The sequence below is a fragment of the Pelophylax lessonae genome (assembly GCF_965119305.1).
Source record: "Pelophylax lessonae genome assembly, chromosome: 7".
Taxonomy (NCBI): Eukaryota; Metazoa; Chordata; class Amphibia; order Anura; family Ranidae; genus Pelophylax; species Pelophylax lessonae.
In genome coordinates, this window is record NC_138774.1 from 38838164 (window position 1) to 38910252 (window position 72089).

Below are 72089 nucleotides of genomic sequence, written 5' to 3' on the forward strand. Positions count from 1 at the left end.
GCCTCCCGCCCCGCCCCCTGTAAGAACTCTTCCGCCCCCTGTAAGAACTCTTCTCAGCGGACCTCCAGAATGCCTTGTGCGCATGCGCACCGGGGCGGAAGTGACGAGGGTATAGCAATCTGAGGGGGTATAGCATTCTGTCACGACATCGGCATCAGGCTTCGGTGGCTCAGGTGTGCAAGGCTGCGACTTGGTCGTCGGTGCACACCTTTTCCAAATTCTATAAGATTGATGTTTTGGCATCAGCTGATGCCTCCTTTGGCCACAAAGTTCTATGTGCGGCAGTGCCATAGGGGACCCTTGTTTTTTGTGGGTCCTTGGTTGCTGGGGTTATTTATTCCCTGGGTTATTTGCTTTCCTGGGCTGTTGCTCCTGTTGAGCCTTTTTCTGTTGCCCAGAGGGTTCTCTTACTGTGCGTGTAAGGTTCCTTTCTCTGATGTGGGTACTGCGTTGCCTTTTCTACGGTTGCGTCTCCCACCCCTCATGTCTACACTGCTTTGGGACATCCCATTGGTGAAGACTATATGAGGGGCGGCGACTGTCGGAGGACGTAAGAAAAAACTGAATTTTTGTAAAATCTTACCGTAAAATTCCTTTCTCTGAGTCCTCCGACAGTCGCCGCCCCGCCCGTCTTTTTGGGTTTTCTTGTACACTTACTGCTATGCTACCAAACTGAGGTGGGATGGCTTACTGCAGGGGGGTATTGACCAGTGGGACAGCCCCCATGGCTGTGTCTATGTTAAATGCTTTTGTTTTTTAACAAGTCTTATGCCTAGCTACTCCTGTGGAGAGGAAGTCAATACCCATTGGTGAAGACTATATGAGGGGCGGCGACTGTCGGAGGACTCAGAGAAAGGAATTTTACGGTAAGATTTTACAAAAATTCTGTTTTTTTCCAAAAAAATTGTGTTTGGAAGACCGCTGCGCAAATACGGTGTGATAAAAAATATTGCAATAATCTCCATTTTATTCTCTAGGGTCTCTGCTAAAAATATATATATATATATTGTTTGGGGGTTCTAAGTAGTTTTCTAGCAAAAACAACTGATTTTAGCTTGTAAACACTAAATGTCAAAAATAGGCCTAGGCAAGTGGCTAGGATGCATGATGGTGCTCCTTGGATGTTGGGCCCCTCTATATGGCTAGGCTGTGAAAAAGTCTCACACATGTGGTAGGTAGTCCGAAAATGATGTGTGTAATTTATGCTCCTAGAACGCCTGAAGGTGCTACTTGGATGTGGAGTCTCTTTATGTGGCCAGGCTGTGTAAAAGTCTCACACATGTGGTATTGCCATACTCAGGAGGAGTAGCAGAATGTATTTTGGGGTGTCATTTTTGCTATTTACATGCTATGTGTTATAAATATCCTATAAATTTACAACTTTGTGTAAAAAAAAAAAGGTTTTCATTTTTTCCCACATTTTCCAAAAACTTGTGGAAAAAAATGACATGTTCAAACAACCCATAATGCCTCATAGAATATACGTTGGAGTGTTTGCTTTCCAAAATGGGGTCATTTTGTGGACTTTTCCATTGTATTGATGCTCTAGGGCCTTCAAAAGTGTGATAGGTAGTAAGAAAGTTTTATGTGTATTTATGCTCCTAGAACGCCTGAAGGTGCTACTTGGATGTGGAGTCTCTTTTTGTGGCCAGGCTCACACATGTGGTATCACCATACTCAGAAAGAGTAGCAGAATGTATTTTAGGGTGTCATTTTTGCTGTGTACATGCGATGTGTTAGAAATAGCTTATAAATTGACAACTTTGTGGGGAAAAAAAAGAAAAAAAAACATTTTTTTTCTGAATTTCCCCAAGAATTGTGGGAAAAATTTTTAACTTAAAAAAAACTCACCATGCCTCTTACTAAATCCTTGGTATATATATAGTAGAAGGGGCCTCAACATGACCCTTATGATATGGGCAGGAGACAACTCCCTTGTGGGCGTGGCCACACAATTGGCTTTAACCAAAGCTTGATAAATACAAATGCTAGTATAATACAATACAATGAATCTCTAAATATACATAAATATATCTGTGTACTGCACTCCCACCTCTGTAGCTGCTTACCATCATCATACATGAATTTGAATATTTTGACAATGGCATATCCATGCCAAACCATGCAATCATCCACAAACATGAACTCCAAAAAACCGAGGGAAAGAGATTGGTTTCTGACCGATACCAATGGATCCACAACCCACCACAGGGAATCCAGATGGCCAATACTATACTGTATGATGGCCGTCACTAAATGGCGGCCTGCGGTCCATTGGCGGCCCGCACGATGCTTTCACCCGGACCACGAGGCCGCCTCCTGTATTCATTCAATGGTTTGCTGGGACCGCGGGTGTCCCAGCAACCAGTGACTTACTGTGTGTGCGCTGCGGCTCCCGGCCCGTGTCCTGTCGGGCCGCGAGTAGGGGCGTGACGTCACGCGCGCACCCCGCCCCCCCGCTTCTGACTGCGGCTCCCATTCAGCCAGGCAGCGATTTGGGGCGTGACATTATGTGCGTGCCCCGCCCCCCTGCTCATGGCTTCTGGCTCGGCTCGGCTCCTGGCTCCAGGTATGTGGAGCACAAGGGGAGAAAGCAATGTGGTCATAGCTGCACTTAAAGCTGATGGGAGGTTTTTAAAGTGTGCAGATTGATGGGCATATTTTGTAGTGCTCATTAGAGTGCCCCATAAAAAAAATGTGCCCATCAGAGTGCCCCCTAACATAAAATGTGCCCATCAGCATGCTCCTTATTTTATGTTAAGGGGCACTCTAATGGGCATATTTTATGTTAAGGGCCACTCTAATGGGCAGATTTAATGTTAAGGGGCACTCTAATGGGCAGATTTTATGTTAAGGGGCACTCTAATGGGCAGATTTTATGTTAAGGGGCACTCTAATGGGCAGATTTAATGTTAAGGGGCACTCTAATGGGCAGATTTAATGTTAAGCGCAACGCTGATTTACACGTTTTGTTTTGCCCATCAGAGTGCCCCCTAACATAAAATGTGCCCTTCAGAGTGCCCCCTAACATAAAATGTGCCCTTCAGAGTGCCCCCTAACATAAAATGTGCCCATCAGAGTGCCCCCTAACATAAAATATGCCCAACAGCGTGCCCCTTATTTTATGTTAAGGGTCACGCTGATGGGCCTATTTTATGCTAAGGGGCACTCGGATGGGCATATTTTATGTTAGGGGGCACTCTGATGGGCACATTTTATGTTAGGGGGCACTCTGATGGGCATATTTTATGCTAAGGGGCACTCTTATTTTATGCTAAGGGGCACGCTGAGGGGCATATTTTATGCTAAGGGGCACGCTGAGGGGCATATTTTATGTTAAGGGGCACTCTAATGGCCATATTTTATGTTAAGAGCAACGCTGATTTACACGTTTTGTTTTGCCCATCAGAGTGCAACCCAACATAAAATGTGCCCATCAGAGTGCCCCCTAACATAAAATGTGCCCATCAGAGTGCCCCCTAACATAAAATGTGTCCATATGAGTGCCCTCTAACATAAAATGTGTCCATCTGAGTGCCCCCTAACATAAAATATGCCCATCAGAGTGCCCCCTAACATAAAACGTGTCCATCTGAGTGCCCCCTAACATAAAACGTGTCCATCTGAGTGCCCCCTAACATAAAATGTGTCCATCTGAGTGCCCCCTAACATAAAATATGCCCATCAGAGTGCCCCCTAACATAAAATGTGCCCATCAGCGTGTCCCTTATTTTATGTTAAGGGTCACGCTGATGAGCAAATTTTATGCTAAGTGCATTATTTATGTTAAGGGGTACTCTGATGGGCACATTTTATGTTAGGGGGCACTCTGATGGGCATATTTTATGTTAGGGGGCACTCGGATGGGCATATTTTATGTTAAGAGCAACGCTGATGGACACGTTTTGTTTTGCCCATCTTTCTGAGTCATAGCAAAGACTTCAGATTCGGACCTCGGCCCAAAGAAAATTTTAGCAACCGGACCTCCTTGAATTTTAATTCATTACCCCTGCTGTATGACATCCATGCAGAGGTACAATGGCGTTCTATGGTGCATAGAAAGTTAGAGCAACGGTGATTATGATTCATGATGTAAGAGGCTATTACCTTTCCTGGTCTCTCAGGTGCATATGGGCTTCGCTCAATCTGTTGTTTCCTATTGTTATGCTGTTGTATAGAAGCGAGCGAGGTGGAACGCACGCTGTCCGGACCCGGAACAGCTTTGCGTTCCACTCAAATGACGTCACTTCCACCCGTGTTGTCATGTCGGGCGGTGGAACGCACGCCGCCGCACCCAGAAGGGCCGTGCATTCCAAAGTGACGTAGGTGGAAGGAGCACCACCTCTGACCCACCCCTCATGCTCCAACAGAACTGTATGTCGGTCCCATTCAACACTTAGGAAGTGTAATACATTCTGATGGGAGGACCTAAATATACCTTCACAATAAAAATTCATTAAACAAATATTCAATGAAAAACGAAACGCATTGGCCTTTTCACGAGATATTGGACTCTTACATCATGGACGTTGCACGATGGGTTGATATGCTGGTTTACATCGCATGTTTGTGAGTAGCCATTTTTTAACAATTTTATCAATAAATAGCTTACTGAGGATAATGCTCTAGGCTGGTGCGCCCTTCTTTTTGTTTATGTCTACAGTGTTTTGTCGACCACCCCTGTCGTAGAGGGCAGCAAGGCTTAGCCATTAATGGATGACAAGTGAGAGTCCTGAGATAGAGGCAGTCTGAGAACTTGATTCTGAGCGAAGGAGCAAGGTGCCAAGCAAAAAATTTATTTTTGGATTATACACAATTCGGGACTCCAGCAGCAGAAGAATAGGCTCTCTTGGATCCAATTCTGACCGGCTGTACATTAAGGGACATTCAATATGGTCCTATCTATAGAAGAGAGGGAACTTAGGAGACAGTCCTTGGCCAGAGGCATCAGCAGCAGTATTGGCTCTTATGAACAACGACAGGCACCAATTTTGGTGCAGAAGGAGGACACAGCTACTACCAATAGAGAAGATAGTATGGTGTCTCTCTTTTATAAACTCAAGCACACCTTGGAGAAGGAAATGACCCAGTGGTGGGACACCCTTCTATTGGAGAAATACTTAGAGGTAAATAGAATACCTAGAGGCCTTAGACTCACCAAGACTTGTTTTTGGTTAGATGAGGACTTACAAACTGATTGGCTTGCCAAATTGAGAGAATGCAATAAGGTTCTTCTTAAATCCATTGTAACCCAAAGAAAAAGGAACTTAGAGACAATCCGAGAGGATTTAAAAGATATACAAGATGAGCTGGCCTCATTTGTAGACTTGGTATCTTTTAACACTTGGCAGAGTAGGGTTAACGATCAAATAGTCAGCTTTGAGACTGAATTGATCAGTAAAAAATCAGGCAAATTCGAGAGAGACAGGTTGGATTATCAGGAAGGGAGGGAGTTGAATTGGAAAAGAGACTCACATACTTATAGAACGAATAGCAAGGAGTCTAGTGATGAAGAAGGTGCCACCTATACTAGGCTCAATAGATCCCGTAGTAAAAGGAAAAATAGACGCTATCCCCAACAACACTACAATACAAGTAATAATAGGAATAGAAGCCATAAAGATAAAAGGGATGGTGGTTGTGACAAGCCTAGTAATAAACCCCCTACAAGGAAAAACGATGAGAATGTACCAGATTCGGTCCAGGAGTTAGTGGTCCAGGATTTAGTGGATAGAGGTGCACCCACTCCTAGTGGAATAGCTAATGCCACCACGGGATCTTCCCCTATTGGAGTAGGAGATGCCAGGACTGATATTATTGATAATCCTGGTCCTACTCATCCATCTAGTAGTCAGCCAATAGGGGATATGCAGATAAACTCCTCCCTTTTTTTAGAGAAGGGGGATGTGGGGGGTTTTACACCCACAGCCACGAGACACCAGCACTCACTACTAGGGTTGAGCGAACACCTAGATGTCCGTGTTCGACGGGTTCGGCCGAACTTTAAAAAAAAGTCCGGGTCCGTGTCCCGGACTTTTACCGAACTTTTCCCGGACACCGAACCCCATTGAAGTCAATGGGGACCCGAACTTTAAGGCACTAAAATGGCTCTAAAACACCAAAGGAAAGGGCTAGAGTGCTGCAAATGGCAGCAAAACGTAATTAAGAGCATGGCAAGTGCTCTGCAAACAAATGTGGATAGGGAAATAACTTAAAACAACAAAAAAAAAACAGAAAAATAAAACAATGTTCTTCTTCATCTCTGAAGGACGAGGCCCATATGGAGTAGGAGGGAGGTTGAGGTGGTGGTGGATGTGGCGGTGACATAGGCGTGCGCACAGGGTGTGCTGGGTGTGCCTGGGCACACCCTAATCACCTAGGGCACATAGCATTGCCAGTGAGGAGATGGGAAAGATCTCCCTGGGACCTGCTCTGCTCTATTTCTCCTTGCCTACAGGTACATGGCCCCGATACATTACTCTCCCTGCTGGCAAACACATGCATGTGTATTTCAACTTTGGGGTGCACACCTTAATGCAATAGGCTGCGCACACCTATGGGCGGTGTAGGTGGAAGCGGCGGTGGAGGAGGACCAGGGCCGGATTAACAGCATCATGGGCTTGGTGCTGAGGATTTTGAAGGGCCTTAAGGGCCGTGCCTTGCCATGCACCCAGAGGAGGAAGGGTGCAGCCATGCATGCCTAATTCAACATGGGATGCTGTCTCTGAAGCCCATAAACACATCCATGCATCGCCAACTGTCCCTCCTTGTCCGGCCTTCACGCTGTGTGGGGAGGTTCTGAGGGTGCTGCCTGGGGAAGCGAGCATAGAAGCCAGACTTCTGTGTTTACAAGTGACAGAAGAGCGGTAACAGTGAATATGGCCAACCCGGGGCCTATATAAAAGGTAGGGGCCTGGAGCTGCAGCTCCAATAGCCCCTACATTAATCTGGCCCTGAGGAGGAGGACGAGGTAGCCAACACTGCTTCTTTTCAAAAATTTTAAATGAGGGTACACCCCAAAAGAGTGAGAAAGAGCAAAAATGGAACAATGGGTGGGTAAGGTCGGTATCCATTGCTATTCTGCATAAGGTACGGAAAAGTCCCGTGGGATCCATGCCTGGTTCATTTTAATGAACGTGAGCTTGTCCACATTGTCTCTGGACAGGCGGCTGCGCTTGTCTGTTATAACGCCCCCAGCCGTGCTAAATACCCGTTCAGATAATACACTGGCTGCAGGGCACGCCAGCACCTCCAAGGCGTAAAGGGCAAGCTCAAGCCATGTGCCCAATTTGGAGACCCAGAAGTTGAAGGGGGCAGACCCGTCATTCACTACATGTAGGCGTGTGCACACATACTGCTCCACCATGTTGGTAAAATGCTGCCTCCTGCTAAGACGTTCCATCTGAGCTGCTGGTGCTGCTGTTTGTTGTGGCGTGCTGACAAAGCTTTTCCACATTTCGGCCATGCTAACCCTGCCTTCTGAGGTGCTGGCGGTGCCCTGGTTGCGTTGGCGACCTCCTCCTCCTCCTCCTCTGCCTTGTGCTTCCACTGTGGCCCCGCTGTCAGATGGGAATGCCAGCAGCATGGCGTCTACCAGCGTGCGCTTGTACTCGCGCATCTTGCGATCGCGCTCCAGTGAGTGAATTAAGGACGGTACGTTGTCCTTGTAACGGGGATCCAGCAGCGTGGCCACCCAGTAATCAGCACAAGTTAGAATGTGGGCAACTCGGCGGTCGTTGTGGAGACACTGCAGCATGTAATCGCTCATGTGTGCCAGGCTGCCCAGAGGCAACGAAAGGCTGTCCTCTGTGGGAGGTGTATCGTCCGTGTCCTCTGTATCCCCCCAGCCACGCACCAGTGATGGCCATGAGCTGGCCTGGGTGCCACCCTGCTGTGAACATGGTTCCATCTCCTCCTCCAGCTCCTCCTCCTCCTCATCCTCCAGAACTGTGCCCCTGCTGGACAATTGCGTCCCTGGCGTTTGCGTGTGCAGGAACCCACCCTCGGAGCCCCTTGCGAATGACTGCCCTGAAAGCCTTGGAAATGTTACCTCTTCATCCTCCTCCTCCTCCTCATCCTGTGCCACATCCTCTTCCATCATCGCCCGAATTGTTTTTTCAAGGAGGCATAGAAGTGGGATAGTTAAGCTGAGAACGGCGTCATTGCCACTGGCCATGTTGGTGGAGTACTCAAAACAGCGCAACAAGGCACACAGGTCTCGCATGGAGGCCCAGTTAAATTAAATAGCGGAATAGAAAATATGATCCAAAAAAAGTGTATGTATATCACACGTACACAACCACACTGGGCCCCAATTACTATTGTTTGTACCCCTAAAAGGCTAGATGAGGAGTAGGGGGAGTATGGAACAGGCAGCACCCTCAAACCTTCAGAAGTATGAGATGAACCCCAACAACTTGGAAAGGTGGATCTCTCTCACACGTACCGACACAGACTATCCCGCAATTCAATTGATCCTCAAAGGTTTTTATTGAATAGCGGAATAGGAAATATGATCAAAAAAAGTGTATGTATCTCGCACGTACACAACCACACTAGGCCCCAATTACTATTGTTTGTACCCCTAAAAGGCTAGATGAGGAGTAGGGGGGGTATGGAACAGGCAGCACCCTCAAACCTTCAGAAGTATGAGATGAACCCCAACAACTTGGAAAGGTGGATCTCTCTCACACGTACCGACACAGACTATCCCCCAATTTAACTGATCCCCAAAGGTTTTTGATTAAATAGCGGAATAGAAAATATGATCCAAAAAAAGTGTATGTATATCACACGTACACAACCACACTGGGCCCCAATTACTATTGTTTGTACCCCTAAAAGGCTAGATGAGGAGTAGGGGGAGTATGGAACAGGCAGCACCCTCAAACCTTCAGAAGTATGAGATGAACCCCAACAACTTGGAAAGGTGGATCTCTCTCACACGTACCAACACAGACTATCCCCCAATTTAACTGATCCCCAAAGGTTTTTGATTAAATAGCGGAATAGAAAATATGATCCAAAAAAAGTGTATGTATATCACACGTACACAACCACACTAGGCCCCAATTACTATTGTTTGTACCCCTAAAAGGCTAGATGAGGAGTAGGGGGAGTATGGAACAGGCAGCACCCTCAAACCTTCAGAAGTATGAGATGAACCCCAACAACTTGGAAAGGTGGATCTCTCTCACACGTACCGACACAGACTATCCCGCAATTCAATTGATCCTCAAAGGTTTTTATTGAATAGCGGAATAGGAAATATGATCAAAAAAAGTGTATGTATCTCGCACGTACACAACCACACTAGGCCCCAATTACTATTGTTTGTACCCCTAAAAGGCTAGATGAGGAGTAGGGGGGGTATGGAACAGGCAGCACCCTCAAACCTTCAGAAGTATGAGATGAACCCCAACAACTTGGAAAGGTGGATCTCTCTCACACGTACCGACACAGACTATCCCCCAATTTAACTGATCCCCAAAGGTTTTTGATTAAATAGCGGAATAGAAAATATGATCCAAAAAAAGTGTATGTATATCACACGTACACAACCACACTAGGCCCCAATTACTATTGTTTGTACCCCTAAAAGGCTAGATGAGGAGTAGGGGGGGTATGGAACAGGCAGCACCCTCAAACCTTCAGAAGTATGAGATGAACCCCAACAACTTGGAAAGGTGGATCTCTCTCACACGTACCGACACAGACTATCCCCCAATTTAACTGATCCCCAAAGGTTTTTGATTAAATAGCGGAATAGAAAATATGATCCCAAAAAAGTGTATGTATATCACACGTACACAACCACACTGGGCCCCAATTACTATTGTTTGTACCCCTAAAAGGCTAGATGAGGAGTAGGGGGAGTATGGAACAGGCAGCACCCTCAAACCTTCAGAAGTATGAGATGAACCCCAACAACTTGGAAAGGTGGATCTCTCTCACACGTACCAACACAGACTATCCCCCAATTTAACTGATCCCCAAAGGTTTTTGATTAAATAGCGGAATAGAAAATATGATCCCAAAAAAGTGTATGTATATCACACGTACACAACCACACTAGGCCCCAATTACTATTGTTTGTACCCCTAAAAGGCTAGGAGTAGGGGGAGTATGGAACAGGCAGCACCCTCAAACCTTCAGAAGTATGAGATGAACCCCAACAACTTGGAAAGGTGGATCTCTCTCACACGTACCAACACAGACTATCCCCCAATTTAACTGATCCCCAAAGGTTTTTGATTAAATAGCGGAATAGAAAATATGATCCCAAAAAAGTGTATGTATATCACACGTACACAACCACACTAGGCCCCAATTACTATTGTTTGTACCCCTAAAAGGCTAGGAGTAGGGGGAGTATGGAACAGGCAGCACCCTCAAACCTTCAGAAGTATGAGATGAACCCCAACAACTTGGAAAGGTGTATCTCTCTCACACGTACCAACACAGACTATCCCCCAATTTAACTGATCCCCAAAGGTTTTTGATTAAATAGCGGAATAGAAAATATGATCCCAAAAAAGTGTATGTATATCACACGTACACAACCACACTAGGCCCCAATTACTATTGTTTGTACCCCTAAAAGGCTAGGAGTAGGGGGAGTATGGAACAGGCAGCACCCTCAAACCTTCAGAAGTATGAGATGAACCCCAACAACTTGGAAAGGTGTATCTCTCTCACACGTACCAACACAGACTATCCCCCAATTTAACTGATCCCCAAAGGTTTTTGATTAAATATCGGAATAGAAAATATGATCCCAAAAAAGTGTATGTATATCACACGTACACAACCACACTAGGCCCCAATTACTATTGTTTGTACCCCTAAAAGGCTAGGAGTAGGGGGAGTATGGAACAGGCAGCACCCTCAAACCTTCAGAAGTATGAGATGAACCCCAACAACTTGGAAAGGTGGATCTCTCTCACACGTACCAACACAGACTATCCCCCAATTTAACTGATCCCCAAAGGTTTTTGATTAAATAGCGGAATAGAAAATATGATCCCAAAAAAGTGTATGTATATCACACGTACACAACCACACTAGGCCCCAATTACTATTGTTTGTACCCCTAAAAGGCTAGGAGTAGGGGGGAGTATGGAACAGGCAGCACCCTCAAACCTTCAGAAGTATGAGATGAACCCCAACAACTTGGAAAGGTGGATCTCTCTCACACGTACCAACACAGACTATCCCCCAATTTAACTGATCCCCAAAGGTTTTTGATTAAATAGCGGAATAGAAAATATGATCCCAAAAAAGTGTATGTATATCACACGTACACAACCACACTAGGCCCCAATTACTATTGTTTGTACCCCTAAAAGGCTAGGAGTAGGGGGAGTATGGAACAGGCAGCACCCTCAAACCTTCAGAAGTATGAGATGAACCCCAACAACTTGGAAAGGTGGATCTCTCTCACACGTACCAACACAGACTATCCCCCAATTTAACTGATCCCCAAAGGTTTTTGATTAAATAGCGGAATAGAAAATATGATCCCAAAAAAGTGTATGTATATCACACGTACACAACCACACTAGGCCCCAATTACTATTGTTTGTACCCCTAAAAGGCTAGGAGTAGGGGGAGTATGGAACAGGCAGCACCCTCAAACCTTCAGAAGTATGAGATGAACCCCAACAACTTGGAAAGGTGGATCTCTCTCACACGTACCAACACAGACTATCCCCCAATTTAACTGATCCCCAAAGGTTTTTGATTAAATAGCGGAATAGAAAATATGATCCCAAAAAAGTGTATGTATATCACACGTACACAACCACACTAGGCCCCAATTACTATTGTTTGTACCCCTAAAAGGCTAGATGAGGAGTAGGGGGAGTATGGAACAGGCAGCACCCTCAAACCTTCAGAAGTATGAGATTGTGTTCACTGTACCCCACAAAGATTGAGTTCACTGCACCCCACAATGATTGTGTTCACTGCACCCCACAAAGATTGTGTTCACTGCACCTCACAAAGATTGTGTTCACTGTACCCCCCAAAGATTGTGTTCACTGCACCCCACAAAGATTCTGTTCACTGTACCCCACAAAGATTGTGTTCACTGCACCCCAAAAAGATTGTGTTCACTGCACCCCAAAAAGGATGTTGTTCACTGCACCCCAAAAAGGATGTTGTTCACTCCACCCCAAAAAGATTGTGTTCACTGCACCCCACAAAGATTGTGTTCACTGCACCCCAAAAAGATTGTGTTCACTGCACCCCAAAAATGATTTTGTTCACTGCACCCCAAAAAGGATTTTGTTCACTGCACCCCAAAAAGGATGTTGTTCACTCCACCCCAAAAAGATTGTGTTCACTGCACCCCACAAAGGATTTTGTTCACTGCACCCCAAAAAGATTGTGTTCACTGCACCCCAAAAAGGATGTTGTTCACTGCACCCCAAAAAGGATTTTGTTCACTGCACCCCAAAAAGATTGTGTTCACTGCAGCCCACAAAGGATTTTGTTCACTGCACCCCACAAAGATTGTGTTCACTGCACACCAAAAAGGATTGTGTTCACTGCACCCCAAAAAGATTTTGTTCACTGCACCCCAAAAAGATTGTGTTCACTGCAGCCCAAAAAGATTGTGTTCACTGCAGCCCAAAAAGATTGTGTTCACTGCAGCCCAAAAAGATTGTGTTCACTGCAGCCCAAAAAGATTGTGTTCACTGCAGCCCAAAAAGATTGTGTTCACTGCAGCCCAAAAAGATTGTGTTCACTGCAGCCCAAAAAGATTGTGTTCACTGCAGCTCACACACAGAAAAATGGATGTGGATCACTGACACCTGCCTATCTCCAATCCCACACCACACAGCAATATCGATTGTAGTTTGTAGAACACAGTTTCCCTAAAATTCAGCAGACTCTGTCCCTAACAGGATTGAGAAGAGATCGTAGATCAGGATTGAGTGCAGATTCACCCCACCCCCCACACAGCAATATCGATTGTAGTTTGTAGAAGACACTGACCCTATAATTCAGCAGACTCTATCCCTAAAATGCCTACAACTCGCCCTGCCTAAACACTCCGACCTGTCCCTCAATTCTATCCGGACACAAATGGTTTTTTCCTGCCTATCTTTCCCTAATCAGCAGCCAGCACGTTGATGTGTGCTCTGTCCCTGAATCTAAGCAGCATAATGACGCCGCTGCGGCTGCCTCGAACTTATAAAGACTTGGTCACATGCTTCAGACGGCCAATCACAGCTACTGAGACATTTGCAGGCATGGCTGGGATGGCTTAAGGCACACCAGTTAAACGATTGTTGATTGGCTGTTGAAAGCCCGCCATGAAAAGAGCGCCAAAGCATGCAAAACCCGGAAATAAAACGACCGAACACGGATTTTTACCCGAACATACAGTAAAGTGTCCGTGTCCGTGTTCGGGTACAAAAAATCCAATTATTCGGTACGAACACGAATAATACAGTCCGTGTTCGCTCAACACTACTCACTACCTCAGAGACAATCAACAAGAAAAAGAGAACAAAGAGGAAAAGAGGCAAGAGAGGAGGAAAGAAGGTGCAAAAGAGGAAGAAGATGATAGATAGTAATTCGACTATTAAAATATTCAACCTGTCCAGTTCTGTGTTTTCAAATACCGAACTCAATTTGTTACGGAAGGGATTAAATTTTGCCCCGGATAGTCAGCCCAATTTTTTTTACCTATTTGTAGATCTGAATAAATACATTCGAGGTCTTACGGTCAAAAGATACTATGTCCTGAAAAAAGAGACAACGGGGGAACCAGGGAAAGGAGCAATCACAGCCCCCATCAAACTTGTAATGGATTCCGAAATAGCATCAGATGATAAAGCTCTCATCGTCTTGGAGAATCTTTACCAAGAGGGGGGGTGTGAGGACCTCATAATGGATCTCCCAACATTCAGTGCTAATGGAGATATGATTCATACAAATGTTAGGCCTAAATCATCCTTCTTTCCACACTGGGCCAAGGGCAACTATATTCCTGTATTTTATGAGGTTGTCCTTGGGGAATTAAAACAACTGTGTGCTAAGAGGGATCACAAAAGGTCTAACTTTGGGCAGAAAATACAAGGCCTTGATGGCCCCTCTGTGGTGAACACTATTAAAGAGCTCAAGGATAGGGATGAGGTTATCATCAGACAGGCCAGTAAAGGGGGTGGTCTTGTCATACAAGACAGGACAGTGTATTTGGCAGAGGCCTATAGGCTATTGGGAGATGATGAGACATATGAAAAGCTTCTTAAGGATCCATTAATTGGATATAAAAGTACACTTAAGACACTCTTAGATGATGCTCTAATGAAGAATATCATTACTAAAAGTGAGTACCAATTTCTGTTTATACAGCATCTAAGCAGAGTTTCTGGTGAATTCCATTAGCTTCACGCTAAATCACAATTACTTTACCTACCTGGATGAGTATTACAGACAGACCAAAAGGTACTGCCATGGGCGCTAGGTTTGCTCCCAGTTACGCAAACCTCTTCATGGGGTACTGGGAAGATCTATATATTTGGAAGAACAACCCCTATAGAGCCCATCTGGCACTTTATTCCAGATATATAGATGATATACTCATCATTTGGGATGGAACAGTTGAGGACTTGGATGGGTTCATTCTCCATTGCAGTAACAATCCCTTTGAAATTTCCTTTACTCATGTAATAGATGACAACTGTCTAGTCTTTCTAGATCTTGAATTGAGGGCTGAACTGGATGGGAGTATCATCTCTAAGACACATTTCAAACCAAGCGGGGGTAATTCGTACCTCCACGCGAAGAGCAATCATCATCTTAGATGTATCAGAAATGTGCCCTATGGTCAATTCTGTAACTTACAGAGGACTTGCACCAGAGTCACGGACTATGAGGAACAGGGTCTGATCTTGAAGAACAGATTCCTGGAAAAGGGGTATAAAGAGAGTCTCATTGAAGAAGCCTTCACCCAAATATTGGCGGCTATACGACAGAGACACATGTCTGGATGACGGTTCCCAGGCTAAGAGTGCAGGCCATGGTGATAAGTCCAAGAAACAACATAGTAGGTCAATTGAAACAAGGACTACTAGATTCAGCACCATGTACATTAACAAGGCCTTTGATATACAGCGCACACTTAAGCGTAACTGGAACATTTTAAAACAGGATCCCATTTTGGGAAATAATCTTGCATCCAGTTCCAGAAAACGTCTTCAGGAAACCTAGGGACCTTAGGAGTCAAATTGCCCCGAGCAAAGTTCGGAAAGCTAAAGCCTCAAGCAGTGTACCAGTGAGCAATCCCTGGTTCACTATGTTTGACCAAAAAGGCAATATCAGATGTGGGGTTAAGAATAGTGTTGAGCGAACACGGACTGTATTATTCGTGTTCGTACCGAATAATTGGATTTTTGTTACCCGAACACGGACCCGAAAACTTTACTGTATGTTCGGGTTTAAAATCCGTGTTCGGTCATTTTATTTCCGGGTTTGTATGTATTGCCGCGCTTTTAATGGCGGGCTTTCAACAGCCAATCAACAAGCGTTTAACTGGTGTGCCTTAAGTCATCCCAGCCATGCCTACAAATGTATTAGTAGCTGTGATTGGCCATCTGAAGCATGTGACCAAGTCTTTATAAGTTCGAGACCGAGTGCCGCTGCGTCATTCTGCTGTAGTACAGGGACAGAGCACACATCATACGTGCTGGCTGCTGATTAGGGACAGACAGTCAAAAATTATATTGTGTCCGAAAAGAATTCAGGGACAGGTCGGAGTGCAGGCAGGGCGAGATATTAGGGCATTTTAGGGCGAGGCTGGAGATATTTAGGGTCAGTGTTCTACAATCGATTTTGCTGTGTGGGGGGGGGTTTGCAGTGCCGGCAGTGACCGATCTTATCGATCATTTTAGGGCCAGGCTGGAGATAGGCAGGGTCAGTGTTCTACAATCGATTTTGCTGTGTGGGGGGTTTGCAGTGCCGGCAGTGACCGATCTTATCGATCATTTTAGGGCGAGGCTGGAGATAGGCAGGGTCAGTGGTGTGTGGGGTGGTGTGAACACAATCTTTTTGCCCGCTGAGGAGGAGGGAGAAAAAAGTATTTTTTATCAGTCAGTTGTGTGCAGCGTTTTTCCTTCAGTGCTGCTGACTGTGATAATACACTGGTGTTCACATGTGCTATTATTGAGTGATTTCAAAAGTTATACACTTTTTTCTATTCCACTATTCAATATACACCCTTTTGAGTTAAAAAAATTAAATTGTGGCATAGCCTGTACTAATCTATTTAAAAATTACAAACTTAAAAAGGGGAATTTTCTTTTTTTTCCCCCTCCATAGCCTGCAGCAGAGCATGTTCACATGTGCTATTGAAAAATCACCAATTTTATATCATATTTTCTATTCCGCTATTCAATCTACACCCTTGGGGTAAAAACAATTAAATTGTGGGATAGTCTGTATCGGTACGTGTGAGATACACCTTTCCAATTTCTGGGGCGCATCTCATACTGCCGAGGATTGCAGGGTGCATCAGTGTGCCTCCTGCCTGTTCTGAACTCCTCCTACTCCTCATCCTGCCTTTGGGGGTACAAAAAATAGTAATTTGGGCCTAGTCTGGGTCTGTACGTGTGAGATACATACACCTTTTGATATCATATTTTCTATTCCGCTATTCAATCTACACCTATGGGGTAAAAACAATTAAATTGCGGGATAATCTGTATCGGTATGTGTGAGATACACCTTTCCAATTTTTGGGGCGCATCTCATACCGCCGAGGATTGCAGGGTGCTTCAGTCTGTCTCCTGCCTGTTCCGAACTCCTCCTACTCCTCATCTTGCCTTTGGGGGTACAAAAAATAGTAATTTGGGCCTAGTCTGGGTCTGTACGTGTGAGATAGATACACCTTTTGATATCATATTTTCTATTCCGCTATTCAATCTACACCTTTGGTGTAAAAACAATTAAATTGCGGGATAGTCTGTATCGGTACGTGTGAGATACACCTTTCCAATTTTTGGGGCGCATCTCATACCGCAGGGTGCTTCAGTCTGCCTCCTGCCTGTTCCGAACTCCTCCTACTCCTCATCCTGCCTTTGGGGGTACAAAAAAATAGTAATTTGGGCCTAGTCTGGGTCTGTACGTGTGAGATATATACACCTTTTGATATCATATTTTCTATTCCGCTATTCAATCTACACCTTTGGGGTAAAAACAATTAAATTGCGGGATAGTCTGTATCGGTACGCGTGAGATACACCTTTCCAATTTTTGGGGCGCATCTCATACCACCGAGGATTGCAGGGTGCTTCATTTTGCCTCCTGTTCGGACCTCCTCCTACTCCTCATCCTCATCCTGCCTTTAGGGTACAAAAAATTGTAATCAGGGCCTATTCTGTGTTTGTACGTGTGAGATACACCACCGTTTTGTAAAATCTTTCCTATTCCGCTATTCAATATACACCCTGTTTGAGTGTAAAAATTTAAATTACGGCATAGTCTGTATCAGTACATGTGAGATACACCTTTTTAAATTTGTTTGCCGCATCTCCTTCCACCGCCGAGGATTGCAGGGCGCTTCAGTTTGCCTCCTGTTCCGAACTCCTCCTACTCCTCTTCCTCATCCTGCCTTTAGGGTACAAAAAATTGTAATCGGAGCCTAGTCTGTGTTTGTACGTGTGAGATAAACCGTATTATAAAATTTTTCCTATTACGCTATTCAACATACACCCTTTTGGAGTGTAAAAAATTAAATTACGGCATAGTCTGTATCGGTACGTGTGAGATACACCTTTTAAATTTGTTTGGCGCATCTCCTTCCACCGCCAAGGATTGCAGGGCGCTTCAGTTTGCCTCCTGTTCCGAACTCCTCCTGCTCCTCTTCCTCATCCTCCCTTTAGGGTACAAAAAATTTTAATCGGGCCTAGTCTGTGTTTGTACGTGTGAGATACACCGGTTTTTATCCTTTTTTCTATTCTGCTATTCAATATACACCCTTTTGGGGTAAAAAAAATTAAATTGCGGCATAGTTTGCATATTTGACTGTGAGATACACCCGTGCGATACTGTTGTTGTTTTGTTCTGCTATTCAATAAACACCTCTCTAGGGCAAGATCATAAATTACAGAAATATGAGGAGACCTTCAAATAGGGGCTGTGGCCTAGGTCGTGGTGCTGCTGGTAGAGCTCCTGTTGCAAGGAGAGGACGTGGTCGATCTGCGCCAGCTACACGCACAAGTGAAACACCTTCCTCAAGTGTGAGTAGGTGACAGAACCTGCAGCAGTATTTGGTAGGGCATCATGCGCCTCTAGAAGTGATGAGGCCAGAAGAAGTACAGGCGATAGTAGATTGGGTTGCTGACAGTGCCTCCAGTTCCTTCACATTGTCTCCCACCCAGTCTACTGCAGAAAGGTCAGAGTTGGCACCTGCAGCCAATGTCCAACCGTCTTTCACCTCACCCCCTTGCAAATCAGGCAAGCAGTCTGAGCCCCAAGTCATGCAGCAGTCTCTTCTTCTTTTTGATGACTCTGTCAGCAGGGTTTCCCAGGGCCATCCACCTAGCCCTGCCCCAGAAGTGGAAGAGATTAATTGCAGCGATGCCCAACCACTTATTTCTCAAGATGAGTAAATGGAAGGACCATCGCAGCACGTCTCCGATGATGACGAAACGCAGGTGCCAACTGCTGCGGCATTCAGAATTGTTGAGACCGACAAGGAGGGCAGGGGTGAAGACTGGGTGGAAGATGATGTGGAGGACGATGAGGCCCTCGACCCCACATGGAATGAAGGTCATGCAGGTGACCTGAGTAGTTTGGAGGAAGAGGCGGTGGTCGCACAGAGCCACCAGCACAGCAGAAGAGGGAGCAGGGTGCAGAAGCGGAGCGGCCGTGCCCTAGACACTACGCCTGCTACTGCCCAACGCAGCAAGGGAACGAGCGCACCAAAGCGAGCTCAAAGGAGTTCTCTAGCGTGGAAGTTCTTCAGAAAATGTGCTGATGACAGGACACGAGTGGTTTGCACCCTGTGCAATCAGAGCCTGAATCGAGGCATAAACCTTCTCAACCTGAGCACAACCTGCATGATCAGGCATCTAAGTGCAAAGCACGAGCTGCAGTGGAGTAGACACCTTCAAAACCAATAAAGGTCTCTGGCTCCTCCTGCTTCCTCTTCTGCTGCAGTCTCGGCTTCTCCATCCACATCTGTAGTGATACCGGCACCTGCCACCCCGCAAACAGAGGATCTGTCAGCAACACCACCACCTGGGTCACCAACCATCTCCACAATGTCCCGTGGAAGCGTTCAGCTTTCCATCTCCCAAACACTTCAGAGGAAGAGGAAATACCCCCCTACCCACCCGCGATCCCTGGCCCTGAATGCCAGCATTTCAAAATTCTTGGCCTTTGAAATGATGTCATTCCATCTGGTGGAGACACACAGTTTTAAAAGCCTTATGACGGTGGCTGTCCCACAGTATGTCGTGCCCAGCCGCCACTACTTTTCCAGGCAAGCCATCCCTTCCCTGCACAACCAAGTGGGGGAAAAAATCAGGTGTGCACTGCGCAACGCCATCTGTGCCAAGGTCCACCTAACTACCGATACGTGGACCAGTAAGCATGGTCAGGGGCGTTACATCTCCCTAACGGCCCACTGGGTAAATGCAGTGGCGGATGGGCCTGAGGCGGATAGCAATTTGGCGCATGTCCTTCCACCACCAAGGATTGCAGGGCGCTTCAGTTTGCCTCCTGTTCCTAACTCCTCCTACTCCGCTTCTTCATCCTCTACCGCCTCCTCATCCGGTCAGCGTAACACCTTCACCACCAACTTCAGCACGGCCAGGGGTAAACGACAGCAGGCAGTTTTAAAACTTGCCTGTTTGGGGGAAAAAACCACACACCGCGCAGGAGTTGTGGAGGAGCATGGAACAGCAGACAAATGAGTGGTTGCTGCCAGCGAGCCTCAAGCCCGGCCTGGTGGTGTGCGATAACGGGCGAAATCTCATAGCAGCTCTGGGCCTAGCCGGTTTGACGCACATCCCTTGCCTGGCGCATGTGCTGAATTTGGTGGTGCAGAGGTTCCTTAAAAATTACCCCGATATGTCAGAGCTGCTGCAGAAAGTGCGGGCCGTCTGTGCACACTTTCGGCGTTCTCACCCTGCTGCTGCTCGCCTGTCAGCGCTGCAGCGTAACTTCGGCCTTCCCGCTCACCGCCTCATATGTGACGTGCCCACAAGGTGGAACTCCACCTTGCACATGCTGGAAAGACTGTGTGAGCAGCAGCAGGCCATAGTGGAGTTTCAGCTGCAGCACGCACACGTGAGTTGCTCTGCGGAACAGCACCACTTCACCACCAATAACTGGGCCTCCATGCGAGACCTGTGTGCCTTGTTGCGCTGTTTTGAGTACTCCACCAACATGGCCAGTGCCGATGACGCCGTTGTCAGCTTAACTATCCCACTTCTATGCCTCCTTCAAAAAACGATTCGGGCGATGATGGAAGAGGATGTGGCACAGGATGAGGAGGAGGAGGAGGATGAAGAGGTAACATTTCCAAGGCTTTCAGGGCAGTCATTCGCAAGGGGCTCCGAGGGTGGGTTCCTGCACACACAAACGCCAGGGACACAATTGTCCAGCAGGAGCACAGTTCTGGAGGAGGAGATGGAGGAGGAGATGTTCACAGCAGGGTGGAACCCAGGCCAGCTCATGGCCATCACTTATGCGTGGCTGGGGGGATACAGAGGACACAGACGATACACCTCCCATAGAGGACAGCCTTTCGTTGCCTCTGGGCAGCCTGGCACACATGAGCGATTACATGCTGCAGTGTCTCCACAACGACCGCCGAGTTGCCCACATTCTAACTTGTGCTGATTACTGGGTGGCCACGCTGCTGGATCCCCGTTACAAGGACAACGTACCGTCCTTAATTCAATCACTGGAGCGCGATCGCAAGATGCGCGAGTACAAGCGCACACTGGTAGACGCGATGCTGCTGGCATTCCCACCTGACAGCGGGGCCACAGTGGAAGCACAAGGCCAAGGCAGAGGAGGAGGAGGAGGAGGAGGAAGAGGTCGCCAACGCAACCAGGGCACCACCAGCACCTCAGAAGGCAGGGTTAGCATGGCCGAAATGGGGAAAAGCTTTGTCAGCATGCCACAACAAACAGCAGCACCAGCAGCTCATATGGAACGTCTTAGCAGGAGGCAGCATTTCACCAGCATGGTGGAGCAGTATGTGTGCACACGCCTACATGTAGTGAATGACTGGTCTGCCCCCTTCAACTTCTGGGTCTCCAAATTGGGCACATGGCCTGAGCTTGCCCTTTACGCCTTGGAGGTGCTAGCTTGCCCTGCAGCCAGTGTATTATCTGAACGTGTATTTAGCACGGCTGGGGCGTTATCACAGACAAGCGCAGCTACCTGTCCAGAGACAATGTGGACAAGCTCACGTTCATTAAAATGAACCAGGCATGGATCCCACAGGACTTTTCCGTACCTTGTCCAGAATAGAGATGGATACTGACCTTACCCAGCCATTGTTCTATTTTTGCTCTTTCTCACTCTTTTGGGGTGTACCCTCATTTAAAATGACTGAAAAAAAGCAGTGTTGGCTACCTCGTCCTCCTCCACCTCCGCTTCCACCTACACCGCCCATAGGTGTGCACAGCCTATTGCATTAGGGTGTGCACCCCAAAGTTTAAATACACATGCATGTGTTTGCTTACATGTATATGGCCATTGTACTTTACTCTCCCTGCTGGCAAAGTGAAATAGAAGTGTGTGGCACTTCTCCTATGGCAGAGCAGGTCCGAGGGAGATCTTTCCCATCTCCTCACTGGCAAACAGAGCGATAATGCTAATGTGCCCTAGGTGATTAGGGTGTGCCCAGGCACACCTGGCACACCCTGTGCGCACGCCTATGACACCGCCACATCCACCACCACCTCAACCTCCCTCCTACTCCATATGGGCCTCGTCCTTCACAGATAAAGAACATTGTTTTTTTTTTGTTGTTTTAAGTTATTTCCCTATCCACATTTGTTTGCAGAGCACTCGCCATGCTCTTAACTACGTTTTGCTGCCATTTGCAGCACTCTAGCCCTTTCCATTGGTGTTTTAGAGCCATTTTAGTGCCTGAAAGTTCGGGTCCCCATTGACTTCAATGGGGTTCGGTGTCCGGGTAAAGTTCGGAAAAAGTCCGGGACACACACAGACCCGGACTTTTTTTTTCAAGTTCGGCCTAACCCGCGGAACACGGACATCCAGGTGTCCGCTCAACTCTATTTAAGAACTGTGGAACCTGTACATTCATGTGGCACAGGAAAAGTGAAGTTTTTGGCTTTGATGGCCACAGTAGAAAAATAAAACAATTTATCAACTGCGGCACCAACTATGTAATTTACGGTCTAGTTTCCCTGTGTGGTTTGCTGTATGTGGGATGGACAATAAGCTCCCTCAGAGTAAGATTTGGAGAACATATATGTAGTATCCTGAATAGGAAAATCAAAACAGGCAGTAAAATAGTTACTCCATACCTCGGCATTTTGAACAGCACCATAATGGGGATCCAACTGGTCTGAGAGTCTTTGGTATAGAACTAATAACCAAGGACCCAGATGAAGGGGCCAGATTCCAAAAACTATGTAGTAGAGAATCCTACTGGATCTTTACCTTGGGGTCTATGGCCCCAGGAGGTTTAAATGAAGATCTCGAGATTCAGGGGGTTCTCTAGTATCGAACAGTATTCCTATCTTCCTTTTCCTTTTTTGGGCTTGTATCCGATTCTGTCCATTTCCAGGAATCCTTCCTGTTCCCCTCTCAGGATTCTCCCTGTGCTTTTCTTCCCCTTCCCCCGCCCTCCTTCCGTTCAGCGTGACATCTTTGATGCACTTTCTTCACTGTCCCGTGTGGAATCAGTATTCACATCGGGTGCAGCTGTTGTCTTTGGGTTATAAATATACCATCAACTGCCTTTAAGAGTATACAGGCTTTGCACATTTCTCAATTTCTTTACAGGTATTTTTACTATTGGAATGATTTACATCAGTCCCATTCCTTTCCTTTAGATTTGGATATACCGTATTTATTGGCGTATAACACGCACTTTTTCTCTCTGAAAATAGGGGGCAAATTGTGTGTGCGTGTTATACGCCGATATCGTTAAAAAAAGGCAGGGTACATACACCAGAATCAGCTGAATGGATGCCATCCGAGATTACCCGGGGGACCTGCGAGTCCTGTACCTCCCAGACCCCGCATTGCAAGCCTCGGGCAGCCGTCCTCCTATCGGTGTGTGTTTCACAGTGTAACTCTCACGGCCGTCAGAGTGTAACCATGGTAACGCTCTGCACAGCTCGCGAGGGTTTAACCTGAGCTGAGAGGAGCAGAGAACTGCCGAACTTGTAGCAGCCAGGTACAAGTCGTTAAAGACGTGGTGGAGCACACAGCAATCACTCCGTGACAGGGGGGAGGGGGAGCTCCCTGCAGAGTAGCGTGTGTCTCTTTGTAAGGCAACAGTGTTCACGGGGGCCAGAGTGACAAAAGGAGTCTGCCAGGAGGGATCAAAGAAACACACTGCCTGACACACACACACAAACACACACACACACACTAGCTCCTCCATTCCTGCAAAGCAGAGTGCACTGTAGAAATGTCCAGAGCTTGTACCCTTTAGGAACAAATGTTTCAAAGCAGTGAAGGGGACAAAATTCTGAGCTACACTTACAGTATTTTTCTTCAAAGTTTTTTTTTTTACATTACGTTTTTTTCCAGAAAATTCCGTCTTAAAATTAGGTGCGTGTTATACGCCGGCGCGTGTTATACGCCGATAAATACGGTATATTTTGTACTCCTATACAGAGAGACACATATATATACCATTTTCTTGCTCCAGGGTAGTGCAATATTAAGTAGATGGCTCAGTGTTTTGTTGGTTTTTTTTGGGGCCTGTATGGTGAGTCTCTACATACCTATAAGAGACCCCAACAGGCAAAATATATAATAGTAGTTTGAGTGTGTGGTTGTATCCATGCATTAGCATGGGTATACATCCAGATAGACTCATGTGGGTTCGTTGGCCTTCCCAGACAATACTTACGCACCATTGAGTCGTTGCAATATACATATATATATATATATATATATATATATATATATATATATATATATATATATATATATATATTTTTTTTATCATTATATGATTTTATAATGAGTTGTTTTATTCTTTTTAATGATATGTAATTTTAGATGATTATTTATAATATAATATAGCATTCCAGAGGAGTTAAATGGTGTGCCAGGTCTGCTTGCTGAGGTTCATTCATTTATATATATCGGATTTTATACACTTCTCTAAGTTTCCAATTATGGTTTTAGCATTGAGAGTTTTTATATTATTAATGTTTTTAATATACGGCTCATACCTTATTACTAATCATTCTATAATAATTAATTTTTTCATTGAATATTTGTTTAATTAATTTTTATTGTGAAGATATATTTAGGTCCTCCCATCAGAATGTATTACACTTCCTAATTGTTGAATTGGACCAAATAGAGATTAAGTTATTATTGCCTTTAATGATTGCTGGATTCTTTTTGTATATGTCCATGTATGTGCATCGTTTCCGCATATGGATTCCTTTGAGACCGGGGGACAGAGGGAGACCGTGTGTGGTTGGTGCGACGGTGCACTGGGAGGTGTTCATTCGTGGCTCCGACATACAGTTCCGTTGGAGCGTGAGGGGTGGTTCGGAGGTGGTGCTCCTTCCACCTGCGTCACTTTGGAATGCGCGGCCCTTCCGGGTGCGGCGGCGTGCGTTCCACCGCCCGACACGACGACGTGGGCGGAAGTGACGTCATTTGGGAGTGCAGTACACAGATATATATATGTATATTTAGAGATTCATTGTATTGTATTATACTAGCATTTTATCAAGTTGATAAGTATTTATCAAGCTTTGGTTAAAGCCAATTGTGTGGCCATGCCCACAAGGGAGTTGTCTCCTCCCCTTATCCTAAGGTTCATGTGGAGGCCCCTTCTACTATATATATATATATATACCAAGGATTCGGTCATGGCCCTTAGGCTCTGAGGAAGAGGCACTGCCTCGAAACGTGTTAGCCTTTCACGAGATATTGGACTCTTACATCATGGACGTTGCACAATGGAGTTGATATGCTGGTTTACATTGCATGTTTGTGAGTAGCCATTTTTTACAATTTTATCAATAAATAACTTACTGAGGATAATGCGCTAGGCTGGTGCGCCCTTCTTTTTGTTTATGTCTACAGTGTTTTGTCGACCACCCCGGTCGTAGAGAGCAGCAAGGCTTAGCCATTAGTCGATGCCAAGTGAGAGTCCCGAGATAGAGGCAGTCTGAGAACCTGATTCTAAATGCAGGAGCAAGGTGCCAAGCATCGCAAATTTCTTTTTGGTTCTTACTAAATACCTTGGACTGTCTACTTTACAAAAAGGGGTCATTTGGTCGGTATTTGTACTGTTCTGACATTTCAGGGCCTCAAGAAAAGATAGGCCGTCAAAACATCTGGTGTGATCAATTTTCAGTAATTGGTACCATAGCTTCTAGACTCAATAACTTTCACACAGACTAAATAATATACACTAATTTGGGTTAATTTTACCAGAGATATGTAGCAGTATAAATTTTGGCCCAAATGTATGAAGAAAAATTTATTTTTTGCAAAATTTTATAATAGAAACTAAAAAAAATTGTTTTTTTTTTTTTCAAAATTTTTGCTCTTTTTTTGCTTATATCACGAAAAAAAAAAAACCCAGTTGTGATCAAATACCACCAAAAGAAAGCTCTATTTGTGTGAAAAACAAATGATAAAAATTTGGTTTGGTTACAGTGTAGCATGACTGAGCAATTGTCATTCAAAGTGTGAGAGTGCTGAAAGCTGAAAATTGGTCTGGGCAGGAAGGGGGTCTAACTGATCTGTATGGAAGTGGTTAATGATATCCATAAAAAGTGTCGTTTAAAGTTTGCCACAAGCCACCTGGGTGACACACCAAACATGTGGAAGAAGGTGCTCTGGTCAGATGAAACCAAAATCGAACTTTTTGGCAACAATGCAAAACAGTATGTTTGGCATAAAAGCAACACAGCTCATCACCCTGAACACACCATCCCCACTGTCAAACATGGTGGTGGCAGCATCATGGTTTGGGCCTGCTTTTCTTCAGCAGGGACTGGGAAGATGGTTAAAATTGATGGGAAGATGGATGGAGCCAAATACAGGACCATTCTGGAAGAAAACCTGATGGAGTCTGCAAAAGACCTGAGACTAGAACAGAGATTTGTCTTCCAACAAGACAATGATCCAAACATAAAGAAAAATCTACAATGGAATGGTTCACAAATAAACATATCCAGGTGTTAGAATGGCCAAGTCAAAGTCCAGACCTGAATCCAATCGAGAATCTGTGGAGAGAACTGAAAACTGCTGTTCACAAACGCTCTCCATCCAACCTCACTGAGCTCGAGCTGTTTTGCAAGGAGGAATGGGCAAAAATTTCAGTCTCTCGATGTGCAAAACTGATAGAGACATACCCCAAGCGACTTACAGCTGTAATCGCAGCAAAAGGTGGCGCTACAAAGTATTAACTTAAGGGGGCTGAATAATTTTGCACTCCCAATTTTTCAGTTTTTTATTTGTTAAAAACGTTTGAAATATCCAATAAATTTCGTTCCACTTCATGATTGTGTCCCACTTGTTGTTGATTCATCACAAAAATTACAGTTTTATATCTTTGTTTGAAGCCTGAAATGTGGCAAAAGGTCGAAAAGTTCAAGCCGAATACTTTCGCAAGGCACTGTATATATTTATTGGCCAAAATTTCCAAACAGAGGTAAACTAGTGAAGAGGCCTACACGATGCTGAGCATGACAGATGAGAGCGATGAAGAAGACTCACTGTCAGAATCAGGCTCAGTATTCGAAACCTGTAGAGAGCAGCGGCAACCTGACAGATAGCTCTGACAATGGAGTAGTGGTCCCTGCTAAAGTCAAGCGTACCCAACCTCGTTCTTCTGTTGCTGAGGTGCAACAACCGCAGGGTTCTCGTATGCAGCATAGTGTCGGTACTAGTCCAGCTCAACCTTCTGGTGAACTGGCAAGCACCAGCGGCCTAGTACATTCTGGTCATAGTCAAACCAGCACTGCAGTATCACTTGGTGACGAGTCCCATAATTGCAGTTCAAGCTGCTGCAGTGGCTAATACAAGTATGCCTCGTTTCCACTGAGCGGAACGGTTCGGATCGGTTCGGTGCGGTACGCTATTTTTGGTTTTTCCATTATGAAAGTGGTCCATACAACCGAACCAAACCGCACCATTCGTGGTCCTCCTTCAGATGTAGGGCCTGGCGTGCTACTGGCGTCACACGATACATTCCACTGATTGGTGGACAGGAAAACGTCACTGCTGTCGTCAAACGGAAGCGCAGCTCAGTCCAGATATAGGAGAAGAATGCCTGCAAATAACAGCAGGGTCTGGTCGACTCAGGAACTATCCACTTTCCTTACTATAATTGCGGACAGTGTTATTCAGAGTGAGCTTGATGGATCAGTGAGGAATGAAAAGGTGTATAAAGATATTTCCCAGCGGATGGCAGCCGAGGGATTTGAACGGCCATCGAGTGAGTGTAGGGCAAAGCTTAAGAAGCTTAAAGGCCAATATAAAAAAATTAAGGATGCCAACAGCTGTAGTGGAAACAGTCGAAGTACTTGGAAGTGGTACGATGCCATGGATGCCATTTACGGGCATAGGCCGGCAAACCAAGGCAGGGAAGGAGGTCTGGACTCTGCATCTTCATCTGCATCTTCACTTCTCGAATCCATGATAGATCCTGTTGGTAAGTTTTTTTTTTCCTGCTTGGCATTGGCTTTCCCTATACTAACCATTTAAAAAATATAACTGCACAAAACCATTAACTCTGCACCAAAAATGTAATTGTATTTGTGCAGTGGACTGAAAGAAAATGGTAGGGAGTAGCGATGCACTGTTTTGTATAATTAATGAAAAATGTGTGACTGGTGTTTTGCTTAATTAGTATGGGCTTGATAATATTAATAGGTGCTCAATATGCATAAAACTACTATTAAAGGCTATCATACATGATTTCAAGCAGCCACAGTGCACTTTAACCAAGTAAAGTTAATCAAAGAATGGATAGGGAAATGTACTGTCTGTATAAACCAGCCCCTATTTTTGAGAAAAAAGATGACTGTAGAAAAGATAATGGAGATTTCTGATGCTCTCATTCTACCTTAGCCTTTAAACTGTGTGGGAGATTAGCTCACAGGGATCACCTTTCACAGGAACTTAAGGCCAGCACACAGGTAGTTTCTTTAAAGTCTGGTGGATTGCCAGCTTTATTTCAGCAGAGGTTTGCAAAGATACAAAAACAACAAAACAATAAAATAAATCCTTGCCGTCCGGCACTAAACTAAACAACGGTTATCCTCACTATACAGTGTGGGGCTGGTCCCCATCACCCACAAAACACATAGTAAAGCAAACCTGTTCTTTTGAAAGTCCACACACAGCTCCTCTCTCAGATTCCCCCCTGAGTCTCAGGCAGGCCAGAGCATTTCTGTGCTCTCTTCCTGTTAATTTAAAGTCCACCTGAGCATGGACTCAGGTAACTCACAATCTCTGGACCGGAACCTAGCCTGTCACAGAGGCTGGAAAAACCCAGGCCGGATTCCGGTTCAGTCTCTCACCACAGAACGTATGCGAGGTGAAACATAGCGATTATCCACTATCTCACCTCGCATACTGTCACATATCCTCCCCCTCTGCTCAAGCGCCGGCGATTGAGCAATAGACCCAATCATACAGTGCATGCGGGAGAGGGCATCCGCATTGTTTTGGAGCTTGCCCGGCCTATGCTCTACTGTAAATTTGAACGGCTGTAGAGCCAGGAACCATCTTGTCACTCGGCCATTTTTCTCCCTGTTGTCACACATCCACTTTAGGGGAGCATGGTCAGTGACCAACTTAAACGACCTCCCCAACAAGTAATACTTCAGGGAGTCCAAAGCCCACTTAACAGCAAGACATTCCTTCTCAACAATAGCATAGTTTTTTTCATGCTTGTTTAGCTTTCGGCTCAGGTATACAACCGGGTGCTCCTCACCACCTCTGTTCTGGGATAGTACAGCACCTAGGCCCACCTCGGAGGCGTCAGTCTGTACCACAAACTCCTTTGTGAAGTCCGGAGTCACCAGCACCGGCAGTCCACAAAGGGTCTGCTTTAACCTCTGAAACGCCTCCTCCGCTTCAGGATTCCATTTGACCATGACCGACCCTCTACCCTTCGTTAGGTCAGTCAGAGGGGCGGCAATGGTGGCAAAGTTAGGTATAAACCGCCGGTAATACCCCGTAATGCCTAGGAAGGCCCGAACTTGTTTTTTGTTTACCGGTTGGGGCCACTTTTGAATTGCCTCAATCTTATTGGTCTGAGGCTTGACCAGTCCCCGACCAATAACATACCCAAGGTATTTGGCCTCCTCCAGGCCTATGGTACACTTTTTTGGGTTGGCCGTGAGACCTGCTTCCCTAAGGGAATCCACCACTGCTTGTACTCGGGGCAGATGCGAGTCCCAATCTAGGCTATGGATGACCACATCGTCCAAATAAGCAGCTGCGTATGAGCGATGTGGTCTCAAAGTTTTGTCCATCATTCTCTGGAAGGATGCAGGGGCCCCATGCAGACCGAAAGGCATCCGCTTGTATTGAAACGAGCCCTCAGGAGTGGAAAAGGCAGCCTTCTCTTTGGCTGATTCAGTTAGGGGTATTTGTCAATAGCCTTTCGTTAGATCTAGGGTTGTTATGTAGCGGGCTTGTCCCAACCTGTCCACGAGTTCGTCGACCCGAGGCATCGGGTATGCATCGAACTTGGATACACTGTTGAGTTTCCTAAAATCGTTACAAAACCTGATAGTGCCATCAGGTTTTGGGACCAATACTATGGGACTCGACCACTCACTGTGGGACTCTTCTATTACATCCAACTCTAACATATTTTTTATTTCCTTTGCGACTGCCTCTCGCCTGGCCTCTGGGATTCTATATGGCTTTACATTTACGCGAACCCCTGGTTCTGTCACTATATCATGCTGGATCACATTGGTCAGTCCAGGTAAGGGTGAGAAAAAGTCTCTATTTTTGTACACAAACCCCCTAACATCATTTTGTTGTGCCACCGACAGGGAATCTGTTATGGGGACGTCAGGTGTCACCGGCACCCGGTCTGCTGGGGCTGGAGATGCAGCCAATAAAGTCTCTCTGTCCTTCCAGGGCTTTAAGAGATTCACATGATAAATTTGTTGTGGTTTCCTTTTCCCTGGTTGGTAGACTCTATAGTTGACCTCTCCTATCCTCTCGATAATTTCAAAGGGACCCTGCCACTTGGCTAGAAACTTACTTTCAACCGTGGGAACCAGTACCAACACTCTGTCCCCGGGGCTGAAAGTACGGACTCCGGCACCCCGATCATAGACCCTCCTCTGGGCCTCCTGCGCTCGCTCCTCACCCTTTGAATCTACTTTGCTCTCATCTTCATCTTTTGATTTCGCTGCACTTTTCTCTCCCTTGGATTCTTCCACTTTCTTCTCTTCACCCTTGGATTCCTCTTTGCTCTCATCTTCACCCTTTGATGGCTCTGCACTCTTCTCCTCACCCTTGGATTCATCTGCACTCTTCTCCTTACCCTTGGATTCTTCCACTTTCTTCTCTTCAACCTTGGATTCCTCTGTGCTCTTCTCTTCAGTAAGAGCCTTGCCAGCATCACCCTTCTCTTCAGTCACGGCAGCACTCTTCTCACCTTCATCCACCTTGTCAGAGGTTTCTTCCTTTGCTTTCTCTTCAAAACCTTTGTCTTCTGATGACTTGTCAACTTCTTCCATCTCCACATCACCATTCTCTGCCTTTCCATTAGTCTTGGCCTCTTCTGCATCTGATTTCTCAGGTTTTTCTGCATCAGATTTCTGAGGCTTCTCTGGCTCTAAGGAGGGTAACATCTTGTAATTGCTTGGTACAGAAATCCTCTCTCCTGACTTCTAAGTCGGGTACCACATTCTGGCTACTCTCATTGTCAGGTCCAGAAATGTCCTCCTGTTCATTACCCTCTGGCTGGGAGCTAGCTTCCAGGTCCTCCGGCTCCCCAGCCATTACAGGGAAAGGAAGAGGATCTCCAACTCCCTCGATTCCCCCAACAGGGTTTCCTTCCCTTTGGCAAAAAGGGTCTGGTGAGAGTTCCTGTGCTTCCGGAGCAGGGGGAGCTCTCTCCACCAGCCTCCCCTTGTTCTCCCACAACCTCCAAAAATGGGGGAAATCCCTCCCCACTAAAGCTTCATGAAGTAGCGAAGGCACCACCCCCACTGAATGGGTCACACTGCCCCAAGGGGTATCAACCTCAACCACTGCTGTCTGGTAGTCCCGAGTGTCCCCATGGATGCAAATGACCCCAATAGTGCTGGGGTGTAATTTTGTGGGATTTACACAATCAGTTCTGACTAGGGTCACTACACTTCCAGAGTCTAGCAGGGCTGTGAGCGGCTTTCCATCCACTGCAATAACACACATTTGCTTTTCAATGCGACTCTGACATGAAGCAGTATATGCAACCTGTGCAAACAAAGATATGCGTCTTTTCCTATAAGCAAAATCGCATTGCATAGGTTCATCATTTATAGGACAGTTTGCAGCAATATCCCCAAATGCATGGCAGCGGAAACACTTTATGTGCTCTATCCCCAGTCCTCTTAGTGGTCCCAAAGACCTTCCTGGCTTCTTTGGCCAGTCTCCAGGCCTAGGACCAACAGTCTCATTAGCGGCAACAACAGTCTTATCTAGTTTCCCCATGCACTTTAACCCTGGAACAGTCTTACCAGAACCGCTGGGCGATCTTGCACCCCTAGACACACTGAAGTGGGGCGTAGACGGGTTCACCAAGTCCTCCGTAGCACTGTACCTCTCCACTAGGTCCACCAATTCGGTTGCAGTTTTGGGGTCCCCCTGTCCGACCCACTTCCTCAGAGCAGCAGGGAGCGCGCGCAGGTACTGGTCCATTACCACACGCTCCACGATCTGGGGGCCCGTCAAGGTCTCTGGTTGCAACCACTTTTTGGTGAGGTGGACCAGGTCAAACATTTGAGAACGGGGTGGCTTGCTGCTGGAATAGGTCCACTGATGCACGCGCTGGGCCCGGACTGCCATGGTGACACCCAAGCGCGCGAGTATCTCCACTTTCAGAGTCTCATAGTCCTGGGCCTTATCTGGGTCCAGGTCAAAATACGCTTTTTGCGATTCTCCTGTCAGAAATGGGGCTAACAGACCCGCCCACTGTTTGTTTGGCCAACCTTCACGGACAGCGACTCTCTCAAAAGTCGCCAGGTATGCTTCCACGTCATCTTTTGCAGGTGGTACGAGGCACGTACCAATTTTGGTTCAGCTAGTACAGGAGATGCAAATTCTTTCTTTAACTCCAGCAGAGCCTCTGCAAACTGCCGGTTCATCTCCTGCTGGGCTGCCTGTTGTGCTGCAGCAACCTCCTGTTGTGCTGCCTGTTGTGCTCTAGCGGCCTCTGCGATTTGGCGGTTCATCTCCTGCTGGGCTGCCTATTGTGCTGCCAGTTGTGCTGCAGTAGCCTCCTGTTGTGCTGCCAGTTGTGCTGCAGTAGCCTCCTGTTGTGCTCTAGCGGCCTCTGCGATTTGGCGGTTCATCTCCTGCTGGGCTGCCTATTGTGCTGCCAGTTGTGCTGCAGTAGCCTCCTGTTGTGCTGCCAGTTGTGCTGCAGTAGCCTCCTGTTGTGCTCTAGCGGCCTCTGCGATTTGGCGGTTTGTTTCTCGCTGAGCTGCATTGGCCTGTAGCAGGGCCTTTAGCATTTCCTCCATCTTTAGAAAGTGCCCGCTGAGTCCACCACGTGTGGGAGATTAGCTCACAGGGATCACCTTTCACAGGAACTTAAGGCCAGCACACAGGTAGTTTCTTTAAAGTCTGGTGGATTGCCAGCTTTATTTCAGCAGAGGTTTGCAAAGATACAAAAACAACAAAACAATAAAATAAATCCTTGCCGTCCGGCACTAAACTAAACAACGGTTATCCTCACTATACAGTGTGGGGCTGGTCCCCATCACCCACAAAACACATAGTAAAGCAAACCTGTTCTTTTGAAAGTCCACACACAGCTCCTCTCTCAGATTCCCCCCTGAGTCTCAGGCAGGCCAGAGCATTTCTGTGCTCTTTTCCTGTTAATTTAAAGTCCACCTGAGCATGGACTCAGGTAACTCACAATCTCTGGACCGGAACCTAGCCTGTCACAGAGGCTGGAAAAACCCAGGCCGGATTCCGGTTCAGTCTCTCACCACAGAACGTATGCGAGGTGAAACATAGCGATTATCCACTATCTCACCTCGCATACCGTCACAACTAATATAGTTCCATTATTTTTTATTTAAATACCTGTACAAAAGAGTATAGGCATCTCATTTTTTTACCCACTCTGCATCCCATTGTTTACTACCTGATGATAACTGCCATAAGATAGTACACCCTGTCTTCTTCTCGTTTGTGTATAAAACCCTTATACCCTTGTATAAAACCCTTGATATGTGCATTTTCAGATACTGTGGATGGACTCTCCAATGATACCTCTAACTTTTCAGAGGATGGTCCATCAACATCTTTCAGCAGCACCAGTACCATTGTGTCACCACCAAGCCAACCCCAGAGTACGCCAAATGCACCACGTCACACAGGTAAGACATTATGATCAGAGTGAAAGTTATAATTGTGCATTTTCTTAAATCAATATTCTGGTATTTTGTATATTCCAGGTGAAAGGAGACGGTTGCAGCTGGATCTGCGCACAGTTATTGATGATATGAGGGCAGTAGAGGAAAGACAACAGGAATGGATGGAGACCCTTTCTGAGCGGTGGTTTCAGGCACTGCGTCAGGATGCCCAGGAAGCTATGCGCCAGGAGGCTGAGCAGATGGAGCAGTTGGCTACCTTCAACCAGGCCTTCCTTGGTGTCCTTGGGCAGCTTGTTCAAGTGCTGGGAGCCAGTCGTGATCCCAGGCCACCGCCAAGGCAATAGTGCCTGTCAGCCAGCACAGGACCTGTACCCTTTGTTTTTTGGTAATTTTTCAGTTTTGTTTTGTAAAAATGTTTTATTTTTTTGAATTCTTACTTGTAAGAAAATATAGAAAGAATATTTTTGTTGTGGAATAAAAGAGATTTTATAAGAGACTTTGGGTGTGTCTGATTCATTAATGTAAAACTTTATTAAAACTTTAAAACAATCATGGTAAGAAATTAGGTGTTGAGGTGCCGCATCAGAGCCTGACGTATTTCATTGCACTCATCTTCAATATCCTGTGCTATTACCCGTACTGGCTCTTCTGCAGACGTATTCCAATCCTGGTGGAAGTCTTCTCCATGACTTTCACAAAGATTGTGAAGAGCACAGCAAGTAAGCACCATGGATTTGACAAGTTGAATGTCACTGTCATTCCTCTTCATAAGACACCGCCACCTACCTTTAAGTCTTTCAAAAGCATTTTCAACTACGACCCGTGCCCTGGATGTTTTCTTGTGGTAGGTTTGTTGTTCTGGTGTTAGGCGGCCATTGTCAGGAAATGGTTTCAGGAGCCAATTTTGTAAAGGGTAGGCAGAGTCCCCGAGCACATAATAGCCAACATTCACCCCCCAAATGTTCTTAGTGCAAAGAGGGTACAGCCCTCCCTGCCCAACCCATTCCCAAAATGTGGACAATTGTAGAACCCGAGCATAATGCAAACTCCCAGGTTTTCCAACATTCACACTCCAGAATAGTCCTTTTCCATCCACCACTCCCTGGAGGATGATGGAATGCCAGCCCTTTCTGTTGAAGTAGTCAGTGTGGTATTCTTGTGGTGCTATTATTGGTATGTGTGACCCATCAATAGCACCAACACACTGTGGAAGGCCCCACCTGTTTTCAAAGTAGTCAGCCATGTCTTTAAGCTTTTCCCTGTCTGGAAAATGAACAATTTCAGGAGCTAGCAATGTGCAGACAGCCTTACAGAAGTCCTGCACACACCGGCACACTGATGATTTACTGACACCAAAAAGATGACCTATACTTCTATATTCACTGTTGGTAGCCAGCTTCCACAGTGCAATGGCAACTCTTTTCCTCACCGGCAAACTGGCTCTGAAGTTTGTGCTTTGCTTCTCCATCGCTGGACGTAGCCTTGCACAAAGTTATGAAAAGGTTTCCTCCGACATTCGGAAATTGTGCACCCACTGTGTGTGTGTGAATCCTGGGACGGTCACATCCCACCACTCATTGGCACGGGGGAGAGCCCAAATGACTGGTCGCCGGCGCTGCTTTGACAAAAGGAGAAGCATCTTTGAAAGAAGAAAACACAGATGTTACCATATCACAAATAATAAAAACATATTAATACAACATACTATATTTTACACGGCCAGATAGCATCATGTATAAAAGTGAGCAATGAGTACACATTGCAAGTATTACACCTTATACATAAATAAAAAAATACAGAATCTGCAAAGATCTAATATAAGATGGGGAGGATATACAGTACATTATGTATTTAACAACATACATGTTGCACACGTATGTAAACATGCACATTTGAAGTATTAAATCAAATGCATAACTAATCATTAGTAGTATAATGAGTATTTATGTATAAGGTGTAATACTTCAAATGTGCATGTTTACATACGTGTGCAACATGTATGTTGTTAAATACATAATGTACTGTATATCCTTCCCATCTTATATTAGATTTTGTCATATTCTGTATTATTTTACTTTTTAATATGGGTAGAAATAAATGTCAATTAGCATAATGTTGCTTACCCTAAAACGCTGCCGTCTTTGTCTTTGCCGCACAAAGGTGTACTTCTCCTCCTGACTCAAGACCCAAGCCAAAAGTTTTCTTCTCTTTTCTGCTGTGTTTCGCTTTGTCGCTCGTAACCTTCTCTCACACTGTGTGGCATGTATTTTGATTACTAAGAACCAAAAGCCAAGTAGAGCAAAGACGAGCTGCTGGATAACCTCCATTGTTGTTGTTGTTGTTGTTTGTAGCGTCACGTCTGTTGTCGCACTAGTGTGACGCCATGCCGCAACGCTAGGCATTTGGTGTACGCCCCGCATGGACCCTAGAGGTCCGACTTCCAGTGGAAACGCTCAACTGAATAGACCGGACCATTATCACCCTACCTATCTGTCCCGATCCAAACCGTTCCGCTCAGTGGAAACGAGGCAGTAGTGTCCCGCAGCCACCAATAATTCGAAGACAGGTCTGTAGAGCCCTTAGTGTCCTTCCTGATGCGCTTGCAAATTCTGATTGGGATCCCACCACTTCTGCAGCACCTGTACGTCCCCCATTCACTGGCCAACATGGAATTCAGGTGGAAACAGCTGATTTTACTGCCCTTGGTTTTTATGAGCTGTTTTTCACTGAAGATCTTTACAGATCTATTGTGGACCAAAGCAATTTATATGCTGATGAAGATGGATGCAAATCCAAATTTGACCCTTGCCAGAGAATTTGCATGGAAATGTATCACTGTTTGCGAATTTAAAACCTTTCTGGGCCTATCCCTCCTCATGGGCATTACTAAAAAGAGCGAGTTGCAGTCATAATGGTCCACTGACCCAATTCACCATATGCCCGTATTCTCTGCTGCCATGGCCAGGACTAGAAACAAGCAAATCTTGCAATTCATGCAGTTCAGTGACAATGAACTCTGTCGTCCTCGAGGTGACCCTGGATATTACTGGCTCCACAAAATTCGACCCCTTGTAAACCACTTCAATCAGAAGTTTGCAGCCTTGTATATGCCCCAACAAACTGTCTGCATTGATGAGTCCCTGATTACATTTTCTCACCGTCTTGCTTTCAAACAGTTTCTCCCCAGCAAGCGTGCCAGATATGGGGTCAAGATGTATAAGCTCTGTGACAGGGCAACAGGCTATACATGTAGTTTCCAGGTTTATGAGGGAAAAGATAGCAATGTGGAGCCCCCCAACTGCCCAGACTACATAGGGAGCAATGGCAAGATTGTTTGGGACTTGGTGTCACCGTTATTCGGAAAGGGGTACCATTTATATGTGGACAATTATTACCCAAGCATGCCCCTTTTTAGTCACCTTTTTGATTTCGGAATTTGCACATGTGGCACCGTGCAACCTAATCGCTGTGGCTTCCACCAACGGCTTGAAGATTCCCGACTTAGACGGGGGGGGGGGGAAGCCTGCTTGAAGTGTAATAAATTGCTTGCAGTGAAGTGGAGGGACACACGGAATGTTTTTGTTCTGTCCTCCATTCACACAGATACAGTGCCTTGCGAAAGTATTCGGCCCCTTTGAACTTTGCGACCTTTTGCCACATTTCAGGCTTCAAACATAAAGATATAAAACTGTAATTTTTTTTGACGAATCAACAAGTAGGACACAATCATGAAGTGGAACGAAATTTATTGGATATTTCAAACTTTGTTAACAAATTCAAAACTGAAAAATTGGGCGTGCAAAATTATTCAGCCCCTTTACTTTCAATGCAGCAAGCTCTCTCCAGAAGTTCAGTGAGGATCTCTGAATGATCCAATGTTGACCTAAATGACTAATGATGATAAATAGAATCCACCTGTGTGTAATCAAGTCTCCGTATAAATGTACCTGCACTGTGATAGACTCAGAGGTCCGTTTAAAGCGCAGAGAGCATCGTAAAGAACAAGGAACACACCAGGCAGGTCCGAGATACTGTTGTGGAGAAGTTTAAAGCCGGATTTGGATACAAAAAGATTTCTCAAGCTTTAAACATCCCAAGGAGCACTGTGCAAGCGATAATATTGAAATGGAAGGAGTATCAGACCACTGCAAATCTAAGAAAACCTGGCCGTAACTCTAAACTTTCAGCTCATACAAGGAGAAGACTGATCAGAGATGCAGCCAAGAGGCTCATGATCACTCTGGATGAACTGCAGAGATCTACAGCTGAGGTGGGAGACTCTGTCCATAGGACAACAATCAGTCATATACTGCACAAATCTGGCCTTTATGGAAGAGTGGCAAGAAGAAAGACATTTCTTAAAGATATCCATAAAAAGTGTAGTTTAAAGTTTGCCACAAGCCACCTGGGAGACACACCAAACATGTGGAAGAAGGTGCTCTGGTCAGATGAAACCAAAATCGAACTTTTTGGCAACAATGCAAAATGTTATGTTTGGCGTAAAAGCAACACAGCTCATCACCCTGAACACATCATCCCCACTGTCAAACATGGTGGTGGCAGCATCATGGTTTGGGCCTGCTTTTCTTCAGCAGGGACAGGGAAGATGGTTAAAATTGATGGGAAGGTGGATGGAGCCAAATACAGGACCATTCTGGAAGAAAGCCTGATGGAGTCTGCAAAAGACCTGGGACGGAGATTTGTCTTCCAACAAGACAATGATCCAAAACATAAAGCAAAATCTACAATGGAATGGTTCACAAATAAACATATCCAGGTGTTAGAATGGCTAAGTCAAAGTCCAGATCTGAATCCATTCGAGAATCTGTGGAAAGAACTGAAAACTGCTGTTCACAAACGCTCTCCATCCAACCTCACTGAGCTCGAGCTGTTTTGCAAGGAGGGATGGGCAAAACTGATAGAGACATACCCCAAGCGACTTACAGCTGTAATTGCAGCAAAAGGTGGCACTACAAAGTATTAACTTAAGGGGGCTGAATAATTTTGCATGCCTAATTTTTCAGTTTTTTATTTGTTAACGAAGTTTGAAATATCCAATAAATTTCATTCCACTTTATGATTGTGTCCCACTTGTTGTTGATTCTTCACAAAAAATTACAGTTTTATATCTTTATGTTTGAAGCCTGAAATGTGGCAAAAGGTCGCAAAGTTCAAGGGGGCCGAAAACTTTCGCAAGGCACTGTATGACAGTCCAAATTGCAATGGTAATGTAAGAGAATAGGGTAAGTTGGCGCTGCCAGATATTGTAAATAAGACAATGGGTGAAGTGTGTTCCTTATAAACACCAAATAAATGCGGGCAATTCAACACAATCAGTAGACAAAGTGTGTTGCTAATAAACACCAAACAAATAAAGGCAATTGCACTAGACCAATAAATAAGTACAATGATAAAATTAGCTGTGATAAAAATATAAGTGGTATAGTGCAAAATCAAAGTGACTGGTGCTATTTAAAGGAGCATAATTTAAAATAGAGCAATAAGTGAAAATGGTGATACTATATGATTAGTTCAAAAGTCTAAAAGTATCCCAAGTGAAGAAAATTAACAAATATATATAATCAATTAATTAGTTCCCAAGTGAATAAAAACTATAAATAAATAAATAATTAGATAGAGGTGTGTAAGATGACTCTCAAATGGTGGTATGTGATCTAAAAAACCAAATATCAATAAATTACGTGATGTATAGTGAATCAAAAAATCAATATGTGTATATAGCTAAATCAATATAAGTGGTCCAGTAGAAAACTCCATATAAAATATTTAGTATCCAAAAAAGTCCATAGGTGAAATAATTATAATAGACTGTAAAAGTGAAAAAGTCCTTCTTAAAGGAGAAAGGGTGAATCCCAGAGGTGGCTTCGGAACGTGGGTGCTGGGTGAGGAAATCGGTGCTCCCCTCTCAATAATTCCCGCACTCACCAGAGATCGGCACCCCTACAGGGGTAACCAGCCTGTAGAACCTTAGGGTGAATCACTCAGCCAAACCCGGTTTCAATCTCCACTCCTTTTGGGATTGTTCCTAATTCCTCTTTCCCGTAGATGTAGTTGATTCTATGAATCTATGATTCTATGAATATATGATTCATATATTTTTATTAAAATTGTGTGGGATAATGCAAATGTATGTACACATCATTCCTCACAGGAGAGACCATTAAGTGGAGCTGGATTTCACATAGAGGCCATATGTTACAAGATGAAGAGGGTACTCCTTCGCAATTGCAGCCATCCGGTGAGGTTACCTGTATCACGGCCTGTGGAGATGGGGCACGTCAAGGCACATCAGTATGCGGCGCCGACGCACCCCCGCACACAGGACACCATGGAAATCCAGCGCTAGCCTGGGCCCCTCCTCTCACCGAAGCAGCGACAGCAGCTGGGCCCCTCCCCTCCTCCCACTACATATCGCCGGGTGAGTTAATTCTGTACTGGGCGGTGGGCCCCCTTCCCGGCCAGGCCCCCCCTTCCTGGCCAGCGCTGCTAGTGTGATCTTATTTAGTTTGAGCAATTTTACACCTATGTGATTATTATTTTGGTTTAATAGCAGCAGCTTGTTTTTCTCTTTTAAGAGTTTTATACTACACACTGACTTTTTGGTTCTAATTGGTATAGCGCTGGGTGAGTGGGCATAATTTTTAATAATTACACCTACTCCTTTACTGAGCTAGTAATAGTTCATGTTTATGCGTTTTTGATGCCCATTTTCAGGAATATTAAATGTTTATACGTTTGATGCCCATTGTTTCTTGACAGTGGGCATCGAATGCATAAACATGAAATATTCCTGACAGTGGGCATCAAATGCATAAATATGAAATATTCCTGGCAATGGCCATTAGTCATGAATAATTCATGTTTATGCGTTTGACCCTTTTCAAGAATATTTCATGTTTATGTGTTTTGATGCCCATTGTCAGGAATATTTAATGTTTTCATGTTTATACATTTGATGCCCATTGTTAGGATATATAAAGTGTATGCATTTATTGCTCTTGCTCATTGACAAGTTATACCAAGGTAATGCAACTGCTGCTCATTGAGTATTTGTGTGTGTGTGTGTGTGTGTGAGTGTGAATGTAACGCACACACACACAATTTGTCCTATTATACTTAGAGTATTTTACCATAGCGTTTTGTGTTAATTATTCTTATTTATCAATCAGGGAGACAGTGTGATGGGAGGGGGCAGTGGAGGGCAGTATGGGGGGGGGTCAGTGTTCCAGGAGGGGGCAGTATGGGGGGACAGTATTATGGGAGGGGGCAGTGGAGGGCAGTAGGGGGGGGGGGACAGTGTGCCAGGAGGGGGCAGTACTTCCCTACCGTGCCCAGCAGCAGGAACAGCCTTAAAACAAGAAGTTGAAGCTGTGTATTCTGTTTGTAATAAACATTGATGGTGGTGGGCGGGCATGTTTCAAATGTCTTATCAAAACATTGTTCATGTGTATAAATAAAAATGTCTTTTGGTCTCCACAAATTTATGTGATGTTTTTTTTGCAATGTTTGTTAGACATGCTGATTGTGTATTGGCAATGGTTACTTTTGTTCGCGAATTCACTAACATTAGAAAATGCGTGCTCAAATTTGCAAAAACAACCGGAAACGACACTATTATTGGGTGCACACGTTTCCGGAATGTGTACATTTCCTATCGCAATTCTGAGCAACATGGCGCCATCGCTCTATACTCCCGATGTTGTGGCGTTTATCTGCAAGGTGAGAGGTGTGTGTGTGTGAAAATGTACACATTTGAATGTGCGAGATCTCTGTTAGTCAGTGGGGGGGGGGTCTGTCGCCTATCTAGCGGGTTTCCAAGTAGTTTTACTTTTAGTGTACTTTCCCACGCATGCACTTCCTGCCTAGAGGGCAATCTGTAAAAAAGATCTCGTGAACCGAACAGTATGTTGTTTACCGGGCGCCCGTGTTCGGCACATCGCAGATCTGGCAGACAGATTATTGTGCGGGGCTGGGGATGACCCAGCGGTCATGGTGCATGTGGGCACTAATGACAAAGTTAAAGGTAGGTGGAGGATCCTAAAGAACGATTTCAGGGACTTAGGTAATAGATTGAGGAAAAGTACCTCCAAGGTGGTTTTCTCTGAAATACTGCCTGTACCTCGAGCCACACAGGAGAGGCAGAAGGAGATTAGGGAACTTAACAAGGGGCTGAGGAACTGGTGTAGGAAGGAGGGGTTTGGGTTCCTGGAGAACTGGGCTGACTTCTCAGTCAGCTACCGCCTCTTTAGTAAGGATGGGCTGCACCTTAATGGGGACGGTACAGCTCTTTTGGGGAGAAAGATGGCCACCAAGTTGGAGGGGCTTTTAAACTAGGAGACAGGGGGGGGAGGGCTCAGAAGTAGAGTCAGTTAGGAGGGAGCAAAGGACTGAAGGCAGTTGTAGGGTCAGCAGCGACAGTAGGTCCACAACGTCAATCGGTAGGTCTGTGCGGGAGAACCTCAGACCAAACAGGAATAAACATAACCAATCACGTTTAACTTCCGTAAAACTAAGAGGGGTATATGCTAATGCCAGGAGCCTAGCTAATAAAATGGATGAGTTGGAGATGTTAGTTCATGAGGAGGACATAGACCTTGTGGGAATAGCGGAGACTTGGTTCGACCCCTCACATGACTGGCTGGCAAATATCCAAGGGTATTCGGTGTACCGGAAGGACAGGGTAGGAAAAAGAGGGGGAGGGGTATGTCTCTACGTCAAGAACAATGTAAGGGTGATAGAGAGGAGTGACATTACGGAAGGGATGAGTATGAAGTTAGAATCCGTGTGGGTAGAACTCCTTAGGGAAGGAGTAAAGGGAAAAGTAATTGTGGGGGTTTGCTATAGGCCACCTAAACAAGGGGAGGAGGTAGAGCTGGAATTTTTAGCACTTTTGGGTAAAGTGGCAAAGCTAGGATCAGTCATCATATTGGGGGACTTCAATTATCCCGACATTGACTGGGGAGAGGGGATTACACACTCACATAAGGCCCGTCTATTCACGGAAACCTTACAGGATAATTACATGTCACAGCTGGTGGATTCTCCTACTAGAGAAAACGCAATCCTGGATCTATTGATCACTAATGACCCAGACATAATCTCGAAGGTTGGAGTCCAGGACAACCTGGGCTCTAGCGATCACAGGATGATCACATTTAGTGTAAATAACAATAGAACAAGGCAAGTGGGGAACATAAGAACCCTTAACTTCAGAAGGGCAGACTTTCCAAAATTGTACTCATTGATGGAAAAGGTAAACTGGGACCGAACCCTAGGATCCCTGACCACAGAGGAAAAATGGGAATGCTTTAGGAACATATTAAGCAAAGGCATCTTGCAGTGCATTCCTATGGGAAATAAATTTAGAAGAGACAAGGCCAAACCTGGCTGGCTAAACCGTAGCGTTAAAAATCTTATTAGGGGAAAAAAATTGGCCTTCAGGAAATATAAATCAGAAGGCACAGTATTGGCTTTTGATCAATACAAGGAGGCAAATAAGAAGTGTAAACACGAAATCAAGATGGCTAAAATAGACTTTGAGAGACAAATAGCGGAGGATAGTTAAAAAAAACCCAAAGAAATTCTTTAAGTATATCAACAGCAAAAAAACTAGGGCAGAGCATATTGCACACATAATTAGCGATGATGGGAGGATGGTTACAGAGGACACTGAAAAAGCAACCATGCTGAATGCTTTTTTCTCGTCAGTATTTACACAGGAAACGGAGGGGTACACTGACCATGACTGTTTGGTTAGTAGTAATACACAGGACTTGCCACTATGGCTAACAGAGGGTGAAATCAGGGAAAGGCTGGATAAACTTAACACAAACAAATCACCAGGCCCGGATGGCGTACATCCAAGAGTACTCAAGGAACTCAGTAAGGTTATATCCAGACCACTGTTCCTGATCTTTGCGGACAGTATTAGGACAGGAGATGTACCAGGAGATTGGAGGAAAGCTAACGTGATTCCGATATTCAAAAAGGGTCAGAGGCATGTCCCGAGAAATTATAGGCCTGTCAGTTTGACATCGATAGTATGTAAACTTCTGGAGGGGATGATAAGGGACTATATCATAGAGTTTGCTAAAGACAACAGCATCATCAGTAATAACCAGCACGGGTTTACAAATGGGCGTTCTTGTCAAACCAATCTATTAGCATTCTACGAGGAGGTGAGCTGTGAGCTAGATAGGGGCAGACCAGTGGATGTGGTGTACCTAGATTTCGCTAAGGCGTTTGATACAGTTCCCCATAAGCGCTTAATTTATAAAATAAGGTCTGCAGGTATCGACAGCAGGGTTTGCTTTTGGATACGGAACTGGCTAAAAGGGCGTGTACAAAGGGGGGTAATAAACAGCGCATACTCAGACTGGTCTGAGGTAGTAACCGGGGTCCCCCAAGGCTCAGTCCTGGGACAAACCTTGTTTAATTTATTCATAAACAGCATTGAGGTCGGGTCAGTAGTTCAATAGCAGTTTTTGCAGATGACACAAAATTGGGCAGGGCAATAACTGCACAGCATGAAGCAGATATCCTACAGGATGACCTGGACAAAATAACAGAGTGGGCAATGACTTGGCAAATGAGGTTTAACGTAGAGAAGTGTAAGGTTTGCACTTGGGGACTAGAAACATAAAAGCACAATACACGTTAGGAGGGGAACCCTTGGGGGAATCAAAAATGGAGAAGGATCTGGGAGTCTTGGTTGATGATAGACTAGGCAACAGCATGCAATGTCAAGCGGCAGCTGCCAAAGCTAGCAGAATATTAGCATGCATAAAGAAAGGGATGTATTCCAGAGATAAGACTATAATCCTTCCACTTTATAAAACTCTGGTCCGACCACATCTGGAGTATTCTGTCCAGTTCTGGTCGCCAGTCCTCAGAAGGGATGTGTTGGAGCTGGAGAAAGTCCAGAGAAGGGCAACTAAACTAATTAGGGGATTGGAGGACCTTGATTATGAAGAGCGTCTGCAATCGCTTGATTTATTCTCCCTGGAGAAGAGACGCCTGAGGGGGGACATGATAGCAATTTTTAAATATCTCAATGGGGATCTCAGCTTAGAAAAAAAGCTGTTCAGTCAAAGGGATTGCAGGAGGACTCGGGGGCATACAATGCGATTAGAGGAGAAGCGTTATAACCTCAGGCAATGTGGGGGGTTCTTTACTGTTAAGGCTACAAGATTGTGGAATTCTCTACCACAAGAGGTGGTTTCTGCGGGTAGTATGTTGGCTTTCAAAAGACTATTGGATGTGCATCTCAAGGATCAGAACATTCAGGGGTATGTGAGATGATTACAACCACACACACCTACACAGGTTGAACTGGATGGACTATTGTCTTTATTCAACCTCACCTAACTATGTAACTATGTAGTATACGTCAGTTCCCCTATTCTATAAACTTCCTGTATGTGAACCTGTTCCTATATCTATAGTGACATAATCTGTATCGCTATGTTGCGTGTATGTGTATATGTATGCATATATGTGTGTGTATATATACACATATATATATATATATATATATATATATATATGTATATATGTATATGTGTGTGTATATATATATATATATATGTATATATATATATATATATATATTATATATATGTGTGTGTGTGTGTGTGTGTGTATATATATATATATTATATATTATATATATTATTATATATATATATATTGTGAGGGATTAGCTCGGTGTCGGGTGTGGATGACCCCTGGGGGGGGGGGGGGTTCGTTACACAGGGAGATAGCCGAGGAGTAGTTGAAAACAACAGTCTATGGTTTATTCTTGCAATTTTCTTCACACAAGTGCAAGCATCAAAAACAGCATAAATAAAAATAAACAAATTAAATCCTGGCCACTGTGGGCGTCTACCTTCACACACAGGAACCTACCTAGGGAGTCTGTCCCAACCTACTGCTGGGCAGACACTGCTGATCCTACAGCAGACAATCAATAGTCCATTTATTTTCTCTTCACACAGAAAATGTCCATTTATTTTCTCTTCACACAGAAAATGTCCATTTGTTTTTCTTCACACAGAAAAAGTCCATGACCTCACCTTGAGAAGTCTTCATCTGACTGCTCTCCTCAGCGCACATCACTTCAGGAGGCAGCAATCAGTAATCATCCCCTGGATAACTTATAGAGGCCTTAATTGCCTCATTCTGAATAGCTGCAGCTTTTTCAACGTCCTTACACCTTCCTGGCTACCTCTGCAGCCGACACCCTATAGTAATTGGTGAATTGTCTAAACCAAGCAGAAGTGTATCTCCCATCTGTGACAACCCTCACAGATTTACCTGACTTCCTGTCACATACCCCCCCTCTTGTTTCAACCCTAGGGTTGGGACACAGGTTGCCAGGCACGCATGTGTCAGGCACGGCTCTTGACTCTCACTGATAAGCCTCCTAGTATCTTCCCAAGTAATGTTCAGTCCATTCGATTCTTTGTCTGCTTCAGCTGTCAGAGATACATCCTTCTGAGCTATCTGCTTTGCTTTTTCCATCAGCCACTGTCTTTCATGTTGATATGAATTAATTTCCCTCCCCAGTTCATTAACAACTGCTAACCTTTGTTGAAATGCTTGTCGGGTTGGCTCTTTCTTTAAGTCCGTTAGCTTGTCTATATACACTTGTTTTGGCTGATCCTCTCCATCTTCATATAGCCAATTCTCTGTATCTTCAAGCTTCAGGATGAAACTGTTTCTGTCATCTTCATTGACAGATTTCTCATAAATGCTACACAGCTTGTCCCTCATCTCATATACTTCTTCTCCAACTGCATTTTTGGCATAATTTCGCTCCTTCTCAAGTGTGTCCTGCATAACCGTCTGTCCTATCCGCCGTGATCCATAGGCAACTCAATTGTGCTAGTCTTAATGTCTTCAACAGTCTTGAGCCGCCTCTCTCTGCAATCAATAAATGATTTCCACCAAGCTTCGAGAACCTCTGCTTCACTTGGCTTTGTTCCAAGAAATGTCTGTACTTTTTCTAGAGGATCTGTTTTGTCTTTATCCATGCTGATTGCTCCCACTACTGTTTCTTTTAAGGTTTGAAGGACCCCTAGAGAGTCCGCATGTATTCTTAAGAAGTCCCCTAATTTGGACAGGGATTCTTGACGTCTTTCTGTGACTTGAGTTGCTTCTTCATACAGCTGTACACAATCATTGACTCTTTGTTGTAAAAGGGAATGATCTTCATTCTTGAGCTTGGCTTGCTCTAAGATGCTGTGCAAAGGGCCCTCAATTTGCGACAACAGGCTGTCACACATTTCCTTAAAGTGACCCCTGTTCATTTTTCCAGAGACATCAATATCATTCACAAAACATTCAATATTTAGAGGCAGATCTGAAGCATTTGCACTCATCAACTTCTTATGTTTTTCGCCCTCCTGAGCGAGTCGCAGTAAAGGCTTAATATTTGATTTGATATCCAGTTTATATTTCTTGCCAAATTCTTCACAGAAGTAGTCAACCAGAACATCATCAACTGTCCTTCCACCAACATATGGGTCAAAGGCAGTAGTTTCGTTATTTAGCCGTAGACAGTTGAGCCCAGCGATCTGTGTGGTATCTATTACAGACCTCCTCTCTGCATCAGTGCATAAGCATGGAACTGCAACAACACAGTCTATTACAGGTTTCTTCAATGCACTTTCTGCTATTGCATTACTTTTCCCTTGTAGCTCCTTTAGTATTTCCTTGATTTGGTTGAATTGCATATCTGCTGAACTATTTGACAGTTCAAGGTCACCTAGTTCCTTTTCTTTATCTGAACTCCACATGGAATGTATCTCAAGATCACGATCAAACTTCTGCCACCTGTCTTTCACCAGTTCCATTTTGGTAATATTCTCGGAAAGGCACTTATTAATTAGCTTCACGTTTTCATCAACAGCCTTAGTTTTCTCCACTAGGTGGTGTTTGCTTTTTTCTCCCAGCTTTATATCACTTGCCTTCTTCACTAGACTTTCAGCCGGAACTGAGAAATCATCACTTTTCTTACACAGCTCCTTTGTTTGCTGAAGTTCTAATGATACATTTTCCAGTGCTTGAAGTTTTTGAAGGAACTGTTTAATCCAGAGGGGTGATTCAAGCAACATGTCATCAAATTTCTGATGCTCACTCAGGACAGACCCCTTAACACTAATCCTTTTATAAACTGCATCAGGCACACTATCCCATCTTTGGGAAAGATCCTCTGTCGCCTGTAATTCCTCTTCAAGTTCTTCCAACTGAGTCTTCTTCTCTTCTACTTGCTGTTCTAAGGCTCGCTTTTTCATATCCTCTATCTGAGCTTGCAGTCTTGAGACTTGCTTTGATAGGTTTTTCTTTGCTCCCTCCTCCTCTTTTAATTGTTCCAGGAAGCCATTTTTCTCATCTTCCATTTGTTTGAGTTTTGTGCTAAAACTCAGCCTTTGACATCTTTCTTCCTGTAAGGGTTCCTGAGTGTCTTGCAGCTGCGATTCCAAGATAGAGAAATCTTTGGCAAATTTTCTAGATTTGCTGTCTGCTTGAGAAAGCTGATTTGTGACATTGTCCAACTCAACCTGCAGTCGGTTTGCCTTCTCTGACAGCTTAGCACACCATCGGTCACCTTCTGATACTTTGACTTGCAATTCCTGCAGCTGTGCCTCTACTTTTTTCCTCTTGTTTTCAGAATCTCCATTTCCCTGCATAAGAGCCTTCACCTCATTGGCTAGTTTCTGGGAATGAGAATGTAATTCTGCCACACAGGCTTCTTTCTTCTTTAGCTGCTGCTGGACACGTTGGACTTCAGCTTTCTAACTTTCACAGTCTGTACGTAATTCATCTACCACATTGCTCAAAGTGGTGAGCTCATACACAGTACTCAGTAATTTAGCCTCTCTCTCATTTTTCTCCTTGGAGCTGAGAGACAAGGTAGTTTTCAGAGAGACATTCTGTTCCCGCACATCCTGCAGGTCTATTTTGGTAGCTTCTAAAGACTGAAGACTTTGTGCCAGCTGATTACGCAACTCAAACATATCACCCATACTTTGCTTCTGCAAAGTCTGAACTTCAATTTCCTTTTCCATGAGGATGGTATCTTTCTCCCTTATAGTCTCTTGACGTTTTTGCAACTCGACAAAAAGAAGAGCAGTGGATTCTTCCCACTGTAATACCTGAGACCTGAGTCGTTCACTCTTTTCCTCCTCCATCCTAAGCAACTCCAGGGCTTGTTCCTTCTGCCTAGAGGATTGTTGTAGATTTTGTAAATTTGTCTCCCGAACCTCAATCTCTGCCACATGCAGGACTTCCTTTTCTTCCAGTGGTCTTTTCCAGACATCCAGCTCAGCCATGCACAAAGACTCGGTTTCCCCCAAAACGATGGCCTCCATTTGCTGCTGGTGTCTCTGTTCCAATCCTATGTCCTCTCGGAAAACTGCCATGCTCTCTTGGTGAGCCTGTTGTTGAGCTGCAATGCTCTCTTGGTGAGCCTGTTGTTGAGCTGCAAAGCTCCGCTGAAAATCCGCATTTTCCTGCTGTTGAGCTGCATTTGCCCGCTGTTGAGCTGCATTTGCCTGCTGTTGAGCTGCATTCGATATAATCAGTTGTTTCAGCATCTCCTCCATTTTGGGTTTACTTTCCACCTGAGAACACTGCATCTCCATAACTGGTCCATTTGCACCAGTGTTGCTAGGGACAACAGTCTTTCTCCTCAGCAGACTCTGTTCAGGCATGTATGGGGCTCGTTCAGGCGGTAACATCCCCTCCATCCATAGAATTCGGTCTCTTATCTCAGCCATCTTTACTTCTTTCAGGCGCTTTGACCGCCCCATCTTCAGTCACTCCACAATACATTTTTCAAAGTCCAGCAAAAATTTTGAGAACACTGTCTCTTTAAAGCAAGTAGCTTTTCTCTCTCTTGCAGGATCTCCTCTCCTGCACACACAGATTGTGCAGTCTCATGCACCAGACAAAGTTCATAGAACAGATGAACTTCTTTGCAGGGATCTCTGCTTCTGCCCAATGCATTCCTCCACCATATGTGAGGGATTAGCTCGGTGGCGGGTGTGGATGACCCCTGGGGGGGGGGGTCCGTTACACAGGGAGATAGCCGAGGAATTGTTGAAAACAACAGTCTATGGTTTATTCTTGCAATTTTCTTCACACAAGTGCAAGCATCAAAACAGCATAAGTAAAAATAAACAAATTAAATCCTGGCCACTGTGGGCGTCTACCTTCACACACAGGAACCTACCTAGGGAGTCTGTCCCAACCTACTGCTGGGCAGACACTGCTGATCCTACAGCAGACAATCAATAGTCCATTTATTTTCTCTTCACACAGAAAATGTCCATTTATTTTCTCTTCACACAGAAAATGTCCATTTGTTTTTCTTCACACAGAAAAAGTCCACGACCTCACCTTGAGAAGTCTTCATCTGACTGCTCTCCTCAGCGCACATCACTTCAGGAGGCAGCAATCAGTAATCATCCCCTGGATAACTTATAGTGGCCTTAATTGCCTCATTCTGAATAGCTGCAGCTTTTTCAACGTCCTTACACCTTCCTGGATACCTCTGCAGCCGACACCCTATAGTAATTGGTGAATTGTCTAAACCAAGCAGAAGTGTATCTCCCATCTGTGACAACCCTCACAGATTTACCTGACTTCCTGTCACAATATATATAAAATATCTTTTTATATATATATATATATATATATATATATATATATATATATATATAAAAGTAACGTTTGGTACAAATTTAAAACAACAAATAAGTTACATATTGCTAAGACATTTTGGAATCTGTCTAGATAAACACAAATGGATTGCCCCTTTTCATAGATGCAAGATTAGAAACATGATATTCCCTAAATAAATAAAAAAAAAAAATTGGAGGTGAGTGAGCGGCATGCTGAAGAAAGAAGTCAGTGTATAGTCAGAGCAGCCATGTGGTGAATACCTTGGCTATCTTTTGGAGTCATCCGGGCTAGAACTTGCTTCATGTCAATTGTCTCTATCCATGAAGTCTGATTTATCTACATGTGGTAAGAGGCGATTTCTACTGGTGAAGGCTAGCACTGGTTCCTAAGTGATACACGTGATTGCCCTGTTACACTTTGGCTTGTTTATTATTTAAATATGGTAAGAGGCGATTTCAGCTGGTGAAGGTTCAGCACGGAAGCTAGAGTGTTTTATGTGATTACTCCCATTCACTTTGGCGTTTTTACTTCCTTCGCATGGTAAGAGGCGATTTCAGCTGGTGAAGGATAGCACTCACTCTTTATTGATTTATGCGATTGCCCTTATTCACTCTGGTAAGGGGTACCTTTAGGTGTCCTATTGCATGGGATTATTTTCTTTTTCTTTAATTCATTTTCTTCAACTATCGGTTTGTGAGCATTCACATTGGTGGTGGTTATATCAACACAACATAATTTTTTGAGCCAACCATTGAATGATCACATTGGTGTTTAAGTTGCTTAAAATCATTTATGTTGGGTTTTACGCTATTGCGCTTTTTATATTTAATTTTATGATTCAACGACCACTGAATCACCACGAGCTTACTGGTTCCGGTCTTCCATCAAGGGGACAAGATTCACTATAGAGAACCTGCATTTACATTTACCTTTTCTGGTAAGCATACATCCATAAGGAGCTAGGTCTGAAAACTGAGATTTTACGAATTTATGGACCTTTATGGACTTTATTTTTCCATTACTCATTTATAGCGCGACTTGATTTAGAACAATTTTAGGTATAAATACATACATACATACATACATACATACACACTGCAAGCTCTGGTGGTCGACATGTTTGGCTGAGTCACCATCATAAGATGGATGTGCAGACAGCAGCTAATTTGTTCACCTGAGATGGAATGAGTGATCTGAAAAATCTGGCCTGGTCATGTCTTCAAAGGATTGCTTTGGATAAAGCAGCAAAAAAGGCAAGACATGAGTGTGTGTTCACTAATGTGATAACACAGCGAGTTGCCTGCGTGTTCATGGATCGCATTCACAGCACAGGCATCTCACACTGGCATATGTGAATCCATGGGGGTGTCCATTGCAAGTTTACAACACCCCCAGATCAGATTGCTTTGGGATTTTACAGGTCGAACATGAATCGGGTGGCACTGCTGTGAACCACTATGCGATCCAATTCTGCTGTGGACCACAAAAAAGGATTCTGTGTGATTTGACTGTAATTGTGTTAATAATTCAGCCACACAAACTGTATGGCTGAATTTGCAACACACACACATCGCATGTGATTTTAGGAGCATTGTGCTCCAAATCGCATCTGATGTCTGTCATTGCAAGAGTGTGACCCGGCACTAAGAGCTGCTCCAAAGTCGCACACAAGTAGTGGAGTAATTTTTTAAGACGGTGCAGCAGCTTCAGTCACTCTGCTTAGAAGGGTTACATTGCACACAATGGAGTGTGACCTGTCAGGCGACTAAGGCTGTGCATACATGTTCAACTTTGGTTGTACACTTTCTGTTCGATTTACCATAAACCACATAATATGAGGCCAAAGATAAACAACACTTTCACTTGTAACTAATTACGCAGGCCTTTAAACTACATATTTGAAGTTAAATTGATCAAAATTTGTTCTGCTAATTATAATCAAATTGTATTATATATGGGCAGCCTAAGTAATCACACAAGTCATCCCAATGTGAAAAGGGCGTCAACACATCATTAGATTGATCAATAATGTATGTTTGTGTCGAGACTTCGATGTTAGCTCTAACATGTGATCCCACAAATTCCATTGGTACAGATTCCAAGTTGTGAAAAGAGTCACTTTAGCATGTACATGATAAAACACCTCTAAAATAAAACATCTTCAAAAGCACCAACAATAGAGATTGTGCCCTTTCTTGCTTGTCTAGCTTTTGGGAAGTAATAAATAGGCTAAAAGTTGTGCTCAGTGAATGTCAGAGCTTCCCTCTAAACTAACATCTCTAGGCGCCCTGTCACCAATAACCTAAATAAGCGTGTCCATATGTTGGACATGGGCATTCTTCCAGGGAAGTCCCCTAAAGGGTTTACTTATCTCTGTGTCTATGAGACTTTGAGATGTTGTAATTTTTCATTAAAAAAGTGTGTTCACCTATCATAGGCCCTCACCATTTCCCTCCCTCCTGTCAATGAGTATGTATTGTGTTAAGTAACACATAACTAAAGTACTTAGTAGACTTTTGTTTGTGGGGGGTGGGGACAGGATCTGCTTGTCAGATTTGTAATGTGGCTTCTGCCTATGTGCTAAAAAACAGCCCCCCTCCCCAAACACTAGCCATGGTGATGTGTATAAGCCTACACATGTTGTTATGATACTTTGTGGTGGGTATTGAATGGACAATTGACACAATGCCAACATCATGTTGAGGTAATCACCAGTGTGGTTCAACCTATGTCATGGAGCTAGATTTGGACATAGATGTATATGTATCATCAGAAATGGGATTCTTTGTTCTACAATATCTAAAAGACGATCTAGCATGTTTGTGGAATAATTGACATTTTTGAACATAGTTTGACTCAAACATACATTGCTCTTTCCACAGCTCCTCCTCCTCGCTGGTTATGACCAGATAAACACCCACCTTCACACCAAACGCACCATCCTGTGTCGTGTCCGGATGAGGCTGCGGCGGAGATTTCACTTCCGTGTCCTTTTCGTGGACCTGCAGCGGGCCTGGAGTGATGCGAATAGACGATCACCCAGACTGCTGTGAAAAGCTGTGGAACAAATCTCCAGTAGGTAAAGATATACATTACATGTGACCAGATATGTGATTAATATTTGGGTAGGCGGGCCTGTGTTTAGGTATGTAACACTCCCCCCCCTCCCTCCCTTTCCCCCTTACCTTTCCCACCTCCATCAAGTGTCTCTTCACAATCTTTTTTACTACTATGTACATTGGTCTTTTATTTTGTTCTTCTTTATCTTCTGGTTCTAGCCAAAGCGGACGGACGACACCCGGTGGTGTGTTTGGTAAAGAAGGGGGGGAGGAGGAGGACTGCCAAACTGGAGTATGTGGTCCCTGGGAGCGAGCCGCTAGACCAGCTCAGAATTGTTGATCGTAAGCAGAAACATTTTAATTGTAGCAATGTCAAATATAAAATGTTTGGGGGTTAGTGATCAGGACTAGTGTTGAGCGAACAAGGACTGTATTATTCGGTCCGTACCGGATAATTGGATTTTTGTTACCTGGACACGGACCCAAAAACTTTACTGTATGTTCGGGTTTAAAATCCGTGTTCGGTAATTTTATTTCCTGTTTTGTATGTAATGGCGCGCTTTTAATGGCGGGCTTTCAACAGCCAATCAACAAGCATTTAACTGGTGTGCCATAGAAGCCATCACAGCCATGCCTACTAATGGTATGGCTGTGATTGGCCAGCTGAAGCATGTGACCCAGGTCTTTATAAGCTAGAGACACAGCGCGCTGTGCGTCAGTCTGCTCTAGTTTAGGGAGAGAGCACACACAACGGTACTGGCTGCTGCTGATTAGGGACAGACAGGGAAAAAAACATTGTGCCCGAAAAGAATGCAGGGACAGGTCGGAGTGTAGGCAGGGAAAGATAGAAGAGCATTTTAGGGACAGGCTGGAGAGAGTAGGCAGGGAGAGATAAGGAGACACAGGACAGAACAATCGTCCGTCTTTTTGCCCTCACTTGAGCCCACTGAGGAGGAGGAGGGAGAAAAAAATAAATTTTTATCAGTCTGTTGTGTGCAGCGTTCAGCTATATTTTACTACAGAGTGCTGTTCTAATCTGCTATTTAAAAATTACAAATTTAAAAGGGAATTTTTTTTTTCCCCTTCATAGCCTGCTGCTGACCGTGACATAAAACATAAGACACTGCTGTGTTCACATGTGCTTTTGAAAAATCACCAATTTTATATACTTTTTTCTTTTCCGCTATTCAATATACACCCTTTTGGGGTAAAAAAAATTAAATTGCGGCATAGTCTGTACTAGACTGTATAGTCTACTCCTCTTCCTCATCCTCATCCTGCCTTTAGGGTACAAAAAATTGTAATCGGGGCCTAGTCTGCGTTTGTACATGTGAGATACACCGTTTTATATATACTTTTTTCTATTCCGCTATTCAATATACACCCTTTTGGGGAAAAAAATTGAATTGCGGCATAGTCTTTATCGGTACGTGTGAGATACACCTTTCAAATTTGTTTGGCGCATCTCCTTCCACCGCCGAGGATTGCAGGGCGCTTCAGTTTGCCTCCTGTTCCGAACTCCTCCTACTCCTCTTCCTCATCCTCATCCTGCCTTTAGGGTACAAAAAATTGTAATCGGGGCCTAGTCTGTGTTTGTACGTGTGAGATACACCATTTTATATACTATTTTCTATTCCGCTATTCAATATACACCCTTTTGGGGTGAAAAAAATTAAATTGCGCATAGTCTGTATCGGTACGTGTGAGATACACCTTTCAAATTTGTTTGGCGCATCTCCTTCCACCGCCGAGGATTGCAGGGCGCTTCAGTTTGCCTCCTGTTCCGAACTCCTCCTACTCCTCTTCCTCATCCTCATCCTGCCTTTAAGGTACAAAAAATTGTATTTGGGGCCTAGTCTGTGTTTGTACGTGTGAGATACACCGTTTTCTATACTTTTTTCTATTCCGCTATTCAATATACACCCTTTTGGGGTGAAAAAAATTAAATTGCGGCATAGTCTGTATCGGTACGTGTGAGATACACCTTTTAAATTTGTTTGGCGCATCTCCTTCCACCGCCGAGGATTGCAGGGCGCTTCAGTTTGCCTCCTGTTCCGAACTCCTCCTACTCCTCTTCCTCATCCTCATCCTCCCTTTAGGATACAAAAAATTGTAATTGGGGCCTAGTCTGTGTTTGTACGTGTGAGATACACCTTTTTATATACTTTTTTTCTATTCCTCTATTCAATATACACCCTTTTGGGGTGGAAAAAAATTAAATTGCGGCATAGTCTGTATCGGAACGTGTGAGATACACCTTTTTATATACTTTTTTCTATTCCGCTATTCAATATACACCCTTTTGGGGTGAAAAAAATTAAATTGTGGTATAGTCTGTATCGGTACGTGTGAGATACACCTTTCAAATTTTTTGGCGCATCTTCCACCGCCGAGGATTGCAGGGTGCTTCAGTTTGCCTCTTGTTCCGAACTCCTCCTACTCCTCTTCCTCATCCTCATACTGCCTTTAGGGTACAAAAAATTGTAATCGGGGCCTAGTCTGTGTTTGTACGTGTGAGATACACTGTTTTATATACTTTTTTCTATTCCGCTATTCAATATACACCCTTTTGGGGTGAAAAAAATTAAATTTCGGCATAGTCTGCATCGGTACGTGTGAGATACACCTTTCAAATTTGTTTGGCGCATCTTCTTCCACCGCCGAGGATTGCAAGGCGCTTCAGTTTGCCTCCTGTTCCGAACTCCTCCTACTCCTCTTCCTCATCCACATCCTCATCCTGCCTTTAGGGTACAAAAAATTTTAATCGGGGCCTAGTCTGTGTTTGTACGTGTGAGATACACCGTTTTATATACTTTTTTCTATTCCGCTATTCAATATACACCCTTTTGGGGTGAAAAAAATTAAATTGCGGCATAGTCTGTATCGGTATGTGTGAGATACACCTTTTTATATACTTTTTTCTATTCTGCTATTCAATATATATCCTTTTGGGGTGAAAAAAATTAAATTGCGGCATAGTCTGTATGGGTATGTGCGAGATACACCTTTTTATATACTTTTTTCTATTCTGCTATTCAATATACACCCTTTTGGGGTGAAAAAAATTAAATTGCGGCATAGTCTGTATCGATACGTGTGAGATACACCTTTTAAATTTGTTTGGAGCATCTTCCACCGCCGAGGATTGCAGGGCGCTTCAGTTTGCCTCCTGTTCCAAACTCCTCCTACTCCTCTTCCTCATCCTCCCTTTAGGGTACAAAAAGTTGTAATCGGGGCCTAGTCTCTGTTTGTACGTGTGAGATACACCGTTTTATATACTTTTTTCTATTCCGCTATTCAATATACACCCTTTTGGGGTCAAAAAAATTAAATTGCGGCATAGTCTGTATCGGTACGTGTGAGATACACCTTTTTATATACTTTTTTCTATTCAGCTATTCAATAAACACCCTTTTGGGGTAAAAAACATTTAATTGCGGCATAGTCTGTATCGGTACGTGTGAGATACACCTTTTTACATACTTTTCTATTCCTCTATTCAATATACACCCTTTTGGGGTGAAAAAAATTAAATTGCGGCATAATCTGTATCGGTACGTGTGAGATACACCTTTTTATATACTTTTTTCTATTCCGCTATTCAATATACACCCTTTTGGGGTGAAAAAAATTAAATTGCGGTATAGTCTGTATCGGTACGTGTGAGATACACCTTTCAAATGTTTTGGCGCATCTTCCACCGCCGAGGATTGCAGGGTGCTTTAGTTTGCCTCTTGTTCCGAACTCCTCCTACTCCTCTTCCTCATCCTCATACTGCCTTTAGGGTACAAAAAATTGTAATCGGGGCCTAGTCTGTGTTTGTACGTGTGAGATACACTGTTTTATATACTTTTTTCTATTCCGCTATTCAATATACACCCTTTTGGGGTGAAAAAAATTAAATTTCGGCATAGTCTGCATCGGTACGTGTGAGATACACCTTTCAAATTTGTTTGGCGCATCTTCTTCCACCGCCGAGGATTGCAAGGCGCTTCAGTTTGCCTCCTGTTCCGAACTCCTCCTACTCCTCTTCCTCATCCACATCCTCATCCTGCCTTTAGGGTACAAAAAATTGTAATCGGGGCCTAGTCTGTGTTTGTACGTGTGAGATACACCGTTTTATATACTTTTTTCTATTCCGCTATTCAATATACACCCTTTTGGGGTGAAAAAAATTAAATTGCGGCATAGTCTGTATCGGTATGTGTGAGATACACCTTTTTATATACTTTTTTCTATTCTGCTATTCAATATATACCCTTTTGGGGTGAAAAAAATTAAATTGCGGCATAGTCTGTATGGGTATGTGCGAGATACACCTTTTTATATACTTTTTTCTATTCTGCTATTCAATATACACCCTTTTGGGGTGAAAAAAATTAAATTGCGGCATAGTCTGTATCGATACGTGTGAGATACACCTTTTAAATTTGTTTGGAGCATCTTCCACCGCCGAGGATTGCAGGGCGCTTCAGTTTGCCTCCTGTTCCAAACTCCTCCTACTCCTCTTCCTCATCCTCCCTTTAGGGTACAAAAAGTTGTAATCGGGGCCTAGTCTCTGTTTGTACGTGTGAGATACACCGTTTTATATACTTTTTTCTATTCCGCTATTCAATATACACCCTTTTGGGGTCAAAAAAATTAAATTGCGGCATAGTCTGTATCGGTACGTGTGAGATACACCTTTTTATATACTTTTTTCTATTCAGCTATTCAATAAACACCCTTTTGGGGTAAGAAACATTTAATTGCGGCATAGTCTGTATCGGTACGTGTGAGATACACCTTTTTATATACTTTTTTCTATTCCTCTATTCAATATACACCCTTTTGGGGTGAAAAAAATTAAATTGCGGCATAATCTGTATCGGTACGTGTGAGATACACCTTTTTATATACTTTTTTCTATTCCGCTATTCAATATACACCCTTTTGGGGTGAAAAAAATTAAATTGCGGTATAGTCTGTATCGGTACGTGTGAGATACACCTTTCAAATGTTTTGGCGCATCTTCCACCGCCGAAGATTGCAGGGTGCTTTAGTTTGCCTCTTGTTCTGAACTCCTCTTACTCCTCTTCCTCATCCTCATACTGCCTTTAGGGTACAAAAAATTGTAATCGGGGCCTAGTCTGTGTTTGTACGTGTGAGATACACCGTTTTATATACTTTTTTCTATTCCGCTATTCAATATACACCCTTTTGGGGTGAAAAAAATTAAATTGCGGCATAGTCTGTATTGGTACGTGTGAGATACACCTTTCAAATTTGTTTGGCGCATCTCCTTCCACCGCCGAGGATTGCAGGGCGCTTCAGTTTGCCTCCTGTTCCGAACTCCTCCTACTCCTCTTCCTCATCCTCATCCTGCCTTTAGGGTACAAAAAATTGTAATCGGGGCCTAGTCTGTGTTTGTACGTGTGAGATACACCGTTTTATATACTTTTTTCTATTCCACTATTCAATATACACCCTTTTGGGGTGAAAAAAAATTACGGCATAGTCTGTATCGGTATGTGTGAGATACACCTTTTTATATACTTTTTTCTATTCCACTATTCAATATACACCCTTTTGGGGTGAAAAAAATTAAATTGCGGCATAGTCTGCATCGGTACGTGTGAGATACACCTTTTAAATTTCTTTGGCGCATCTTCCACCGCCGAGTATTGCAGGGCGCTTCAGTTTGCCTCCTGTTCTGAACTCCTCCTACTCCTCTTCCTCATCCTCCCTTTAGGGTACAAAAAATTGTAATCGGGCCTAGTCTGTGTTTGTACGTGTGAGATACACAGTTTTATATACTTTTTTCTATTCCGCTATTCAATATACACCCTTTTGGGGTGAAAAAAATTAAATTGCGGGATAGTCTGTATCGGTACGTGTGAGATACACCTTTCAAATTTGTTTGGCGCATCTCCTTCCACCGCCGAGGATTGCAGGGCGCTTCAGTTTGCCTCCTGTTCCGAACTCCTCCTACTCCATTTCCTCATCCTCAGCCTGCCTTTAGGGTACAAAAAATTGTAATCGGGGCCTAGTCTGTGTTTGTACGTGTGAGATACACCGTTTTATATACTTTTTTCTATTCCACTATTCAATATACACCCTTTTGGGGTGAAAAAAAAATTGCGGCATAGTCTGTATCGGTATGTGTGAGATACACCTTTTAAATTTCTTTGGCGCATCTTCCACCGCCGAGGATTGCAGGGCGCTTCAGTTTGCCTCCTGTTCTGAACTCCTCCTACTCCTCTTCCTCATCCTCCCTTTAGGGTACAAAAAATTGTAATCGGGGCCTAGTCTGTGTTTGTACGTGTGAGATACACAGTTTTATATACTTTTTTCTATTCAGCTATTCAATATACACCCTTTTGTGGTGAAAAAAATTAAATTGCGGCATAGTCTGTATCGGGACGTGTGAGATACACCTTTTAAATTTGTTTGGCGCATCTCCTTCCACCGCCTTGGATTGCAGGGCGCTTCACTTTGCCTCCTGTTCCGAAATCCTCCTACTCCTCTTCCTCATCCTCCCTTTAGGGTACAAAAAATTGTAATTGGGGCCTAGTCTGTGTTTGTACGTGTGAAATACTCCGTTTTATATACTTTTTTCTATTCCGCTATTCAATATACACCCTTTTGGGGTAAAAAAAAATTAAATTGCGGCATAGTCTGTATCTGTACGTGTGAGATACACCTTTCAAATTTTTTTGCCGCATCTTCCACCGCCGAGGATTGCAGGGCGCTTCAGTTTGCCTCCTGTCCTGAACTCCTCCTACTCCTCTTCCTCATCCTCATCCTGCCTTTAGGGTACAAAAAATTGTAATCGGGGCCTAGTCTGTGTTTGTACGTGTGAGATACACCGTTTTATATACTTTTTTCTATTCCGCTACTCAATATACACCCTTTTGGGGTGAAAAAAATTAAATTGCGGCATAGTCTGTATCGGTACGTGTGAGATACACCTTTTTCTATACTATTTTCTATTCCGCTATTCAATTTACACCCTTTTGGGGTGAAAAAAAATTAAATTGTGGCATAGTCTGTATCGGTACGTGTGAGATACACCTTTCAAATTTTTTGGCGCATCTTCCACCGCCGAGGATTGCAGGGTGCTTCAGTTTGCCTCTTGTTCCGAACTCCTCCTACTCCTCTTCCTCATCCTCATCCTGCCTTTAGGGTACAAAAAATTGTAATCGGGGCCTAGTCTGTGTTTGTACGTGTGAGATACACCGTTTTATATACTTTTTTCTAATCCGCTATTCAATATACACCCTTTTGGGGTGAAAAAAATTAAATTGCGGCATAGTCTGTATCGGTACGTGTGAGATACACCTTTCAAATTTGTTTGACGCATCTCCTTCCACCGCCGAGGATTGCAGGGTGCTTCAGTTTGCCTCCTGTTCCGAACTCCTCCTACTCCTCATCCACATCCTCATCCTGCCTTTAGGGTACAAAAAATTGTAATCGGGGCCTAGTCTGTGTTTGTACGTGTGAGATACACCGTTTAATATATTTTTTCTATTCCGCTATTCAATATACACCCATTTGGGGTGAAAAAAATTAAATTGCGGCATAGTCTGTATCGGTATGTGTGATATAAACCTTTTAATTTACTTTTTTGTATTCTGCTATTCAATATACACCCTTTTGGGGTGAAAAAAATTAAATTGCGGCATAGTCTGTATCGGAACGTGTGAGATACACCTTTTAAATTTGTTTGGCGCATCTCCTTCCACCGCCTTGGATTGCAGGGCGCTTCAGTTTGCCTCCTGTTCCGAACTCCTCCTACTCCTCTTCTTCATCCTCCCTTTAGGGTACAAAAATTGTAATCGGGGCCTAGTCTGTGTTTGTACGTGTGAGATACAGCTTTTTATATACTTTTTTCTATTCCGCTATTCAATATACACCCTTTTGGGGTGAAAAAAATTAAATTGCGGCATGGTCTGTATCGGTACGTGTGAGATACACCTTTTAAATTTGTTTGGCGCATCTCCTTCCACCGACGAGGATTGCAGGGCGCTTCAGTTTGCCTCCTGTTCCGAACTCCTCCTACTCCTCTTCCTCATCCTCATCCTCCCTTTAGGATACAAAAAATTGTAATTGGGGCCTAGTCTGTGTTTGTACGTGTGAGATACACCTTTTTATATACTTTTTTATTTTCCTCTATTCAATATACACCCTTTTGGGGTGAAAAAAATTAAATTGCGGTATAGTCTGTATCGGTACGTGTGAGATACACCTTTCAAATTTTTGGCGCATCTTCCACCGTCGAGGATTGCAGGGTGCTTCAGTTTGCCTCTTGTTCCGAACTCCTCCTACTCCTCTTCCTCATCCTCATACTGCCTTTAGGGTACAAAAAATTGTAATCGAGGCCTAGTCTGTGTTTGTACGTGTGAGATACACTGTTTTATATGCTTTTTTCTATTCCGCTATTCAATATACACCCTTTTGGGGTGAAAAAAATTAAATTTCGGCATAGTCTGCATCGGTACGTGTGAGATACACCTTTCAAATTTGTTTGGCGCATCTTCTTCCACCGCCGAGGATTGCAGGGCGCTTCAGTTTGCCTCCTGTTCCGAACTCCCCCTACTCCTCTTCCTCATCCACATCCTCATCCTGCCTTTAGGGTACAAAAAATTGTAATCGGGGCCTAGTCTGTGCTTGTACGTGTGAGATACACCGTTTTATATACTTTTTTCTATTCTGCTATTCAATATATACCCTTTTGGGGTAAAAAAAATTAAATTGCGGCATAGTCTGTATGGGTATGTGTGAGATACACCTTTTTATATACTTTTTTCAATTCTGCTATTCAATATATACCCTTTTGGGGTGAAAAAAATTAAATTGCGGCATGGTCTGTATCGATACGTGTGAGATACACCTTCTAAATGTGTTTGGAGCATCTTCCACCGCCGAGGATTGCAGGGCGCTTCAGTTTGCCTCCTGTTCCGAACTCCTCCTACTCCTCTTCCTCATCCTCCCTTTAGGGTACAAAAAGTTGTAATCGGGGCCTAGTCTGTGTTGGTACGTGTGAGATACACCGTTTTATATACTTTTTTCTATTCCGCTATTCAATATACACCCTTTTGGGTTAAAAAAAAATAAATTGCGGCATAGTCTGTATCGGTACGTGTGAGATACACCTTTTTATATACTTTTTTCTATTCAGCTATTCAATATACACCCTTTTGGGGTAAAAAAAAATAAATTGCGGCATAGTCTGTATCGGTACGTGTGAGATACACCTTTTTCTATACTATTTTCTATTCCGCTATTCAATATACACCCTTTTGGGGTGAAAAAAATTAAATTGAGGTATAGTCTGTATCGGTACGTGTGAGATACGCCTTTCAAATGTTTTGGCGCATCTTCCACCGCCGAGGATTGCAGGGTGCTTCAGTTTGCCTCTTGTTCCGAACTCCTCTTACTCCTCTTCCTCATCCTCATTCTGCCTTTAGGGTACAAAAAATTGTAATCGGTGCCTAGTCTGTGTTTGTACGTGTGAGATACACCGTTTTATATACTTTTTTCTATTCCGCTATTCAATATACACCCTTTTGGGGTGAAAAAAATTAAATTGCGGCATAGTCTGTATTGGTACGTGTGAGATACACCTTTCAAATTTGTTTGGCGCATCTCCTTCCACCGCCGAGGATTGCAGGGCGCTTCAGTTTGCCTCCTGTTCCGAACTCCTCCTACTCCTCTTCCTCATCCTGCCTTTAGGGTACAAAAAATTGTAATCGGGGCCTAGTCTGTGTTTGTACGTGTGAGATACACAGTTTTATATACTTTTTTCTATTCCACTATTCAATATACACCTTTTTGGGGTGAAAAAAAATTGCGACATAGTCTGTATCGGTATGTGTGAGATACACCTTTTTATATACTTTTTTCTATTCCGCTATTCAATATACACCCTTTTGGGGTGAAAAAAATTAAATTGCGGCATAGTCTGTATTGGTACGTGTGAGATACACCTTTTAAATTTCTTTGGCGCATCTTCCACCGCCGAGGATTGCAGGGCGCTTCAGTTTGCCTCCTGTTCTGAACTCCTCCTACTCCTCTTCCTCATCCTCCCTTTAGGGTACAAAAAATTGTAATCGGGGCCTAGTCTGTGTTTGTACGTGTGAGATACACAGTTTTATATACTTTTTTCTATTCCGCTATTCAATATACACCCTTTTGGGGTGAAAAAAATTAAATTGCGGGATAGTCTGTATCGGTACGTGTGGGATACACCTTTTAAATTTGTTTGGCGCATCTCCTTCCACCGCCTAGGATTGCAGGGCGCTTCAGTTTGCCTCCTGTTCCGAACTCCTCCTACTCCTCTTCCTCATCCTCATCCTCCCTTTAGGGTACAAAAAGTTGTAATCGGGGCCTAGTCTGTGTTTGTACGTGTGAGATACACCGTTTTATATACTTTTTTCTATTCTGCTATTCAATATACACCCTTTTGGGGTGAAAAAAATTTAATTGCGCATAGTCTGTATCGGTACGTGTGAGATACACCTTTTAAATTTGTTTGGCGCATCTTCCACCGCCGAGGATTGCAGGGCGCTTCAGTTTGCCTCCTGTTCTGAACTCCTCCTACTCCTCTTCCTCATTCTCCCTTTAGGGCACAAAAAATTGTAATCGGGGCCTAGTCTGTGTTTGTACGTGTGAGATACACCGTTTTATATACTTTTTTCTATTCTGCTATGCAATATACACCCTTTTGGGGTGAAAAAAATTAAATTGCGGTATAGTCTGTATCGGTACGTGTGAGATACACCTTTTAAATTTGTTTGGCACATCTCCTTCCACTGCCGAGGATTGCAGGGCGCTTCAGTTTGCCTCCTGTTCTGAAGTGCTCCTACTCCTGTTCCTCATCCTCATCCTCCTTGTAGGGTACAAAAAATTGTAATTGGGGCCTAGTCTGTGTTTGTACGTGTGAAATACACCGTTTTATATACTTTTTTCTATTCCGCTATTCAATATACACCCTTTTGGGGTGAAAAAATTAAATTGCGGCGAAGTCTGTATCGGTACGTGTGAGATACACCTTTTTATATACTTTTTTCTATTCAGCTATTCAATATACACCCTTTTGGGGTAAAAAAAAATTAAATTGCGGCATAGTCTGTATCGGTACGCGTGAGATACACCTTTCATATTAGTTTGGCGCATCTTCTTCCACCGCCGAGGATTGCAGGGCGCTTCAGTTTGCCTCCTGTCCCGAACTCTTCCTACTCCTCTTCCTCATCCTCATCCTCATCCTGCCTTTAGGGTACAAAAAATTGTAATTGGGGCCTAGTCTGTGTTTGTACGTGTGAGATACACCTTTTTGTATACTTTTTTCTATTCCGTTTTTCAATATACACCCTTTTGGGGTGAAAAAAATTTAATTGCGGCATTGTCTGTATTGGTACGTGTGAGATACACCTTTTAAATTTGTTTGGCGCATCTTCCACCGCCGAGGATTGCAGGGCGCTTCAGTTTGCCTCCTGTTCCGAACTCCTCCTACTCCTTTTCCTCATCCTCCCTTTAGGGTACAAAAAATTGTAATCGGGGCCTAGTCTGTGTTTGTACGTGTGAGATACACCGTTTTATATAATTTTTTCTATTCCGCTATTCAATATACACCCTTTTGGTGTGAAAAAAATTAAATTGTGGCATAGTCTGTATCAGAACGTGTGAGATACACCTTTTTATATACTTTTTTCTATTCCTCTATTCAATATACACCCTTTTGGGGTGAAAAAAAAACTTGCGGCATAGTCTGTATCGGAACGTGTGAGATACACCTTTTAAATTTGTTTGGCGCATCTCCTTCCACCGCCTTGGATTGCAGGGCGCTTCAGTTTGCCTCCTGTTCCGAACTCCTCCTACTCCTCTTCTTCATCCTCCCTTTAGGGTACAAAAATTGTAATCGGGGCCTAGTCTGTGTTTGTACGTGTGAGATACAGCTTTTTATATACTTTTTTCTATTCCGCTATTCAATACACACCCTTTTGGGGTGAAAAAAATTAAATTGCGGCATGGTCTGTATCGGTACGTGTGAGATACACCTTTTAAATTTGTTTGGCGCATCTCCTTCCACCGACGAGGATTGCAGGGCGCTTCAGTTTGCCTCCTGTTCCGAACTCCTCCTACTCCTCTTCCTCATCCTCATCCTCCCTTTAGGATACAAAAAATTGTAATTGGGGCCTAGTCTGTGTTTGTACGTGTGAGATACACCTTTTTATATACTTTTTTATTTTCCTCTATTCAATATACACCCTTTTGGGGTGAAAAAAATTAAATTGCGGTATAGTCTGTATCGGTACGTGTGAGATACACCTTTCAAATTTTTGGCGCATCTTCCACCGTCGAGGATTGCAGGGTGCTTCAGTTTGCCTCTTGTTCCGAACTCCTCCTACTCCTCTTCCTCATCCTCATACTGCCTTTAGGGTACAAAAAATTGTAATTGGGGCCTAGTCTGTGTTTGTACGTGTGAGATACACCTTTTTATATACTTTTTTATTTTCCTCTATTCAATATACACCCTTTTGGGGTGAAAAAAATTAAATTTCGGCATAGTCTGCATCGGTACGTGTGAGATACACCTTTCAAATTTGTTTGGCGCATCTTCTTCCACCGCCGAGGATTGCAGGGCGCTTCAGTTTGCCTCCTGTTCCGAACTCCCCCTACTCCTCTTCCTCATCCACATCCTCATCCTGCCTTTAGGGTACAAAAAATTGTAATCGGGGCCTAGTCTGTGCTTGTACGTGTGAGATACACCGTTTTATATACTTTTTTCTATTCTGCTATTCAATATATACCCTTTTGGGGTAAAAAAAATTAAATTGCGGCATAGTCTGTATGGGTATGTGTGAGATACACCTTTTTATATACTTTTTTCAATTCTGCTATTCAATATATACCCTTTTGGGGTGAAAAAAATTAAATTGCGGCATGGTCTGTATCGATACGTGTGAGATACACCTTTTAAATGTGTTTGGAGCATCTTCCACCGCCGAGGATTGCAGGGCGCTTCAGTTTGCCTCCTGTTCCGAACTCCTCCTACTCCTCTTCCTCATCCTCCCTTTAGGGTACAAAAAGTTGTAATCGGGGCCTAGTCTGTGTTGGTACGTGTGAGATACACCGTTTTATATACTTTTTTCTATTCCGCTATTCAATATACACCCTTTTGGGTTAAAAAAAAATAAATTGCGGCATAGTCTGTATCGGTACGTGTGAGATACACCTTTTTATATACTTTTTTCTATTCAGCTATTCAATATACACCCTTTTGGGGTAAAAAAAATTAAATTGCGGCATAGTCTGTATCGGTACGTGTGAGATACACCTTTTTCTATACTATTTTCTATTCCGCTATTCAATATACACCCTTTTGGGGTGAAAAAAATTAAATTGAGGTATAGTCTGTATCGGTACGTGTGAGATACGCCTTTCAAATGTTTTGGCGCATCTTCCACCGCCGAGGATTGCAGGGTGCTTCAGTTTGCCTCTTGTTCCGAACTCCTCTTACTCCTCTTCCTCATCCTCATTCTGCCTTTAGGGTACAAAAAATTGTAATCGGTGCCTAGTCTGTGTTTGTACGTGTGAGATACACCGTTTTATATACTTTTTTCTATTCCGCTATTCAATATACACCCTTTTGGGGTGAAAAAAATTAAATTGCGGCATAGTCTGTATTGGTACGTGTGAGATACACCTTTCAAATTTGTTTGGCGCATCTCCTTCCACCGCCGAGGATTGCAGGGCGCTTCAGTTTGCCTCCTGTTCCGAACTCCTCCTACTCCTCTTCCTCATCCTGCCTTTAGGGTACAAAAAATTGTAATCGGGGCCTAGTCTGTGTTTGTACGTGTGAGATACACAGTTTTATATACTTTGTTCTATTCCACTATTCAATATACACCTTTTTGGGGTGAAAAAAAATTGCGACATAGTCTGTATCGGTATGTGTGAGATACACCTTTTTATATACTTTTTTCTATTCCGCTATTCAATATACACCCTTTTGGGGTGAAAAAAATTAAATTGCGGCATAGTCTGTATTGGTACGTGTGAGATACACCTTTTAAATTTCTTTGGCGCATCTTCCACCGCCGAGGATTGCAGGGCGCTTCAGTTTGCCTCCTGTTCTGAACTCCTCCTACTCCTCTTCCTCATCCTCCCTTTAGGGTACAAAAAATTGTAATCGGGGCCTAGTCTGTGTTTGTACGTGTGAGATACACAGTTTTATATACTTTTTTCTATTCCGCTATTCAATATACACCCTTTTGGGGTAAAAAAAATTAAATTGCGGCATAGTCTGTATCGGTACGTGTGAGATACACCTTTTTCTATACTATTTTCTATTCCGCTATTCAATATACACCCTTTTGGGGTGAAAAAAATTAAATTGAGGTATAGTCTGTATCGGTACGTGTGAGATACGCCTTTCAAATGTTTTGGCGCATCTTCCACCGCCGAGGATTGCAGGGTGCTTCAGTTTGCCTCTTGTTCCGAACTCCTCTTACTCCTCTTCCTCATCCTCATTCTGCCTTTAGGGTACAAAAAATTGTAATCGGTGCCTAGTCTGTGTTTGTACGTGTGAGATACACCGTTTTATATACTTTTTTCTATTCCGCTATTCAATATACACCCTTTTGGGGTGAAAAAAATTAAATTGCGGCATAGTCTGTATTGGTACGTGTGAGATACACCTTTCAAATTTGTTTGGCGCATCTCCTTCCACCGCCGAGGATTGCAGGGCGCTTCAGTTTGCCTCCTGTTCCGAACTCCTCCTACTCCTCTTCCTCATCCTGCCTTTAGGGTACAAAAAATTGTAATCGGGGCCTAGTCTGTGTTTGTACGTGTGAGATACACAGTTTTATATACTTTGTTCTATTCCACTATTCAATATACACCTTTTTGGGGTGAAAAAAAATTGCGACATAGTCTGTATCGGTATGTGTGAGATACACCTTTTTATATACTTTTTTCTATTCCGCTATTCAATATACACCCTTTTGGGGTGAAAAAAATTAAATTGCGGCATAGTCTGTATTGGTACGTGTGAGATACACCTTTTAAATTTCTTTGGCGCATCTTCCACCGCCGAGGATTGCAGGGCGCTTCAGTTTGCCTCCTGTTCTGAACTCCTCCTACTCCTCTTCCTCATCCTCCCTTTAGGGTACAAAAAATTGTAATCGGGGCCTAGTCTGTGTTTGTACGTGTGAGATACACAGTTTTATATACTTTTTTCTATTCCGCTATTCAATATACACCCTTTTGGGGTGAAAAAAATTAAATTGCGGGATAGTCTGTATCGGTACGTGTGGGATACACCTTTTAAATTTGTTTGGCGCATCTCCTTCCACCGCCTAGGATTGCAGGGCGCTTCAGTTTGCCTCCTGTTCCGAACTCCTCCTACTCCTCTTCCTCATCCTCATCCTCCCTTTAGGGTACAAAAAGTTGTAATCGGGGCCTAGTCTGTGTTTGTACGTGTGAGATACACCGTTTTATATACTTTTTTCTATTCTGCTATTCAATATACACCCTTTTGGGGTGAAAAAAATTTAATTGCGCATAGTCTGTATCGGTACGTGTGAGATACACCTTTTAAATTTGTTTGGCGCATCTTCCACCGCCGAGGATTGCAGGGCGCTTCAGTTTGCCTCCTGTTCTGAACTCCTCCTACTCCTCTTCCTCATTCTCCCTTTAGGGCACAAAAAATTGTAATCGGGGCCTAGTCTGTGTTTGTACGTGTGAGATACACCGTTTTATATACTTTTTTCTATTCTGCTATGCAATATACACCCTTTTGGGGTGAAAAAAATTAAATTGCGGTATAGTCTGTATCGGTACGTGTGAGATACACCTTTTAAATTTGTTTGGCACATCTCCTTCCACTTCCGAGGATTGCAGGGCGCTTCAGTTTGCCTCCTGTTCTGAAGTGCTCCTACTCCTGTTCCTCATCCTCATCCTCCTTGTAGGGTACAAAAAATTGTAATTGGGGCCTAGTCTGTGTTTGTACGTGTGAAATACACCGTTTTATATACTTTTTTCTATTCCGCTATTCAATATACACCCTTTTGGGGTGAAAAAATTAAATTGCGGCGAAGTCTGTATCGGTACGTGTGAGATACACCTTTTTATATACTTTTTTCTATTCAGCTATTCAATATACACCCTTTTGGGGTAAAAAAAAATTAAATTGCGGCATAGTCTGTATCGGTACGCGTGAGATACACCTTTCATATTAGTTTGGCGCATCTTCTTCCACCGCCGAGGATTGCAGGGCGCTTCAGTTTGCCTCCTGTCCCGAACTCCTCCTACTCCTCTTCCTCATCCTCATCCTCATCCTGCCTTTAGGGTACAAAAAATTGTAATTGGGGCCTAGTCTGTGTTTGTACGTGTGAGATACACCTTTTTGTATACTTTTTTCTATTCCGCTATTCAATATACACCCTTTTGGGGTGAAAAAAATTTAATTGCGGCATTGTCTGTATTGGTACGTGTGAGATACACCTTTTAAATTTGTTTGGCGCATCTTCCACCGCCGAGGATTGCAGGGCGCTTCAGTTTGCCTCCTGTTCCGAACTCCTCCTACTCCTTTTCCTCATCCTCCCTTTAGGGTACAAAAAATTGTAATCGGGGCCTAGTCTGTGTTTGTACGTGTGAGATACACCGTTTTATATAATTTTTTCTATTCCGCTATTCAATATACACCCTTTTGGTGTGAAAAAAATTAAATTGTGGCATAGTCTGTATCAGAACGTGTGAGATACACCTTTTTATATACTTTTTTCAATTCCTCTATTCAATATACACCCTTTTGGGGTGAAAAAAAAACTTGCGGCATAGTCTGTATCGGTATGTGTGAGATACACCTTTTTATATACTTTTTTCTATTCTGCTATTCAATATACACCCTTTTGGGGTGAAAAAAATTAAATTGCGGCATAGTCTGTATCGGTACTTGTGAGATACACCTTTTAAATTTCTTTGGCGCATCTTCCACCGCCGAGCATTGCAGGGCGCTTCAGTTTGCCTCCGGTTCTGAACTCCTCCTTCTCCTCTTCCTCATCCTCCCTTTAGGGTACAAAAAATTGTAATCGGGGCCTAGTCTGTGTTTGTACGTGTGAGATACACCTTTTTATATACTTTTTTCTATTCCTCTATTCAATATACACCCTTTTGGGGTGAAAAAAATTAAATTGCGGCATAGTCTGTAATGGTACGTGTGAGATACACCTATTTATATACTTTTTTCTATTCCGCTATTCAATATACACCCTTTTGGGGTGAAAAAAATTAAATTGCGGCATAGTCTGTATTGGTACGTGTGAGATACACCTTTCAAATTTGTTTGGCGCATCTTCCACCGCCGAGGATTGCAGGGTGCTTCAGTTTGCCTCTTGTTCCGAACTCCTCTTACTCCTCTTCCTCATCCTCATCCTGCCTTTAGGGTACAAAAAATTGTAATCGGGGCCTAGTCTGTGTTTGTACGTGTGAGATACACCGTTTTATATACTTTTTTCTATTCTGCTATTCAATATACACCCTTTTGGGGTGAAAAAAATTTAATTGCGCATAGTCTGTATCGGTACGTGTGAGATACACCTTTTAAATTTGTTTGGCGCATCTTCCACCGCCGAGGATTGCAGGGCGCTTCAGTTTGCCTCCTGTTCTGAACTCCTCCTACTCCTCTTCCTCATCCTCCCTTTAGGGTACAAAAAATTGTAATCGGGGCCTAGTCTGTGTTTGTACGTGTGAGATACACCGTTTTATATACTTTTTTCTATTCTGCTATTCAATATACACCCTTTTGGGGTGAAAAAAATTAAATTGCGGTATAGTCTGTATCGGTACGTGTGAGATACACCTTTTAAATTTGTTTGGCACATCTCCTTCCACCGCTGAGGATTGCAGGGCGCTTCAGTTTGCCTCCTGTTCTGAACTGCTCCTACTCCTGTTCCTCATCCTCATCCTCCCTTTAGGGTACAAAAAATTGTAATTGGGGCCTAGTCTGTGTTTGTACGTGTGAAATACACCGTTTTATATACTTTTTTCTATTCCGCTATTCAATATACACCCTTTTGGGGTGAAAAAATTAAATTGCAGCAAAGTCTGTATCGGTACGTGTGAGATACACCTTTTTATATACTTTTTTCTATTCCGCTATTCAATATACACCCTTTTGGGGTGAAAAAAATTTAATTGCGGCATAGTCTGTATTGGTACGTGTGAGATACACCTTTTAAATTTGTTTGGCGCATCTTCCACCGCCGAGGATTGCAGGGCGCTTCAGTTTGCCTCCTGTTCCGAACTCCTCCTACTCCTTTTCCTCATCCTCCCTTTAGGGTACAAAAAATTGTAATCGGGGCCTAGTCTGTGTTTGTACGTGTGAGATACACCGTTTTATATAATTTTTTCTATTCCGCTATTCAATATACACCCTTTTGGTGTGAAAAAAATTAAATTGTGGCATAGTCTGTATCGGAACGTGTGAGATACACCTTTTTATATACTTTTTTCTATTCCTCTATTCAATATACACCCTTTTGGGGTGAAAAAAAAATTG

General features: G+C 43.7%; 1 pseudogene across 1 annotated transcript; it reads right to left on the reverse strand.

Moving 5' to 3' along the window:
• Nucleotides 1-15066: 15066 nt before the first annotated feature.
• Nucleotides 15067-32537, reverse strand: LOC309559755 (annotated as a pseudogene). Its single transcript has 3 exons — nucleotides 31911-32537; nucleotides 30554-31024; nucleotides 15067-15146 (listed from the first exon to the last, which is right to left on the reverse strand). The product of its transcript is annotated as an uncharacterized misc_RNA (transcript).
• Nucleotides 32538-72089: the final 39552 nt, after the last annotated feature.